At 39.7% G+C, this 72,089-nt stretch overlaps 3 protein-coding genes across 4 annotated transcripts in view; 1 reads left to right on the top strand and 2 right to left on the bottom strand.

Annotated features, from left to right (window-relative positions):
- Window positions 1-23,852: 23,852 nt before the first annotated feature.
- Window positions 23,853-44,822, top strand: nol4la (nucleolar protein 4-like a; the record flags this gene model as incomplete). Its single annotated transcript, XM_079239002.1, has 11 exons — window positions 23,853-24,194; window positions 32,249-32,404; window positions 34,974-35,085; window positions 37,201-37,310; window positions 39,462-39,603; window positions 40,343-40,635; window positions 40,718-40,903; window positions 41,363-41,551; window positions 41,663-41,782; window positions 41,928-42,114; window positions 44,608-44,822. The coding sequence occupies 11 exons, from the start codon at window positions 23,853-23,855 to the stop codon at window positions 44,820-44,822; spliced, it is 2,052 nt and encodes a 683-aa protein (XP_079095128.1).
- Window positions 44,823-63,459: 18,637 nt separating this feature from the next.
- On the bottom strand, window positions 63,460-65,835 carry ppdpfa (pancreatic progenitor cell differentiation and proliferation factor a). Of its 2 annotated transcripts, XM_079239425.1 has the most exons (6): window positions 65,677-65,835; window positions 65,514-65,568; window positions 64,361-64,463; window positions 64,184-64,261; window positions 63,990-64,083; window positions 63,460-63,880 (listed from the first exon to the last, which is right to left on the bottom strand). In XM_079239425.1, the coding sequence occupies exons 3-6, from the start codon at window positions 64,413-64,415 to the stop codon at window positions 63,748-63,750; spliced, it is 360 nt and encodes a 119-aa protein (XP_079095551.1). In that variant the 5' UTR covers window positions 64,416-64,463; window positions 65,514-65,568; window positions 65,677-65,835; the 3' UTR covers window positions 63,460-63,747. The 2 variants fall into 2 exon arrangements, with proteins under 2 accessions (XP_079095551.1, XP_079095552.1); XM_079239426.1 differs by lacking the exon at window positions 65,514-65,568 and having other exon boundaries at window positions 65,677-65,833.
- Window positions 65,836-67,525: 1,690 nt separating this feature from the next.
- LOC306754418 (tumor protein D54-like) overlaps window positions 67,526-72,089 on the bottom strand; it is a gene marked incomplete at its 3' end in the record, with an annotated part of 4,857 nt that continues 293 nt past the window's right edge. The window contains exons 2-9 of the mRNA XM_079238436.1: window positions 71,125-71,240; window positions 70,879-71,027; window positions 70,624-70,671; window positions 70,126-70,227; window positions 68,338-68,364; window positions 67,871-67,906; window positions 67,675-67,723; window positions 67,526-67,603 (exon numbers count right to left, since the gene is read on the bottom strand). Of these exons, the coding sequence (XP_079094562.1) occupies window positions 67,526-67,603; window positions 67,675-67,723; window positions 67,871-67,906; window positions 68,338-68,364; window positions 70,126-70,227; window positions 70,624-70,671; window positions 70,879-71,027; window positions 71,125-71,240 (605 nt within the window). The remainder of the gene's footprint in view (window positions 67,604-67,674; window positions 67,724-67,870; window positions 67,907-68,337; window positions 68,365-70,125; window positions 70,228-70,623; window positions 70,672-70,878; window positions 71,028-71,124; window positions 71,241-72,089) is intronic.

The raw sequence follows: 72,089 nt of genomic DNA, 5'->3' as shown, positions 1-72,089 counted from the left end.
TGATGTGATTTGAATAGATTTTAATGTGATTTATTACATGATGGACTGTGGAATTCTTAGAGATGAGACTTAAATAAGCGGGACAGTTATCCTGGTCAGGAGCAGACTTGTTCATCAGCACTGGTTACCATGGCAACTCAGTTGGAAGCCTAAAGTGATGGAACAGAACTCGCACTTGGATAAAACGGTGCTCTGTTGGTTTGGCATACCTCATGAGAATTGCAAATCACAAGTTAACATTTATAGGTTTCTCTGTCGGTTTTGGCTTCTTTGTCAAACCGGCGTACCAACCCAAGCTGTTTCCCTAAATCTAACCCCAACAAGACATTATAGACCACTTTAATGTTTGCACACTGCCATATGTTTCATGTGCTTAGTTTTGATGATATGCATTCGCTTTAAGCAAAGATCTGCTATTCTGATGGGTACACCAAACTGGTAGAACACCAGACTTATCAAATCAAGCAAGACCTTCCCCTCATCCTGCTTCATGGAATATCTATCTGGATGTTGATGGATTGTTTGTTGTTAAATCACAAGCTGCCATCCACTTTCTTACCTTGCATCACCACTCCCACCATTGCCTGCTACCTCAGTGACCCACCTAGGATGTTAAATAACCCACCCCTCCACAGCCCCCTTTCCCCCCCAAAAGCACCTGAACAAATGAAACCTCTCCAGTTTTTAGTTTCCCTAAAAACAATGCAAAACCCCAATGAGTGGATGCATTAAGGCTGTGTGTTATCTATGTTAACTTAATTTTCATTTATTCATGCAGAAATGTATTATTTATTTTTATTTATTGTTGTACTTCCATTGTTTTGATGCATTTTGTTATTTCAGACAAAATCATCCACTAAGCCACCCATTCCTCCCATTATATAACAATAAACTAGTGTAAGTCTGTCTAGAATCCTGTGTTTGAATACACTAAACTAGTAAACCATCACTGCTCGGTAGATTTCTCAGTTGACATGTTTTCTTCTCTGCTAACTATGTTTCCAATCAGGAAAAACAAATGACTAAACTGATTTGAACTAATAAAATTATGTTGCCAAATTAGGAAAATGGACAGTGCTCTCTGATCTAAGCTAGTGTGCCTGCACATTACACTGAAAAACATATTTCCACCACAAAAACAGGACAAAAAAGAGGAGTTTTAACTGAAGCAAACTGTTTTGATGTTAAATTCTAGCTAATAATGTAATATTTTACTTGTAGTTTTCATCACTGTTAAATTGTACAACTTACAGCAAAAGATCCAGTGGGCCTGCACATCACTGTATATGCCCTGGACATATACGGTGAAGAGGCAGAGAAGCTTGGCCTCCAAGTAAACTGGGAAAAAACCCCAATTCATATATGTTGGAGATGGACCAGATTCACCTCCACTGCAGCTTGGCAATGACTTCATAGAGTCCGTCAAGAGTTTTGTGTACCTAGGATCCACAGCATAGGTTCACAGTGGCAGTCAACAGGGACATAAAACCAGACTTATTTCATTACTATTTTATTATTATTATTATTATTATTATTATTATTATTATTATTATTATTATTATTATTATAATAATAATAATAATAATAATAATAATAATAATAATAATTATTATTGTCTCTCAAAACTACATTTACTTTTCGTCTTGGATTTATTTTTGCCTTCTTTTCAACTTCTGGAAAAAAAATCCATTCAACCATTTTCTTAACTGCTTAGTTGAATCAAGGGTCATGGGGAAGCTGGAGCTTTTCCCAGCAGTCATTGGGTGGGAGGCAGGGTACACCCTGGACATGTCGCCATTACATTGTAGGAGCCTTTAAACCTTTAAACAAAACTCCCTAACCAAATGAATTTGTTCTTCAGTGATTGTGTTAATGTTCTACACATTTTTTATGGTAATTTAAGAGATGTGGCAAAGCAAAGGTTAATAATCAGTGTCTTAAACTTGATTCTAAATATCTATTTTTCATCAGAGGAAGCAGGGTGTCACTGTGAACACTTTACACCTCACACTCAGTCTACTCCTGGGACAGCAGAACTCATTACAGATATATTTTTTTACTAAAGTAAAATGTCTGTGTTGCCTCTGACACCAGCAATTTTATGTAAGAATGCTAATACACTAACATGCTTACCCCATATGTGCCATGTTTTAACCAAAATCTTTTGTGATTACTCCTCATTGAGCACTAAGGTGGTAAATATTCACATATTCTGTCTGCAGGCCATGTTCCATTGATATATTTTTCCTGTGTGGAACTTTTAACTCTTCCTTCTGTGTGGCAAGGCGCATTATCATCCTAAAAATTTATCTTAGCATCTCCTAAGCTGTGGAATGTGAAGAATGCTCAAAATCCAAAAGTACATGTATTTTAGCGTGGAGATAATCACTGCCATCTCCCTGGTCCTTTTTCTGACGAGAACAGTCATAAACAACTGAAAAATCTCACTGAAAATCTCACTTTCAACTGAAAGTTATCCTCACACACTCATCAACCACTTAACCGTTGACCTGTTCAGTTGCTAATTAACAAAACTAACTTGTCAGCCAATCACATGGGAAGCAACGCGGCACATTTAGGAAAGTAGACGTGGTCAAAACGACTTGAATGAGTTCAAAGCAGACATAAGAATAGGGAAGCTTTGAACATGGCATGGCTGTCCGTATCAGCCGGGCTGGTCTCAGTATTTCATCAACTGCTGATATTTTCACACACAACCTTCTCTGGGGGTTCACATAGATGGTCAGAAAGAGAGAAAATATCCATTGAGTGTGAAAAAAGCCACTTCTGTCAGCTAAGAACAGGAAACGGAGGCTGGAATTTACACAGACTCACCTAACAGCTGGAACAATGTTATCTGGTCTGATTTCAGCTCCACATTCAGATGGAAGAAAACAACATGAAAGCTCTTCTGTTTATTATCAGCAGTTCAAGCTAAAGGTGGTGTAAGGCTTAAAATGCTCAAAACCCTGCTGTACACAGTCTGATACTTGCTTTCTGTCCCCTAAATACAAGGACACAGAAGACAACACTACAATAATTTGACCTGTAATGTATGGAGAGCTGTTTTATTCATAATTAAATAAATAAAAACAACATTTTCAAATAAATATCATTTTAATTATAATGGATAAATATATAATATGACAATGAAACTGTAAAATGAGGAAACATTATTGCAAAATTTAATTCATCATTCTGAAATGTCTCTATATTACTTTTATTATTAAATATTTCATGAAGACTAATTCCATTATATCATACTATTACAAATAATGTTTTTTATTTACTTTGCCAAGATTTCATTTTTAATTTTTTTTTTCAAAAAGTTTTTTATTTTACAAAATCCTTGTTGTATTCATTTATTTAATTATGAATAAAATGACTCTCCATAGTAACACAGTAATAAATAATAATTGTAAAAAATTGTAAAAGGGTCAATAAAAGACTTCACTTTTTTAAAAAAAACAACAAACAATGGGACTATTTATCCCCAGTTTCAAGATTTAAATAGTCATTTCATGTGAAAAGTGAGGCAAGATTTTTAAATTCAAATAATTAGAAGAGTTTTCCATCATTATTATTCATTAGGATTATCCTGTATGCTTTTAACTACTATTATTTAAAAAACTTAAGTCACTTTAGTTAAAATAGGGCATCTAAAAGCTATAAACCCAATTAAAAGTTTAATCAGTGTTCATTCAGTAATCTTCCCAAATTATATCTGCAAAGTCATCACTCCTGGTATTATAACACTTACTTCCTCTTCCTCTTTTTTTGCATGGTTGAATGTTCCCTTATAGTCATGATTTCCATTATATTTATGTAGACAAAACAAAGAGGAAGTTCCAGATAAAACATGTTGGCCTGGCAACACTGGCAGGCCAACATCACCTGCGGTCAGATGTGCAGCAGATTACAGCTGTTTCCTGTCATCACATTGGTTTGTTTCACAAGTTTCACTTTAGCTGCCTGGTTTGAAGAACTCCTGCAATGCCACGTTTTAAAGAGCTACTGGGTTTATCATTTTCCATGTCATTAAACATCATGCGCTCAGATCAAATGTCATTTTACTTGACACTTGTTAATTTTCTTATGTTGAAAATTCACTATTCCTATCTGCACCTAAGTAAACGTCAGTGTTATAAGATATTTCTAAGAATTCTCTCATGATTTGTTTGTTTTGAATTAGTTTTTTGTCATTTAGATTGTTTTTCTTTTGTGGTTTATCCTTCTGGTGCATTTAATTTATATATATATATATATATATATATATATATATATATATATATATATATATATATATATATATATATATATATATATATATATGTTTTTATATATATATATATATATTTTTATATATATATATATATATATATATATATATATATATATATGTTTTTATATATATATATATATGTTTTTATATATATATATATATGTTTTTATATATATATATATATATATATATATATATATATATATATATATATATATATATATATATATATATATATATATATATATATATATATATGTTATATATATATATGTTTTTTTTTGTTTTTTTTAAAACTCCAATTTCCTGCACCTGACTCCTCAGCCTGCACTTAGGTCCACATTTCACACAAACCACAACATCAGTCATATTTTTTTCGGAGTTACATCTGGGATCAGTCAGATGTTGGAGATGCTCAACCCCAGGCCCTGCCAATGATGTAAAGATTCACCAATTCTGGAAAGTCTGCCACGCTTTGAGTATCAGGCGTATTTTCCATATTCACACGTTTTCAAATGTTTCACACGGATTCAAATTTCACGGATCCCTGTTGACTTAAAAATAAATATAAATAATAATTTCACATTTAGTTTAATTGAATAATTCTGAATTATGCTTTATAAAGTGAGTGTCAAGTTCTTAATGTTTATTGTTAAGTTTTAACTGTGAATATGTTTGGTTTCTGTCAGTCCTTTTGTTGACCTGTTTTATTTTGTAGAGTCCACCCCCCTAGTGTATCATGTTGCCTTTACTTCCTGTTCCCGGCATCTGGTTAATTGTCACACCTGCTGCTTGCATGAAATTCAGCTCCTCAGTATTTATTCCCGGTTTTTCTCAGTTCTTTGCCAATTTATTATGTTAGAAGGGTGGAAGTTTTTAGTCTGTCGGTTAGTCTTGTGTCTTTTGTCGGTTCGTCCATTTGTCTTTAACTGTCTTTTATTCTATTGATCAATTTTACCATCGTGTGCCTCCGGTATATCAGTCCTGCATTTGTCCATTTTCCTCACCTCCAGCCGCTTTTTTCCGCCACAGTGTGAACATGGAAAATAAAAGTATCTGCTTAATCTGGGATGTTTCTTTTTATATAAGCACAACAGCCCCATGAAAGTCCTCAAAGGTTAAAGATGCCGTTAATCACAGGTGGTTTTACGCTTGTGTTGCGTTTAGGGTCTAACACTGAAAGTTTTTAACAAGTTAAAACAAGTTGTTGTACCAGAGTAAATTAAATAGGCTTATTTATTTTGTTTTATAAAGTTGACTCTCTCTCTCTCTCTCTCTCTTTATATATATATATATATATATATATATATATATATATATATATATATATATATATATATAATCGTCAACTTCATTAAACTTCTGTGTGCTGCTTTTTAATCACATATATATATATATATATATATATATATATATATATATATATATATATATATATATATGTATGTATAATTGGCCATAGCTTCTTTTATATCAATATATTCGCCTACGCAGTCTGTGTGTGGAGTCCACCCCCTCGTGGCTTTACAAAGACACTGATGGGGACGGAAGGGTGGAGCCCGCTTCTCTAACTCACAATGATCCCGTTGCACGTGGAGAGAGTGTGAGCTCCCATTTTTAGCCTCTGTTAAGACGTAGCAAGTTAAAACTTGGTGGTCGTAGGGGTCAGTGGTGAACCAGAAATCCTTTCTCTGTCATTTTATCTGTTCCTCCTCCTTTAATGATTAACCTGACTCATCTCCCCCACAGTCCGCCGTTTCCTGTTACTTAGTTACCAGTTGCCATGATTTGCCTGGGCCCATGCGTTTCCATGGCGACCGTTTCCACTCTGACGTCTCCTGGCTGCCGCTCGGCAGAGCTGTCCCGATGGCCTACTGCCACCCCGGGCCCCGACCCACAGCTCCCTGCCTCCACGCCTCATGGTCCCACACGGCTGTCAAAGTGTGTTCACGTCCCGCTGCAGCTCCTCACCACGCCAGGCGGGTAATGCCACTTCAGGCTGCGTCGTGTGGTGGCAAAGAAGACAAAGGGGGAGCTGATATTACAGACAATAAATATGCATCAGCATGTTCCCTGTTCCCTTCATGCATCTTCAGCTCATCCCAGCAGAGATGTTAAAGGGTTTATCCCCTAAATAAACAACTAAACTTTAAATAGCTGCGACAGCATTTTTTTCTCATGTTGAATCGTAAACATTTCACTGTAAAATAGCAAAAAATTGGGCGAAATGAATATAGGCAATTTGATACAATAGCATAACCGGTTTGGAATAAGAGAATTATTTAGGCTATAGAATATTATGTATTTAAGAATATGTTTAATTGTGTTGAAACATACCAGGCATCAACATGAATGCACCTGACTTTGGATCTCGAAAGTTCCCAATTAGGCCTATTATAGTCTACTGCAGCATGAAAATCATACTTTGCTTGTTGATCTCAGTCTAAATATTACAGCTTTATTGTTCTAATTCTTTTTCCACATTTGTTTCAAATTGCCTCACTTCTATCACTTAGCTTACATTAAACTCTGTTAATATAGCTACCAGACAAATAAGCACATTTATAAATACACTTCTTTTGTAGTGTAGTCAAAGCAAGAGTATTTTGTCATGAAAGACTTGTGGAACAACTGTTTACACAATAAATACTGTTTTAAAAGGACTTGAAAAGTGTTGCTGCTGCTTTTCAGATGATATTTTAGCAGCTGTAAACGCTCCAAAATGAGAGAAACACAACATAAAAAGCCCATAATACTTGTGGAAGAACTCACAGTTTGATATAAAATAAGAATATTCTATCATTGATATAATCCAGACAAACAGATGTATTTAAACTGGAAGGTGTGTTAATGATGATGTGGTCTTGTACTGGAATGGTCCTGTTCGGGATGGGCGACACAAAGGAGCTGCGTTTCCCGCGTCCTCCAGCAGGGGGCAGTAGTCGTTAAAATGTCGCCGAGCCTTCATCCCGCGTGAGGATGAACACCGGACCGAGCAGGGTAAACTTGTCACCCTAACCGAGGCTGATTCACCATCACTCCCCCTCAGACTGTCTGCCTCTCATGCTTTTATTCAGCGTAACACTCTCAGCTCCGTGCTGCTGTCTGTCTCCCTGCCTCTGTTTACAGCCTCCCCCACTGTGTCCTCACTGACGGCTGTTTAGGTGCTTCCCTTGTCGAGGACTGAATTAGTTTGTTGCCACAACTACACCAAAATGCTTGTTAGGATGTAAATAACCTTAAGGTGAAAGCCTAGGAGTTGCTGAACAGGACAGCCTGTTGTTAACTCATACACACCTCTGAAAGCCTGCAGGTTACTGACTACAAATACCAGCTTCACACACTGATTTTAAAGGAGTGTGGAAATTAACTTTAGCATTGGAAGGGCCGAAAAAAGGTTGCCTTGTGTGGCATCTGATCCCAACCCCTCCTGGGTGCCACCCCAAATAAAGACAATTAAATATAAACTACTATTCAGTTATTCAGACATGTTTCATTGATTAAATGTTGCAGAAAAAAAACAAGGATAAATGAACGGATCCACTACTGTAGATCCATGAACTCGTCGAGATGGATGAAAACTGAGTGGATGTACAAAGGACGACCTATTCAGAAACTTTTATCATCATTGACTAAGAATTTGTTTTAAAATCGAGTTGTATAACACATTTTGATCACTTCCATTTACTCACTTTGACCCTGGTTTCAATAGATGGTGCTTTAAGGCTCCCAAAATGCCGATTGCATGTGATTGAAATGTCTCAAATGACTAAGCAAACAACAAACAAACAAACAAAAACCTGAGCTGGTGTTTGGGTGGATATGGCCTTAATTTTAACAAGCTCCAGGAGACAGGGACCCCAACCGAGGAACCATTGTTTTAGATCGTAACACAGCAGAACTGTTACATGTTAAGACAATAACTAGAAATTTGTCTCCAAAGCAAGTGTAAATCTTTGTGCATCAGTCAGACTTTCAATGCAGAATCATCCTAAGAAAACAACTGTTTCTGAAAAAATATTTTCTATTTGTTTTTCCAAATTTTGTTCAGCTTTTTGGTCTGCATGGTGGCATGGTGGTTAGCACTGTGGCCTCACAGCAAGAAGGTTGCTGGTTTGATTCTTGGCAGGGGAAAAGTTTGGACAGCGGCTTTTTTCGGTGGAGTTTGTATGTTCTCTCCAGGTACTCCGGCTTCCTCCCACCATCCAAAAGACATGCATGTTTGGTTAAGTGGTTACTCTAAATTGACCTTAGGTGTGAGTGTGAGCGTGGGTGGTTGTTTGTCTCTGTGTGGCCCTGTGATGGACTGGCAAGCTGTCCAGGGTGTACCTTGCCTTTCGCCCAAAGACTACTGGGATAGACTCCAGCTTCCCCGCGACCTTGAATTGGATTAAGCGGTTTGGAAAATGAATAAATGAATGTTCAGCTTTTCTTATTTAATGTCCAAAATCTGAAACAATCTGTTAATTATTCCTAAAATCTAAACTTTTAAGGTGCAGTCCATCCATCCATTTTCTTAGCTGCTCAGTCAAATTCAGAGTCGCAGGAAGCGGGATCATTTGGTGAGAGAGGCAGGTAGACCCTGGACAGGTCAGCAGTCCATCACTAGGTCACACAGAGAGACAAACAACCATTCACACTCACACTCACTCCTATAAAGGGACAATTTAGATTAATCAACCTAACATGCATGTCTTTGAACGGTACCCAGCGAGAAACCCCACATACACGGGGAGGACATGCAAGCTCCACACAGAAAGGCCCGGTGTCCAAACCAGGAGTTAAACCAGTAACCGTCTTGTTTAAGGAAATGACGCTAACCACAACATCACTGTGCAGCCCAGGAAGTCTGTATTTTTAAAAATAAAACATACCCCTCACGAAATCATCCTCTTTAACAAGAACAATTAAATGTTTCCATGGCAACATTTTACATACTGAAGTTACAAGAATGTCCATTATATGCCCATAATCTGAATATAATACATTCATCTCCAGTCAAGGGAATATACATATTTATATAAACGTCACACAGAAAGGCCACCGTTCCAACTTCACCCCAACCGAGGCTTGAACCAGCAACCTTCTTGCTGTGGACACAGCCTTTACAAAATCAAAGGTCAATGGATCCATTTATTCACTTGAGTAAAATAACTGATGAAATAATGTAAGCTATGCTACCCTATCAGAACAGAAAACTACATATACTTTTCATTCAGTTTTGTGAAATTAACAGAAGTTGGTTTAAAACTCATTAATCCACTCAGAGCATCCAGGGAGCAGACTGTAATGAGTTACCCTGAGGATCCTCAATACAGCCACACACAGGGAGTTCTGGACAAATGACCAGTTTATTGGTGGAGGAGTATGAACAGAAGATCAGTCCAGGGGAGTGGTCTGCAGAAGAAACCAGGCAACAGCTGGGAGGTAAACAGGATGGCAAAATACACATCCAGGCAACGACAAGGCTCAGAGATCCAAAGACAGGCAGGGTCGGTAACCAGAAGATCCGAAAAGTTGCGGTGTCCGTCGAGGGCAAGGCAAGGAGGGTAATCCAGGGGCATAAAGCAGAAGGTCGGCAACTGAGGATCAATCCGTAGACCGCTGGAACAAAACTAGACATAGGTCTGATTGTTATCTGGCAGAAAAGGAGGGATTGGAGGGAGCTTAAGTAGGCAGTGAGAGAAAAGGAAACCAGGTGAACTGAATGAGGTAGCAGAGGCAATTAGGAAGCCAGCAGGTGGATCGAGTAATCAATGATGAGCACCAGGAGATCAGGGTGGCAAAAACATGACAGCAGACACTGAAACTGTGATCTCATATAAATACCTGGATGTTTACCTGAACAACAAGCTGGACTGGGCTGATGATAGCAGAGGCTTTCTATATGAAAGGTCAGAGTTGGCTGTATCTGCTGAGGAAGTCGAGGTCTTTCAGGGTGCATAAGACCCTGCTGATGACTTTTTACGACTCAGTGGTAGCATCAGCCATCTTCTGAGGAGTAGGGCAGCAGCATCTCTGCTGCAGACAGGAAGAGACTGAACAAACTGGTGAGGAAAACCAGCTCTGTGCTGGGGTGCTTCTTAGATGCCATGGAGGTGAACAAGAGGAGAATGATGGCCAAGCTATCACATATGTTGGACGATGCCACAGTGACATGACTGAATTGCTCCTTCTGCAACGACTCCTCCATCCACTGCGTCTGAAGGAGGAACACAACTTTTCCTGCTGCTGTCAGACTGCATAACCAGCTGTTCCCAGTAGTTCTTACTGGAAAATCACATTTAACGTGTGTGCACAAGCAGGTCTGTGTGTCCACCAGGGCAACATTTAATAATTTACAATAAAAAATTATATTTATTTCCTTATAATTACCACCTCTATTAAGATTAACGCCTCCTATTAAGATTACTGTCATTTTTTTTATATTGAAGTTAATATAAATATGCTTTACTGTAATTACTGTTTCTTTGTTTTTAAAAAAAAAAAAAATCTAATATCAATCCTATTATACTTATCAGTTTTTTAAATCTTTGATAATTTAGTTACTGCTGTAACAACTGAAATTTTTCCAGTGTGGGACTAATAAAGGACTATCAGTTTATGGATTTAAGATATTTAAACTAATTTAACCCTTTAACATTCCCACTAACAAAAAGGCCAGAGAAAAATATTTCTCTTTGTTTTTCCATTTATTTTTGACAATAATAACAATGATCAAAGTCTTTTAGCAAATAGTTGAGATGTTACAAAGAAGTTAATGATAATTTGACAACAATAAAATGGTTGAAATGGGAAACAATAGTGTACAGTTTGGGTTTTACATACCCAAACCAGGCAGGTTTATGTCCACAATTTTTTTTAAAGAAAATTATTAAAGTCACTGCAATTTTACCTCTACTGAATGGTAGACCAGGAGCTTAAAGGGTTAAGTACTGTTTAAAGAAATTACACCACAAGTGTTTGAAAATCAAGCTTTGAATTAACTAACTAGAAGTACACAGAGAGCGCAGACCTTTGCCAAGCAGTTGTAATTTTTTCTTTTGTAAATTATTTTCAGCGGGTTTTTTTTTTTTTTATGATAGATGTGGACAAAATTGTTGGTACACTTTGGTCAATGACAGAAAAACTTACAACGGTCAGAGAAAAAATATGAATCTGACAAATAGTAATAATAAATAAAAATTCGATGAAATTTAACCAATAAAAGTCAGATATTGCTTTTCAACCACCTCAACAGAATTATATTAAAAGAAAACTCACAAAACAGGCAGAAAATTTTTATTTATTATTATTTTTGCCAGATTCAAGTTATTTCTGTGACCATTGTGAGTTTTTCTTTCATCAGCCGAAGGGTTCACGTCTAGAGAAGCTCTAAAGGCAAAATGATCCTTTTCTGCTCATAGTATAGAATACTTTAGAATATCCTGGATCCAGGCAGTGATCCAGGGTCATCCCCAAAATCTAAACAACTGTCTTTTTCTTTTTTTAATTTCATTCCAGAGATTCCCTGAACAACTGATCAAAATGTGTCCTTAACTTTTTGAGTTATGTTGCCAACAGACAGACAGACATACAGAAGCATTTCATGGACAAGAGTGCTTTACACAAAACGTTAAAAGCATTCCAGACATGGCAAACACAGCATTAAAAAGTAGAAAAAAGACAGCAACAAATAAAAAAGTCACAAAAAATAATAAATTAAGATGATTAAAAGGAAGATAAGTTAAAAGTTACCTTGCAATGTGTCTCATGACCCCATCAAGGTATGCTACCTTGTATGGAATATGATCTACGGTATCTAAGCTGCACCTACAGCTGACAAAGGTGTCACAAGAAATATGTCCAGCTGTTTAAACAGAGTTGAGGGTAGCATTGATTTATGAGCACAGCCTTAGCCCTCTTGAGCTGTCATATTTTTGTGTTGTGGACATGTGCTTAAAGACAAGGTAGCATGTCTTGGTGGGTAGGATGAACACCCTGCTTTGATAGGTGTTACAGCCCCATTTGGACCAAGAAACACCTCAAAATGTAGAGGAAGACAGTACTCATGTACTTACCTTTAGTGCAGCCATTGCTGCACCTGAAGACACTGGATCCACTCAGAGATGAAAACATTTATATTGGGAGAGTTTTGCTGATCAGCACCATCCATTAACAACTGTGCTTGGAAGATGACATCATTTCTACGCCCATTTTTACTGCTAGATGGTTTGATCCTCACACCATGCACATTTAATACTTAATCTAAAATTTCCCCAGCGATAGTTGTTAAAAAATGCAGTCGAGTCTCATCTTCACATCTTCTTAATTGAGGTAAATGAAAGGCAGTTTGATTCGTCTGTCATTTTTTGGTGTTTACCTTTTAATTTTTTAACTTGCTGTCGACAGATTCTTTATTTGCTTCGAATTCTGAGGGTTTTTTGTGTTTTCCAGCATTTTACACATTGAAGAAAAGGAGAATTTTCTGAAATGAAGCAGCAGAACTTTCATTCTTCGTCTGGTTGATAAGTGTTGCTTATGGAAGACCAAGACCAGTTATAATTAAAAAAAAAAAAATTAAATTAATAAACGAGGAAATAAATAACTAAATGTACATCATTTTAAAACTTTTTATTAGGTTATCCATTTATTCATCTGTTTAAATTTAATGAAAAAATAAAAAACAACAAAAAAACACTGAAAAAAAAATTAAATATGAAAATAAAAATACAAGTGCAAAACAAATAAATTGCTAATAACTAAACAAATATATGAATACATATACATAAATATTTATTTCCTCATACATTTATTTATTTTTAATTATGACAGGTTCTGCCTTCTGTAGTTACAGAATGAAGAAACTTCAGTCTACCGTGTGAAGTTACCATCATGAGGTTTAGCAGCACTGTAGGCTGCAACACGATTTTAACCCGTCTTTAAGTCTCTTTTACACTGTGGGCAGGAGACAGAGGAGCTATTTTAGGCTGACCACTGCTCTCTCTGTAGTTACACAAATACATTACGCTTTCATTTTAAGTCTTAGTGCCAGTCTACACAGAAACTGTACTATAATAACTCTTCACTGCAGACTTTTTAAAACTCTGGCATTTGTGCATTTATAAATAAAACCTATTGTGAATGTTGCAAGATTTTATTTTAGCTGCACTCTGTCACACTTGACAAACTACTTTCAGTCGTTGGTGCCTTTTCGTGAGTCACTGCTGTCCTCACTGTGCTGCTTTAGTTTCTTCGCACTTAGAGCATTAAATAAAAAAAGATATTAAATTTCAAAATTTACCTTTAACTTAGAAAATGTAAAGCATTATTTTGGATTATTAAAGATGAGCGGAGAAGCAGTGAAACTTTACCGTCTATTACAGTGGAAGTATGTTTGTAGTTCTCCTCAATATGAGTAAAAAGAAGGAGCTTAAAGAAATAATACAAAAAAAGAGGTCATTTGCAAGAAATAAGGCACAAAATGTTACATAATCCCAAATGAAGAGAGAGTCCAAAAAAGAAGACAGACAGAAGGCAATACATAACAATTAGAAGGACAAAACCAGACAACAGCGGAGGATATATGCAGTACAGAGAATATCAGAAACGGACTGCACAAGCTGGAAACAATAATACCTGTCGACGAGGGAAAAAGGTGTAGGTTTAAAAAAATCTGCACTACTAAAGACACAACATCACAAGACAAAATTCAAACGTAAAAAAAATGAAACAACAGAGGGAACTGTAGCTGCAAATGTTTCCAACATTTTGTCCAACTGGGTCCAAATAAAGTAAAATACTCCTAGTAAAGTAAATGTAATGACCACCATTTTGTGATAATTTCTTCAACGTGATCCTCTTTTGTCCATAATTTTAACTGAAAAGACGTCTATAAATAACAGTACTCACAAGGTTCTACCTCTGTTGCTAAGGGAAAGAAGTCTGAAGAGGTCAAAACTCACTTAGCAACACTCGAAGTAGAAACAACTTTCCTACACCGGTTGCCATGTCGCCTTCATCAGATAAACTACCAGCAGTTTTTAATGAAATGGCACAAAATAGAATCAAACAAACAAAAATGATTGATCAAATGCACACATGAACCAGTATGACAGCAGAAAGGACGGTTCAGGCTGATTCACACCAGTCTTTGTCCTTGACTGGTAAAACGCTGAGGAGTGTGTCCAATAACATGCAACAGAGCTGAAATGTGATCAGAGTTTGAATGAAAAGTGGTACGTCTTATAGTGACATGGCACAGATCCACCCAAACAACATATTTAAATGTAATAATGAGATGTTGCACCTTAAAGAGCCAAATATTTAAACAAACACCCATGCAAACACTCCAAAAACTCATTAATTGAGAAGTCTTCATTCAATCCCTTTGGAAATAAACTTAAAATGTCTCTTCTGTTCCCTCTGGGAATCTGATTCCCGCCTCATCGACCATTCTTAATGACTTTACTGTGAAAAAATAAAGATAAAACATCATGTTTTCACTGAAGTGTCTCCCCACAGTGTTTGTTGTACCATTTTTCTTAATAGACCTGGATGCAGAATAGAACATGTTCCGGGCATCTGCAAGCGGCCTCATTTAATCGAGTTGACGCCGTGTGTGGACAGGGAGGTCAATAAATGATCCAGTTGATCCAGCATTTATTGAGGGTGTAAACAGATGAGTGTGAGGCGCTGTCATCCTGCCTGTGTGTTTGAGGACAGGGTTTTATTTTTGCATGTGGGGGTGTCTCAGAGTAATACAGTCCTCGCTGTGGCCCTTTAGGACAGGAGTGGTCCACCTCATGGGGAACAGAGAGCACTCAGTGGGGGATTGTGAGCATAATTACAGCAGTTTTGCCTCATTAGGAGTGAAGAGGCATGACCCCGCCGGCCCACAGGTCTGACAGCTGAAGCACACGGATGGTGGCGCAGAGAGATGATCTCGGCTCACGGGGGAGGAAGCCATAAGGGCAACCTGAGTTGTGCATCCTGAATAATGGGAATTTTACAGTGGTTAAAGACATATTCAGGCTTTTATTTATAATAAAGTACCATTAACATGGACTTTTCTGGTAAATAAGATGCATTTATAAACTGTGTAAGTATATAAGAGGTACCATGGAGTGTCCTTTACCTTCGTGTCATCAGGACAGCTTTGAAACATATTAAAAACAAAGTCTTATGAAATTATGACGGATTGTGACCCACCCCCCCAGAACACACACACACACACCCGAATTAGAGATTTGTGTCCAGAGTTTTTTCCTCTGTGCAGACAGATAGAAAAAGACTTTGTGAAGATCCATATGTTACATACAGTTAAGGTACAGTAAAAGGGGCTCTATTGCACATTTCAGTCTAATTTATTTCAATATGCAAGAAATAATCAAGCACTTCTCACAAACCCCTTCATTCATTTTGTATTGATCTCAGATCAGCCTCTGCCAGAAAAAAGCGAACAGAGAAAGACCCGCCCCTTGTCCCCGCCTACAGGCTGCGTCTGATTGGTCAACAGCTGGGAGTAGTAATACTGAGCAGTGAAGGTGGGCGTGGCTTTCTTTTCGTGAACGTGCACGACCTAGAGAAGATGACCAATCACTGAGTCCCTCCCCCAGGACGTCACTAAAATTTTGAAGTAGAAAAAACTCTTTAAAACCAATCATATCTGTCTCCATGGAAACCGAATGGAGAAAGCGCTGGAAAACTCAAACATGCGTTTAGGTGATAAAAAAAACGGCACTTCTTACATGTCTGATGAGTATTCAACAGTTTAACACTGTAGAAAGCTCAGGAAACTAGAAATAGCATCATGGAGCTCCTTTAAGGCCTGACTGTCCTTGTTCCAGTCTGGCGTACAATCACTGGACAGGGATCAGGTTATCAAGCAGACTGTGATCGACACTTGTAAGCTGCTAGATCTTCGGTCAGTATGTTGGCACTGGACATCTGGTTGACCTATTGTACTGCAGATTGAAGGAAGTGAGAGACCATTTGGCTGCTGGGATGCTGTTACAAAGTTAGGAGTTGAAATGGGCAGCCCTGCATCCCAGTCGTGGTGCTGACATGCTCTGTGCTTCACTTTTTCTTCCATTTGGTTGTTGATCATTTTATTTGGTTCTTCTGCTCCTTTATACTGGTGTCCTCCTGGTCAAGGTTTGGGACGGGAACTGTGAGCATGTGTAACCAGCAGAGGTGGCAATTCCTGGTCCAGAAAGTAAAAGTCCTGCCATGTTTTTGGATTTACCTGTACATTTAGAAGCGGTGTTTTCACTGACAGGCTCGTTTACCTGGAAAATAAACTCTGCTCATTAAATTCAGCTCGTTTGGTGACTGTTCGGAACTGCTGTCGGACAGGACTTTTACTTTCTGGACCAGGAATTGCCACCTCTGGTAACCAGGAATGGCTGAACCTTAACTAAGAATTTCTCAAAATTAGGATAAATGTTAATATACCTGTAGGGATCTTACAAATCACTTTAAGATGGAAGCCCCTCCTCGATTTCTTCTTCTTGCGATCCCTCTATAAATTCCTTAAGTCCTCAATACCCCTCCCCTTTTGTACAATCTTCCTGTCAGAGAAGTGAGTGGCATTATCATTTGATATTATTATTTCGTTTTCCCAACCCTTCCTATTGTTTCCTACACTCTTTGTGCAAATCTTTATTGTTAACATAAAAACGTGTATATGTCAATAATGACAAGATGATTGTGATATGTCGATGGTTGTGGAGAGATAATTCGGGGTCGCCATTCCTTGCAGAATATCTGTTCTTTGGAATGGGAGTGGGCACGTTCACGTGATTTGAGATATATTTTATTTTGTTTCCTTCGGCCTTCGGGAGGGAAATTAAATGGACGCTTCCTCCAAAGATCACGCTGTCTCCAAAATCTGTTAATTAGCACCACGCAGAAGCAGACATGCATATGCAAAGAGCTCATAAACTAGAGTTAAAATACCCCTGACTACATTACCACATTAACTGAGTGTGTTACTCACACTTTCTTTTACTTGTGTATCTACACATCTACCTGTGCAGCTCTGAGTTTCCCCAAACTGAAGGATTTCAGATAAACTTGATGGACAGTTGTTCATTATTCCAAGAAGCTAATGATGAAGACAAGTCATCGGTGGTGGTCAAAAGCAGATTAGCTGAACGTTTGCTTGAACCGGAAAAGGAAGAAACCATTTTGAGAAACAACTTCAACTGCACCCAACTTGTACAACCCAGACTATCTGCATCTCAGATTATATGTCATATAACCAAACTGGTATAAATTCGTTGCAATCCAAACCTTTACGTGCTAAGTTAACAATGTGTTTTTTCTCTGAAACAAATAACAAATAGCCCATTCCTGCATTGGGGGGGGAAGCACCAACAGGAAAGCAAAACAAAGATAGGCCTACATTTAAAGTTGTTTCTATATTCTAAACACTGCCCCCGTGTGGCAGAGGAATGCAACGACAAGTGTTCATGAGTGAGACGCCGCCACATAGAGATGTCAGATTGTATGTAGATCCATTTCAGGAGCCTTAGTCGGCTTTTAAAGATTCAGTTTTGTATAAATTAAGATGACATTTTCATTAGACTATTGCAGGGGTGGGAAACTCTGGTCATTGATCAATTTGTCAACCTGTATATGTCAAACTCTGCTGTGAGTGGTGATTTTCTGTTTTTGAGTTTCTTAGGATAGAGTTTCTTCTGAGAGAGATATTTAACTAATATAACAAAAAACAGTTTCGCTCAGGGTGGGCAACTCCAGTTCTTGAGGGCAGCAGTTCTGCAAATGTTAGTAGTTTCCCTGCTGCAACACACCTGACTCAAATCAAGGCAAATGGTGCAAAGCTTAATGTCAAGCTCTGCACTAGTCTGCGTAATAAGTCGGGCGTGTTTCAGGTGTGTTGCATCGGGGAAACTTGCAGGACTGCGGCCCTCGGGGATCGGAGTTGGTTTAACTTGTAAAAAATTATCACTAAATAGTGGAATTGTGATAATGGGTCCATTCACATCAGGATAGTCCGCTAGACTCGGTCAGATTTAGGACTCGCTTCAGTTGTAGGGGGGTGTATCCGTGCGGATTGAGATCGCATTCACGCTGCATTTTGGTCGAACAAGCCAAACCATGAGAATAATGTATCCCAATTCTCAACTAGAACCAACTATTGTTGAAATAATAGCAAATGTAAATGCCCATTTATTGAACTGTGCTGAATGATTGAAATGAAACTGTATAAGAAATTTCTAAAAAAAAAAAAAAAGCCATTGACTGTTTTTCTAATTGCCCCACATCAGGATTTGAACCCATGAACTACCTGTATTGAAGCATACTGACCTACCCACTATGCCACCAGTATGCATTGTTTCTTTATTGTTTTTCACGTCCAGCAGGGTGTAATTAGCGGGATTTCAAAAACATGTGCAAGGTTGAACTAAACCCCAGTAAAGATGTGACAGACCAAACTATTGCGTTTTTTTTAAATTTTGTTTTATGCGAGTGTACTGCAGAAATACACTGCAACAATGCACGCAGTATTAACAACAGAAGAGGTAGAAGACTGTTAATGTCATAGCAACGTATTTACCCACAATGCAACACTCACAATGCCAAATGTAGGAAGTGATTCTTTTTGTAGTCCGCTTCATGTATTTGGTCTGCTTGAAATGGACCAAGACCTGCGTTTGTTGGTGCACTGAGTCTGCTTCTTTGATCTGAATCCCTTAGCGCATTCACATTTCACCAGACGAAGCGGACTTTCTGAGTAAACAGACCAGAATTCAAATAAAAAAAGCCTATGTGAAGGTGATGTGCACTTTTTCAGTTCTTTCTTTCTTATCTTTTTTCTTTTAAATGAGTATCATGTAATCCTTTGCAGTCATTCTGTATAGTTACTGGCTGGCTACTTGTAGTTACTGGTTACTGCTACAGGGCAATTTTAAAGTTAATATGCGACACAGTAAATTTAGTTAAATTGTGTTTTTTCCCCCACTATTGATGCTGCATCAACATCTCAAGAGGCAGCGTACTGATAGACTGTGTAAAGGATGGACTCTGCGATGTCACCTTCATTCCCACCGTTGCCATCTTGGCAGTGTCACATGTGCCGTCACTCCAGTAAATACAAAAATGGACAAAGAGGTGGAGCTGAGAGGGGGGCTGTGAGCGTGGGGGTGGATGATTGACATCTATCAAACTCCGACCTGCCTGTGGCTAAGAGAGCTTACCGAGAGCTAACAGGAGCTAACCAGCTAACAGAGGTAGGTGGGTTTTAGCTAAATCAGACTGATAACTGGCTGAAAACCATTGTGCTATATTCTACCTTCTGGTAGGGGGATATTGGTTACCTGTCAATCAAAAGGACACGCCCGTAATTATGCCAAATTTTTAGATAAAATTACTTCTAGATGAAGAAGTTATAAAAAATATTCTCAGTTGTCATGAAGGTAAACCTGATCTATTTAGCCTAAAATGTTTTTATAAACATGTTTATGTTTGCTGGGAATTTGGCCTTTTTAATGCTGGGGTCTATGGGGCGTTTTGGAGCCCCTAGTGGTTGAGGGGGGAACTGCAGTTTTTTTTTCCACTCTGCATAGGTTTCACTTTTAACCACAGGAGATTCCTGCTTACCTGGAGGTTGTCTACCTCACATTGGTCCTGTTATGAAGTGGGAACCTGCCATTTTCACAACATCTGCTTCCCAATCTGCCTCACTTCCATCGTTTTTACCATCAAACTTGAGTTCATTTTTTCATTTAGCTTGGATGTTTTTGCTCTCCAGACTGGAAGCAGAAATCCTCAGCCACTGATGGCTGATTGAGCCTTAAGGAATTTATTCTATGTCTTGGGAATCTTTCAAGTTTGTCAAAACTATTGTAACACAAAGTAATCTCTTACCTTTGGCATACTTTCTCTGCATGCATACATAGCTGTATTGTGTTGATATATTGACCCAAACTGGGCCGGTTTTGGCCCAGTGAAGTTTAGTGTGACCATGCAACACTCTGCGGGGGTCACAGTTAAACATAGCCTCACTTTAGTGGGTCACGAACTGAAAAGGTTGAGAAACATGTTATTTTAATGAAAATACAAGAATTTCTCACAGATTTATCATCTTAAACTTTAAAAATGTCAAATCAGTGAACCTGCAAAGCAACAGGTAACAAAAAACAGTCACATAAATGCAGCGGGGTGCAAAGTGTAACGAGCATCTCCTTCTGCAGTAAATACAGATTTTTGTTACCTGTTGTAAATGCAACAGCATAAAAAATGATTGATCATGCTGGTATTTTTTTAAATTATTTTATTAAACAAACAAACAAACAAACAAAAAGTCCAGCTGTGTGTTACATGTTTACATATTTTTACTGGATTGCTTTGGATTTCCTGCAATGGACCGGGGAGCTTGTTGGGTTATTCTCCAGCTTCCATGTGACCTTCAATTACAATAAACGGAATGAATGAATGAATGAATGAATGAATGAATGATCAGGTCAGGTCAGCTAAAACTGACATGGCACACACTCAAACCTATTTAAAGGAATTAATTTATTTCTCACCCAAACAAAACAAAACAATCAATAAAACATAAATTTCAAACACCTGATTGGAAAGGAGCAGACAGAAGAAAATTTGATACAATCTACCCCTCTCACAAAAATAATTAAACTAATTATAAATCATTTATTTAATTAAGAAAAAATAAATATTTCATGGGTTCTAGTGGCCTTTATGTGACACTACTCAGTTATTATGTGCACAACCCTGCAGAACAAAACAAATTAAATTATTTTATTATATTTTCTTTAACAGTTTTCTTAATAAAAAATTTACTTTATGTGTGTAGCTTTATTTTACGCTTTGCTCCATAAAGAGACGGAAACACATTGCTCCACCACTTGTTCTAAATCTTGGTTTTATAAATAATGCAAATCTATTGAAATTATTATTATAGTTTTTTTTTTAAATATTGATTGGTAAACATTTCTCATAAGCTTGCATTGGCTTAAAAATACTATTATCAACTTGATTATCACATTTTAATGATTTAAAATTTTATCTTATAAAGGAGATGGATCTTTATATCTGCTTTAACTAAATATTCTTATTGCTCTTTTTGGCGAAATATAATTTGGGTTTCAATTTTAATTCCACAAATTTCAATGCAAGGAGTCAGACATGGAACAATAACAAATATATATTTAATGTGATGCATTGCTGCTCAATTTATCTTTTATTTTATGCAACACAGCAATTATTTCTGTTATTTTTGCCTTCACACCATTAATAAGTCACTTCCATGTTCAGTAAAAACACCCAAAAACATACTTTCTATGTCAATAACTTATATAAACATTTAAAATTTAATATTTGTACCTTTACTTCTAAACATCATACAATATATCAAGATTCTGAGATTTAGGGATACTTTATTTACGTATTTCTATGTTATTTTTGGACTACCTCTTAATTTTCAACTGCATAAAAATGACGCCCCAATAAAATAATATCACGTCCTAATGAAACTCATTCAGGCGGCTTGGATACGTTAAGCACATGACTTTTATTTAAAAGCAGTTTAGGACGCAGAAGTGACTCTTACAATCAATGTAGAATTACAGATTAACCTAACATGAATGTGTCTGGACCTGAACACATACAGGATAAAATTCTCACTTATGTGTTAATACACAAACCCAAGACTATTTTATTAAGTTGTAATGGGTTGTAAAGTACTAAATGTGTGGATATTGTTGTTGACAGGGTTGTAAATAAAAGAAAAAGCTTGTGTCTTGCAGGATTACATAAACTGCAGTAATGGTTGCAAAGTTATTTTCTATTTATATCTACGTGAAACAAGTTTTTAGTAACACCAAATGGACCGCTTGAGTCAAAAATCAGCCTTGTTAAACTGGAGCTGCTGTTGGGATGTTGCCTCCCCTGAGGGATGGGATGTGGAGGTTGAAGCTCATCCCAAATGCAGGCCAGTCCAGAGTGAAGACAACATGATACCACATGATGAAATGAAATGAAATGAAATAGCATGCAAAGGCCTCGGCCGTTCACCACACATGCTTTCACACACATGCACACACACATGCACACACACACATACATACACTTGAGTTCAGCCTTTCTGCATCTGACATTGTGCTGAGCTGTCGGCTCTCAGTCTAGGTGGGGCGTTTTGGCCCTGTACACCGTCGACTGAGTCAGGATGGAGAGATGAGGATGGGGCATCCCACTCACCCTCTGCACGGCCGGCGGAGACACTGCTGCTCTGCTGTCATGGCAACAGCAGCAGTCACCATAGCCAGCATGGGCCCATAATGCATAGGCCAGGAGGAGTCACACACGCACATACACACACAATGGGAGCATGATACATGACAGGAAACTGCGCAAATACAGTTATAGATCTGAAATGTGATGGTTCTTCCACAAACATTTGTGCACATGAAAACAAGAAAAAGCAAAACAACTCTTTATATTCATGATGTAAGTGTGAAAACGACTTGGTTCTTTGTGTCAAATGCAGTTTGTCTTTCTTCTAGATGTTACACTGTGAAGAATTAAATCAATTTAATGCAGGTTCTGAAAAACACACAACCTTAAAGCACCTTTTGTCCATCTTGCACCGATACAGAGGAGTTGCATCCCATCTTGCTGCACTTTTTACTGCACCACTGCATTCATGGTGGACAAAATATATTCTTAATAGCGTTTTAATCAAGCTGACATCTTTCATATGTCTATCCGTGTGTCCCCCCCCCCCCCCCCCCCCCCCCCTTTTTTTTTCTTTTGCAGATACATTTTCTCCCCACCTCCCCTGTCTCCAAATCGGACATCTTCGCCATGCCATCTTAGACCGCAGGCTTTGCAGCAAATGAGCCTATTCCCACTGCAGATCTGCGCCTGTGAGAGTGTGTGTGTTTTTTACATGGTGGGGATTAGGTCGACAGTGTAAGCCATTCAAACAGGTGTGAGGAGCAGAGACAGTCCCGGGTGGCGCATGTTGAGCGGATACGTGGCTGCACAGGAGCCGATTCTGAACCTGTTTGCGCTTTTTAAAGGACGGAACAAGCCGCATCTGAAAATAGTGTTAGCAGTTAGAAAGTAGGTCGATGGGAACGGTTGTTTCCACGCTTTTGTCTCTGTTCTTTGTTGTTTTGCGAGGACTGTGGGTTTTTCGTTTTCTTTTTTTTTTCTTCCCCCTTCTTTTCCCCCTACAGCCCACCCTTGTGTGGAGCGTTTCACGCACAGGTGGGAGATACCCGCTCAGCATAGGACAGCCCCCCTCTCTGCTCCTCAGCGGATGATGTGAGGAAGTGACATTTTTCACCGCTGCGGTTCGGGACACCACGGCTTCCTCTGCAAACAGGTGTTCTGCTCTCTGGGTCACTTTTTCCTCGGAAACAACAGGGAGGCATCGCGTCCTGTTTCCCCAGTCGAGACGCGGGACAGCGGGGACCAGAAGAGGAAGATTAGACCCGTTCAAGTATCTTCTTTATTAGCCTGGGCTGTTTGAACGGGTTCAGTCGGAGAGAGGCAGAGAGAGAGGAAGAGAGAAAGAGAGAGAGAGAGAGAGGGAGCGATGGCAACGAAAAAGGCGTGCGTGGATGCGCCCAAAAGGAGCCGGAGTCCGGTCGTGTTGGAGGCTGAGATGTTCAGAGAATTTCAGGACTGGTGTCTCCGAACTTATGGAGACTCCGGCAAAACAAAGACCGTCACGCGGCGAAAATACAACAAAATCATGCAGACACTGTTGCAGAACGACGAGTCGGACGGCGTTTACGTCGACAACAGCCACATCAACGCCAAATTCAAATTCTGGGTGAAGTCCAAAGGATTTCAGGTCGGAACCAACGTGCTGGGAGAGCACAACAAGAAAGGAGCCCCGGGGAAACCCGTCCTATATGTCCCGGTCAAGTCAACGGTAAAGTGTGTCTGTGTGTGTGTGTGTGGATGTGCATGTGTTTATGTGTGTCTGTCACTGGAGAGAACGTGCGTGTACACGCTCACGAGACGTCCCGTTGCCGTCTATAAGTTGCCGTCGTTTTAAGGCTGCGCCCACGCACCTGTCACGCGAGGAACATGACGACTTGTAATGTTTTGCGGTCCCGATGAAGCCTCACTTTGTCCACATCCCAACCAGAACAGCCCCGACACTCTCATCCCTTGCTGCCATAGCAACGCCGGTGCCTCTTGGCAATCGCGATTCTAAAAGGTAGACTATCACGCGGAGCCATCTCGCCAGTCGGGTTGAAGTCCTGTCAGCAGCAGTTCCAGCGGGTGCAGAGCGCGAGATGATGGACTGACGACAGCATATTGTTTCTGTTGCTGTTCAGGTCTCGTGTAGCCCGGTATGGTAACGTTGTGCGCGCGCACATGGATGCAGAGGCATGTTGGAGGGTATCGGGTATGTTAGGGATATGGTTTTAGGGTCCAAACCCAACTTAATAATAATAATAATAATAATAATAATAATAATAATAATAATAATAATAATAATAATTGGTGGCATGAATATTTGGAGCTCAGCAGGTTTTGATTGTTGGCAATTCATCAAATGGCACGCGCCCTCACTGTCCCATCCAAACCGAGAAACACGCACTGTGTCCGTGCATCATTAAGATGGTCTGCCTGCCTCTGGAAGAGCAAATATATTCTTATAAATATGTCATATAAGACATTTGAATGAAAAGTCATGATGTGGGCTGGTAGACGTGCACCCCCACCCCCCAACCCCCCACTCCACTTTTCATTGTCCTGGGAATGATGCGGGTCGGCTCGCAGGCACTCGTTGCTCTGGCAACACCTGTGCAGTCCAGGATAGCCTGCCTGCCTCTCTGCCTGCCGCATATCATGATGTAGGTTACATTCCGACATGAACCTCGGAGAGACAGGATAAGACTGTCTCCACCAGAGAAATGTTTTGACAAAGACAGGTTATAAATATTGATTTATCAAATTGTAGCTGCGCGCAATTGGCGACCACGTGAGGGGGCTGTGGCGGAAACAAAAGGGTCTGCTCGGGACTGATGGCGACATACGCCCACGGTCGGTGCTCAGACTTCACTTCCACGCGTTTGTGGCTGATGGGTGGTGATTTATCTCCTGGTGAAACGGATGTCAGGTCCCATCCGTCCAGTCGGGAGGCACTGGGCATGCTAGGGGTTAACACACAGCTCTCTCTCTCTCTCTCTCTTTTTTTTCTTTTTTGTAAAATGAACCAGCAAGATAAACATGTTCATGATGAACTGCCAGCCAGTGCCCCAACAGCTCTCTTATTTTGCACGCGTGTGCTCGTTCGCGTCCATTTCTATGTATGATCCTTTGGCCTGCTGTGCCAGCAAGGAGACAACCACCATCTTAAACAAGCGCCTTCGGGAGTGATCTCCCCCTCCTCCATGCCCCCCCCCCCCCCCCCCCCCCCCCCCCCCCCCCCCACACACCCACGCACCCTCAGCTGGGACAGGGTCCCTCTGGACCTCTAAGAGCAGAAGCAGATTCATGTTAACAAACTGGAGGAGATATTAGCCCGGATTAGGGACTGAGCCCTTTGGTTTGGGCTGAATAGCGCTGATCTCCTCCACAGGTGTTTTACCTGTGTGAATGAACAATTTAGATTTGGGCCAACTGCTTTTACAAACCTCCTCTAATCTCTGCTCAATATTATGTTTCCCCTCTGGGCACGAGGGCAGGTGTGATGGGTCTCTGCAGGTGCAGATGGTCCCTGAAACATGTTGCTGGTTAGTTTCTGTCTCTGGCTTTTGTCATTTCTTGTTGTTTTGTTGACATGACTTGTTTTTTTGTTAGTTTTTTATTAGTATTGTTTCTCTGCAAGGCCTGTTTAACAGGAGCTGAACTGATGTACAATTGTGCTCATATGTATTCATCCTCTTTCATTAAAGAAAAGGTTGAATTTACAACAGTCACTCAAATTACTGGAGACTTAAAAAAAAAGGGAACAATAACTAAAAATTTGCAAAAATATAATTTAGTAATATAAGACACAGTTTTTCATTTAATTGAGTTGAAGGAAGAAAAAAAACAAACAAACAAACAAATGGGTCCTGGACAAATTAGAGCACTTTTCTGTTGAACAGTGGGACAAAATACCTGTCAAGTCTGACCTGACTGGAGCAGAAACATTAAAGGATTGTTTAACTGAATATTAGTTTATGAATGATGTAATATGTAATAAATTATCTTATTTGTTTGCTTTTAAAAAAATTATTTCTATTGAGCCAGAATTAGAAAATAATGTCATGATTTTCATAAAATTTTTTAGTTATTATTACTTTAGTCAATTTCAGCTTATTTTACAAGCAGCTGTTTTTTTCCTTCTTTAATAAAAAGGGTATGAATAAATATGAGCACAACTGTAACTCTTTAAGGCCCAGTCAAACCAAAGGAAAGCTGAGAAAATCATTTTTTCCCTAAAATAAATATAGCTTATCTTCTTAAAGAGGAGTGCACGTGCTTTGTAGCTAATATCATAAGACAGGGGGAAGCCTCCCCCTGACTCAGGTCCACTTGGGAAATTTAAACAACAAACAAACCATCAGCCAACACAAGCTGCTTCTAATGATGAGTCAGAGGCCACAAATCAAACAATATACATGCTCGTGATTGCATTAGAAGGCAAGACTTTTCCTTTATCCAGTTTGTGTTTGTGGGCCGTATAAAATGCCAAAAAGTGACACACACACACACACACGTGCAAAAGGCGCGTGCACAATGGTCAGTAGCCGCTCACAGAGCTGCAGGGCCGGGGGCGTGTCTGTGGTGCTGGAGCACTGGAAGCCCCGCTGCAGCTGCTCCCAGGGTGTGCCAAGTTTCTGTATGGGGGCAGGCATGGGGCTAAATGACGGGAGCCTGGGTGGGGGTAGGGGATGGGTGATGCCTGATGAGCAGACAGAGAGGGTCTCTTCTGTGCGCCGGCGAAGCACACAAGGCAGCTTCAGTGTGTGGCGGGACAGAAAGGCAGGGCGCAGGCAGCACAGGCTCAGTGTGTGTGTGGGGGGGCTCTTTTCAAGTCGGACACAGAATCATTTTCTCCCTGTGTTTTCTGTCCATCTCTGTCCTCCTGCTCGTGCTGTCTCGCCCCTGCCAGTGCTTGGAGGATCCTGCAGGCCTCAGTGTGGAGATGCAACCTCGTTTAGCTCCCATTATGCCCTGATTAGAGGACGGTACAGAAGAGGGGGGGGGGGCAGAAACAGACACAGAGATGCATCACAGAACTGCACACAACATGAGCCTTTCTCCAAGTCCGGACAATTTAAAAAGATTTGCCAAAACATACTATGCATGTTCCTCTGGGTTGATATGTGCTTTATACTAAAAACGATGGACTATAGCAAGCTGTTGCTTTTAGTTACCATGCCAACTGAAATCTGTAAATATCTTTTCATTTGTCACACGACCAGGTTTAGGAGGACATCGACCTCAAACAAAAATATGTTGTGTTTAAGAGTGATAACAGGACAGTATATTCTTTCTTTGACCCTATCAGAAATGTCTTATATTTAAAAAAAAAAGAAAGAAAGAAGAAGTGGTCTGAATTTGTAAAGTCTGATTGTTAATCAGCAGAAATTGGCAACTGAGGCTGAAGGGACAAAGAAAAATCTATTTATTTAGGATCTTTAGTGTTTTTAAACAAGCATCTAAAAGCTGCAACTGTAGAATAATGAGCCGGTCTGCTAGGAAGTTGCAAGACTTGGAAAAAAAGAAAGAAATTCTCTGTTTTTGGCTTCTGAAACTTAAAAATCTGACATTTTTCTTTGCAGTTAATTGCATATCCTTTATCTTTAACAGTTGCTCTGATACAAAAGGACATTAAGGACATTTTAAATGCATATTTTATGACATTTCATTTAAAAGTAAGCAATAAAATCCAATACCTGCAACCATTACGTTGGGATTCAAAGAGGTTATGGGTCTATGAAATGAAATGAAATCACTGAACAAAATAAAGGTTCATCTTGGGACGTCCCCTCCTTGTATACATATTGCTGTTCCAAATCTTTGTCTTGCTAAATAGACCCAAACAGTTTGTGCCTCACATCAGATAGCATGGGGAACATCGTCATTATTATCTGATTAATTAGTCCGTATTTCCCATGAGAGCCCGTCTTTTGTAGAAGGGCCACAGAGTCAAAGGAATACTGGCCCTATTATTCAGCAGCATTTGCATTAATGTTATTTCTGCACCGAGGATCTCCGCTGCTTTTGTCCAGCGGTTTTTGTCTCGTTTCTTTCTGGCAGAGCTGATTAAGGAGCAACACATGGGCTCACACTCATGGGTTCAAATGGCGAAATGCTCGCTAGCCCAAACAGAAATCACCTCAGCTGTGCTGATCTCATCTGGCCTGCAGAAAATGTACCTGAGCGCGCGTGTGAGTGTGAGTGAGTGTGTGTGTGCTGGTGATTGGTCCGTCTGCTCTTTGGAGCACTTGAAGGTGGAGATGCGCCAGTCTGAGGGCAGAAACTCTTTGTTAGATGATTGTATTAAGACATATGAAGAAAGTTTATGTCAGGGTGTGTTTCTTTGGTGATTTCACATGTTGCCATGTTGCTGTGACTTAACGTAAGTGATTGACAAAATCCATAGCGCGTGTGTGTGCGCGCTTGTACAAAGAGGGGGTCGCTGATCGCATGCTCTGTGTTTCCTCCCTTCAGCACTCTCTGTTGCCATGGAGAGACCGTTCTTTGCTTTCCCATAGGAGGAGAAATTAACACCATTTTTAACTGGCCTGGGGGCCTCCCCCCCTGTGTGGGAGATAGTCTGAATTGTGCTTCCACATGCACACACACTCAAACACACGCCGTCTTTAAGATGGCAATAATCTCCCGCATCTTTTGTCATTTCTAATACCTCCACAAGGCCGACGTTTAACGAAGTGGGACAGTGTAATAATAATGGCTTGAAAATAGCGAGGTGGACTCTGGATGTGATGATGATGATGATGGTGGTGGTGATGATGATGATGATGATGTATGTGCCACTCATTTACATACCGCTTTGAGTCAGTGACTGGAACGTCAACAGCGCCAGTGGGACTGTCTGTGTCTCCGGCTCGGTGGGACACTGTGGGGATGTCACACACTCTATCAAATAATGTTCATCACGGGAGCTGCCGAGAGAGGAGTGCACACGCACACACACACGCATACACGCACAGATGTCGGACAGAGGGGTTGAGCCCGGTGCACCTAATGTGGATTTAATGACGGGGCTTTATGAACTGAAGCGGGGTGCAGAGGGTGGTGCTGGAGAGCAAAGCAAAAGAGGAGGATGAGGTCTTCTCTATAAAGTAGTGGGGATGCTGTGGGGTGGATGGTCTCTTTTATCCCTGTTTGATGTCATATAAACCTTTACCTTGCCCCCCCCCCCTCGTGGCGCGCGCACATCAACACACAGGCAGGAGAAATAAACGCTGTCCCATTTATGTGTTCATTAGCTAGTTGACAGATTTACAGAGGGAAGATGGGACTTTAAAAGATGACCTGTTGTCACATCTGCAGCGAGATAATCTGAGTCATGAGTATTGTTGACACAGCCATCTCGAACACACACACACACACACACACACACACACACACCTCTCCTTAAGCTACTTATTGTGGAAGAAAATCTTCATCTGTTTGCTGCTTGACTTTAAAAGTTAAGTTCCAAGCCACATTTCAGATTTCTGCTTGTCACACTCATCTGCTCAGAGACCAAGCTGATGTCTTGTGCGTCGCATCTTCTCCACCATTGCCGGCCTGTCTTTGTGACCCAGCTGCTTCCTCCTCTATGCCCCCCCTCCTCTTCCTCCTCCTCCTGACCTGCGTGTGTGCAGGACTGCTCCTCTCTCCCCTCGGCAGCTCACTGCTACAACGTGTGTGTGTAAGAGAGAGAGAGACTGCCAGCGGGGGTGGGGGCAGCAGACTCAACCCCTCCAGTCTCCTAGCAACAGAGCGGTTTGGTGCGGGACAGGGGGAGGCGCAGGGGATGGGGGCTGGTTGTACAGTGACTGGGGAAAGCAAAGTCCTATGTGATTAGAAGGCTGGAGAGAAGAAGGGAAGGAGAAGGGTGGTCTGAGTGGTGCTGTTGTGTTGACGATTAGAGATGCTACCAAGTTTCCTTTGCCCCATAAAGTGGCGTGCTGCTGCCACAGAGCAGCTCAACAGCTGTTCTCCACCGAGGAGCTCCAGCTACAGGCTCTTCCTGCCAGACACATAGTGCACTAAAACACACACTGAAAGCATGCTGTGTTCAGAGATGGATGCTAAACTCCCTGTTGGCTTGTGTTTGAAAACACAGCTCAATGCTGCACAAGGGCCCGAGAAGACCTTCAGAGAAAGAAAAGCAGTTTTAGCTGCAGGTTCTTTTTCAGAGTCAACAAAAGCAAATTCCGCTTGTATGAAACTATTTGTAGTGTTTAGTGGGTTTTCTCACAGTAAACTGAAGCTAGTATTTGTTTAGACTGGGTTTGATGTTGAACTCCTTAAATGTACTTGGCCATCTAGTGAAGAAACACGACTGCAAAGGCGGTGAAATTGTTTGGACTCGTGCAGAGGTTGCAATATGGTGTATCGATTCAGGCCAGAGAAAATGCTCCCAGCTGAATATCCTGTGTATGCTGGGTATTTTGCTGAGGGATGTGGCAGCGATGTGGGTGCACCACACACCCCACAGCTGTATGAGATTATCCAAATCCAGCGTGAATGGACCTGACACCATTGTCCCAAGCAGCAGCAGCAGCAGCAGCAGCGGCAGGGGAGGCTGTGGTGATGTCACCATGGGAAAGATGATGATACTTCCAAGTGCGATAGATTACAGCTGTGATGATGAGGCGGAGGGTCGCTATTATTTCATTTATTATCATTACATGTAGCCCGTGCTGACAGGGGGAGAGCTACTGGAGTAGAGAAGGAGAGAGAAAGAGAGAGCGAGGGGCCGGATTAAAACAAACCCGCTCTGTGAGCTGGTTTTAGTTGCCATGGTAACGATCATTACCTTGCACTTGGGAGAGCAGGAGCAAGGAAAGAGAGGAGAAAGGGGGTTGGTGAAGGAGGGGCAGAAAGAGGACGGGACAGAGGCATGGGATGAGGAACGGAGGCGGGAAAGAGGATGCGATGGGAGGGGGGGGGTAAGAAAATGAAATCTCAGACACAGGGAACCGTGTGGAAATGTCAGAGATGTGTGATTCCTCAACAACTTTTTTAACTTCTCTTACTCCAAAAGGAAACACCAACTCTCTATCTTTGATCCAATCGCCAGAATGTGTCCATGTCAGATTTCTGTCTCATATTTGCCTGGAAGAGGTGGACTTTGTTCTGGGACAAAACAAACAAACAAACAAACAAAAAGCTAATTAAATGCCAGAATCAGTTTGCTGTGTTTAATGCTTGCTGGGGTTACTCTGGGTTTGGCAGGAGAGACATAAGTGAGACTTTGGTACAGTGGCAGTGAGAAGAGGAACTAGTTGTTGAGAGGGAAATGTGAAGCTAGAAAGGAGCAGAAAGCCCCATGTGGTGCTGCGGATGGAGCCTGTTGTCCTGGCGATCCTACTTCTATGGTGTGTCACATGACCCTTTGCCCAGCACACCTGCCCGAGAGAAATCAGTGGCAGTTTCTATGGCGACCGGGTCGGCAGTACGGGAGGCAGGATGGCTGCCATAGGTGGTGGTAGGAGGGACTGCTGGGCTCGTACAGTGTCGGTGGTGTTATTTTTAAACATGGCAGAGATGAGGTGATGGTTGCAGACCCAGCCAGGGATGAGACTTCTCCACTTAAAGGAGAAAAATCTCAACACTGTAGGAGGTCGGGCACCTTGTGTATTGCTCTTGACCGTCTACAAGCACATGACCAGTGACTCATGTGCCTTCACCATTCCCCAAGTGTTGCTTTATAATAAAGATCTCTGATGATATACATACAAGTCATCTCTGTTTGCCTGATGCCTCCTTCCAAACTAAACTCTTGCATCCATGTTTCAGTGTTCAGATGGGAATTCGACCCAGGACAACTCTTCCCTGAAGCGTGTGGCCGTCGTTGAAGACTTCTTTGACATCATCTATGCCATGCATGTGGAGATGGGTGCTGACCCAGGCAGAGCACCCAAACATGCAGGCCAAAAGAAGACCTACAAAGCGGTAAGACATGACCAGGTGCATCCGAGGTGCAGGTGTCTGACATGAAGTCAGAATAAAAATAATTCTATTTCCTTTTCTTGTTTGAATCTGCGAGAGTATTGCTGCTGGTGGATAAGATGGTCGTAAGCACGTCCCCAGTTGGCAGCAGGTTCAGGTTACAAAACCACATAGAAAGGAAAATTAAAATTGTCATGCATGAAATTTGCACACTCCCGGCTACATTTTTACGTCTCTCCCTACAAGACTTAACAAAACCATTAGCTCTAATTCTGGTGGGAATGTGCTTCAGTTTGTGAATATCCTGCACATGAAATATTGGACAAATAACAACGATGGCATAAAATTTATTTGTAAACAGATATTCACATGCATATATCAACATTTTATTTTTGCATCTGAAGCTTTTTTCAGATGCAAGGTTTTCATTTGCCGTCTGGTTGTAGAACTTCTGATCATCCAGCATCGCTTTTATGCGTGATAAAAGTAATTTATTTTAGATCCAATTCAACCAACTGTTTTCACTTTATTCTTGTGCTGAACAACTTTGCTTTACAAAACGGAAGCCTAATGGATATAAAGGGAATGAGGCTTTGTGGACATAATATCCCCTTAATTCTTTATAGGGCACTCAACGAAATACCTTGAAATTAGAAAATTTAACCTAAAATTGTCCTTCTGGTATGAACCAAGACCTCACTTCTGTTGCTAAATCAACAAAAGACAAAAAAGTTTCATGCTGAATATGAACGAAAACAAAGTGATCAAAAATTGTCACAATACTCAAGGGTTAACGCTTTAGTATTCTTTATTTTTTAATTTGATTATTGCTGAATTACATATTAATGTGGACCCGAAAGAAGGAACAAAAGAAAAAAGAGACAAAGATACAAAATAAAAAAAAAACAAGAGCAACACCTGTATAATAAATCAAAACAGAAAAAACGCCTGAGGAGTATCTTAACAGAAAAGCAGCTTCTGCAAGAAAACAAAGCAGAGAATCATCGGGAGCACCTAGAGGAAAACAAAATGACAACAACAACCACAACAGCAACAAGTATATGACAACATAACTGTAGATATTGTTGATTAGACCTGCAGGACATATCATCAACTGTATCAGCATGTGTGTGTGGGCGCAAAATATAAGGAATGAGTTTTGTGATGAGTTTTATTGTGCAAATGCAACAGCACTGCGTTCAGCAATGAGAAGCAAACAAAGAGGAGCCCGGTGCATCCAGCAGCCACTGTGGACTCCCTGTGGTTCAACAAACATCTCTAGCTAGCCTCATTTTCAAATAAGATTATAGTAACGCTGTCATTGGATTGTTAAAAACGTCTCTTTTGTTCACTCAAATGCGTCCCTGATGACGCTCATCAAAGCACTCCACGTATTATATAAAAAAAAAAAAGTATGGGAAAGCTTATAAATTTCAGTGACATTTTTGCCATAATTGTTTTATACTTTATTTCTTTTATGTTAAAAGTTGCCTTCAGCTTCTGACATTGGGTGGTAATTTCATTTAGGGTGGTAATCTTACAGGGGTCTCGTGTTCTGAAGCTCCCCATGACAATAGGCAGAGATATGTGAGATATAATGTATCATTTTTAGCATCAGGTGTTACCAAGGAAACAACCAGACACCTTTACCAGAAAAACAAAGCTCTCGTGGTGCTCAAACTAGAGTCGTCCCCCCCCATTTCCTCATTGTTAATGTTTCTACAACAATGGCAGCCTGTTGGCTTCTGTTGGAAGCTGAGATCCTTGTGTTGTCCTGACAGAGCAAAGGCCAGTGTTTACAGCTTAGGTAGCATAGGGGGATGCTCAGCAAGACTTTGGTACCTCTCCTCTCCTCCCACCCAAACAGGAATTAAAAAAGAAGAAGAAGAAGAAAAAAAATGATAGAGCCAATTGCTCCTGCCCTGTAGAGAGGTCCTGTCACGTCTCATAGAGTGTACCCTTTTGAGGAGGCAGCATCACTGGGGCAGGGCATAATATGGAACTGTCACTGTGGCCTTCTGGGAGGTGCACGCTCCTCTGGGTGGCCTTTCCCTCTCAGCTGCCTCAAGGGGCCATGAAGGGTACGGGTGGGGTGGGAGGAGGGGGACGGGCACACGGGATGGTGGGCACCCCCACTGCCTTTCCATGGTCACGTGAAGGTCGCATTTTACAGGGAAACGCCAGAGGGGGTGAGGAGGGGAGGGTGGCACAGCGGTGGAGACAAACAGAGAGGGAAGGCAGAGCATGAGAAGAGGTGCAGATATGTGCTGGCTGCACCTGAGGAAGCGGGAGGCGAAGCAAATCAGAAAACACCTATTTGCGTTTTGAGGTATAAAAGCAGGGAATTTCAGAGAGCTGCAGCTGGAATTAGGCCACCCTAAATCACTGCCGGTCGCCTAGAGGGCGTCTTCCTCCTCATGTCATGTTGAGATAACACATAAATCTGACCCCCAACTTTCACACGATCACTCTACATTAAGAAAAAAAAAAAAAAAAAGCACCTGCAAACAGTTTGAGTTGAGCTAAATCTACTGCCAGTGACCCAGTCTCCTCTGCTTTTCCCCCGGCACAGATAGCAGAGACCTACGCCTTCCTGCCCAGAGAGGCGGTGACTCGGTTCCTAATGAGCTGTGGAGAGTGTCAGAAGAGGATGCACATTAACCCTAGCACTGCAGAGTTCAAAGGTAAAGCCACACATCTGATCTGTGGACCGCTTGCTCCTTCTGCAGACATCATTAACCGCTGTGCTATTTTTGAGATGAGGCTTTAAGATTTGTTAATGCTGAGATCCGTCGACATACTAACACAGAAAAGGGTCTTTACTGCGTCGCAAGAGCTGGTAATAATCAGCCAGTCCTCCAGCACAGCTGGCTGCAGGACTTTTTTTTTTTTTTTTTTTACAGGTAATGATGTGTATAATGGTTAAACATCTAACTTTTTATCCGTCCCATCAGACACTAAAGCTGATCTGTGCTGTTTGGTGAATTTCTGAATGAATATGAAACATATGAGTAAATGCATCACTGACATGACGTAACAGAGGCTCCAGAGGCTTGGCTCTCTGGGATTGTATAAAGACTTTTAAAATGGTCACAGAGTTCCTCTAGTGGCTGGTGGAGAGACTGCAGACAGCTGCCAGCCATTGTTTGACTCCAGGTGTTAACGTGAAGCAGAGGCTCAAATTTCAGCCTTCACAGGAGGCTAAATCAAGTCTACCCCCATTCAAAGATTGTCCATGATTAGCTCAGATCACATATCCAACTTGGGACGGATGCAAACAGGCTACTCTCTGGGATAATTTGTTATATTTTTATGATATAATTAAAAGTCTGGGTTTGAAGAGGCGTTAAAACCTGAGTTGGTGTTTTTACAGCAGCGCCGGTACACGTGAAATGTAAACTGAACTGCAGTAAAATCCAGCCACTCAACCTGTTTATGCTCCTGCGCTCGCCCTGCTGCTGATTGTAGCGTTTTTCTGTGTTGACACAGTAGGATGGATGTTTTAGAACTATTATGGAGATACAGCAGTATTACAGTAAAAGTTGCTTACAACATTTCATGCATCTCTCAACCTCAGCAATAATATTAACCTCAAATTTGCCCCGATCTGGTTAAAACTTCGCACATTTGGCACTTTTTTTCTTCTAAATTATAATGTTCTTTTTTTAAGTATAAGATTTCAGCTATTCAACACTTCATTTTTGTTTTGTGAGACTAAATATTTCAGTAGGTAAGGAGTCTGGAGTGCAACCAGATGAGCTTTATGTGTGCAGAATGTGGTCTGATATTATGTGTCTGAAAGGATGAAGACCTCACAGAAAAGTCATCTGGATGGCAAATTTAGTTCTGCTTTTACAGATGAACACATTGTTTGATAATGTTTCACCTTTAAACCAATAATAACTTGATGATAGTTTTTTTTTTTTTTTTTTTTTAGTCTAAATGATTTTTCAAACTTCCAGGACTGTTTCTAGCCTGAATTAAGTCGATATTAAATAAACTCAGACACACAAAGGGACAGATTTATTCCGTCTTGCTTCGTTTGAAACTTCAGTCAACAACTTTTTAGAAGATAATTGTTAATTTTTTCATCTTTGTCTTTTGTTTGTTCTTTTTGTTTTATTCAGAAGTGTTTCTGATCCCATGCAGTGTTTTCCTGCGAGTTAGTTGAAATATACTGGACTAGTGATATATTTATTTGTGTCTTAATCTATGATGTTGCATTTAATTTTGTAGACTTAATGTATATTTTGTGTTTAGAAACATCAAATGTGGGACACAATAGGGGAGTAGAGGCGTAAATTAGCATAAAATGCAAATGTTTCAATGCATTTTCTCATAAATCTTTGTGTTAATTTAAAGGTGGAGTATGTAAGATTTTCAATATTAAAAAAAAAAATTAACAAAAAAATAAATACAATCATAATTAGTTTTTTTTTTTTTAAACATGTAGGTTCCAGTCTGTCCATATTTAGAGTGTTATTAAATTACAAGTTTAAAAAATGACAAAGACCCTTCTTAAATGTTTGCCTACCAGTAAAAAAAATGTGCTTTTTGTCATTTGTCAATAATTAAACTTGTAATTTAATAACACTCTAAATATGGACAGACTGGAACCTACATGTTCTAAAAACTTTTTAATTATGATTGTAGTTATTTTATTAGTTAACTTATTTTGAAAATATTGAAAATCTTACATACTCCACCTTTAAGATTAAAAGTTTATTTGAATTAGTTTATTGACTATGCAGGGATTGCACATTAAAATGTGTGTTTTTTTTCATGCATTTCTTTGTTAGAAAATGACAGACCCACCTCGTTGGTCCCGGACCTTATTGACTACAACATGCCTCTTACTGCCACCTACCTGAAGCAAATGAAGCTGCAGTGCATGACTGCCACAGAGAGGGTGAGTGCTTCCTGCTGCAAGTAGATGTTTTGTGACATGTGGGCAGCGATACAAGTAAATGTGCCATTGTTAAGATCTCTGAACTGCATTTGCACTGAGAGCACAAGCCTTAAAATGATTTTCTTCGAGCCTGCGGGGAGAGAGGCTCTGTGCAGGCAAATTAGGACATCCTTCCTCCCAACTTTTAATTCATTATTGAACAAACAGAGCAGTCTTCCTGCTGGGAGGAGGAGCGCAGTGTGAAGTGAGGATTAGAAAAGCTTCTGCATCAGTGACGTCAGGCGTGAAACCACTCCCATGTCGCTGTGACAGAAACACTCAGGAACTGCTGCCACTAAAGTGCAGGGAGCGCTACTTGATGATGATGATGATGTAGACCTCACTCACCCATAATTAGGATTATCTGGAACAATGAGCCAAACTCTGATTTGGTGAGTACAAACGAACATATATTCATAACGTGTCGAGACTGATCTGAACAGGCCAGTAAATGAATTATTTATCTTACAGAGGGTTATTTCAGTTTTGTAGGAATGTAGTCCATGTTTGTGTTGCAATGATTTACAGTTAATAGCAGCGAATGGCTGAAAATGCAGCAGGTTTGTTGTGCTGGGACGAGTAAATTCAAGAAACTTGTTGTCTGCTGAAGCAAAACTTCTCCGCCTGCATGCTGGCTTGTAGAACTTTTACACTCCGGGGATACAGAGGAGCCAAACCTCAAACATGATGGTGTTTAGAATTGGTTTTCTTTTGTATTTTTAATGAAAAAAATGGAAATAAACGTAGAAATAGGACTTTTATACACAGTTTTATACACAGAACTGCCAACTTATTCTTTCATCCATTGTTTAGTTACATAATCAGACATTTTTTAGGTTTTTGCCCTTATAATCATGAAGAAAAGAAGTTGATTTTACAACCACAGAAGTCCAGCTTGTGTCCTGTTGTTCAACTAGTTTCTTTACTTTCTAGCTTGACACAAACAAGCCTGCGTGCTAGAAGGTGTGTCATCTTCTGACATGCAGAATTTTTTTCGCATGTTTAGATTTTATTCTGTTTTATTTAGGTCAGCTGACTTAGCCTCGATTTTAAAAACATTCCATCCTACTCAATCAGTTTTAGGTTTTTCTGAAGCCAAAACATCAATGTTGGGAGATACTTGGAAATGGTGTGATTAGAGTCTCTCTCTTTAATCCTGCATGGCTCACTTGGTGCCTAATAGAGCCGTCACTGAGCATTCTGGTCCTCTGCTAACCCCTTACAGGGGGACGGATGCATGTTCCCAGGAGTTTAGGCCTATTTGTGTGCTCGTGTGAGGGGAATGAGATGACAACATGTATTTCTGCTCCGTTCCCCTCGCACAGCAGTCCCTATGAGCGAGATGCCAGCTGACACGTGACGACATAAATGCAGGTCATTTATGTTAACGTGAAGCAACCTGGTCCGGGTCGCCATGTAAAGCTCGGGTCAGCCTTCATAGTAGTTTGTGAGATTATTCAGCTTTCCTTTGCTAATCCTTACCCCAGTGGTGTACTCATGTTTTTTTGTTACGCTACAACAAGCATCTTCAGGGTCTGTACGTAACGGAGTTAAAAATAGCAGTGCTCAAAGAAGCATATTAGTTAACAGAGATGCTCCTGCAGTCCCTCTTTCATTCTGCTGTTTGGCTTCACTGTATTTGAACAGAGAAACTTCCATTAAAGCGTAGATTTGATTTTTTTTTTGTTGTTCATAAGGTATATTAACTAAAATAACTGCTTAATCATAACGTACCTGGGAAATAAAAGCCCCTGCATGTGAAGGAAAACAGAATGGAAAACCTTCTTACTGTAGAATAAGTGAAGCTGAAACTCCTGTTAGGTTTTTACTCCAGTGTCTGAGAGAAATCCCAGCTGGTGAGACACTCCCTACTTAAGAAATTTAAGCTAAAAATGCAAAATGTCATGCTTGGTATTACTTTCCAATGAATATAGAAATGAGTTTTTTTTTCACACAGCATCAGTAAACTGCTTGTTTTTATCTAACTGTGAGCATATCAGAAGCACTTCAACTAACTTACAGAATTACAGCTGATGTTAAAAGTTATAGCATGCAGCTCTCTTTCTCTCTCTCTCTCCCTCTCTCTCTCACTGTTACGCCATTTTCCTTCAGGATGACAGTTCGGTGAGCAGCGAGGACATGAACAACGCTGAGCCCACATGGGTCGCAGCTGAGCAGCCCGCAGTGCCTGAGCCAAGTCCACCTAACGGAGAGAGGGTCAGCAACCCGGCCGCCGTCATAAAAGAAGAAGATGGTGAGTCATGGCTACCACAGCTGCCGCTGCACTGTCATCTTTTTGTCTTGTTTAGATCTAATTCTCAATTTTTACCTGCCCAGTGTGTTAGTGGCTTTTGTTTTTTTTACATCTGGTATTTGAAAGTATTTGTGTCAAACAGGGAATGTACAGATTGGTGTTAGGCAGGAAACAGCTTGCCTTGTTCTTAATCCAAATAAATCCACTCTTACAGGAGGGGGTGGGACAACACTGCATCCCCAGCCCACTCTGGACCCCTCTCTGTAAGGGTGCAGAGCTTTAAGAAGTAGGACAAAGGCCGATGTTAACCTTCCCAGATAGGAAAACACTAAAGAAGATTCAAAATGTGGGAAATGAGTGTGTTTCTCTGCACAGACATGTAAGATGTGTGGACATGATGTCATTTAAGTGGCTGAAAGATTTCATTTTTAAACAGCTGGAAAAGAAAGCTCCCTTCCCCCATCAGCCCTCCTCACGCTCACTTCTCCCGCTTTGCTGGAAAAACGGAACATTTTCTCCCTCCATCCTAACTTTTATTTGTCTTGACAGCTGACCCCGATGCATACTTCCTTTACAATTTCAGAACACCCAACATGAGGGAGGAGGACCCCTCCCCCTGTAGGAGCACCCCCCCCCCCTCTTGATCACTGAAACCCAGCTTATTGTTGTAAACAAAAACAAATGAATGCTTAAAGATGACAAACCGTCCACGCGGCTGCGTTCTTTTCCCTCCTGCCAGATGATGACTCCTCAGAGAGCAGCAGTGCCAACGGGGTGCCGGTCCTAACCTCCCCGGAGGTGCTCGCTGTGGGTGGGAACCCCCCAGATGGTGGGGCCTCTTACGGGGAGGTGACGGAGAATGGTCTGAGTGCTCCCCTGGACTTCAGCACCACCTCATCCTCATCTTCCTCTGAGGATCAGCAGCCGGTCAATCTGAGCGACAGACTGCTGCCAGCCGGGAGCTCACCGCCAAACCCCTTCCCTGCAGACCCCAACAGGAAGTACCCCATCAAAACAGAGCTCAATAACAAGGTAAGGCCAGAGAAAAAAAGGAAAGGAAAGTGACCAATGACCTGATTTTGTTCGTATTTTTGTGAAATGTGTGCTTTTTCAGTCCCCCCCTTACAGCTCAGGAAGCTATGACTCTGTGAAAACTGAACTGAGCATGAGTGCAGAGGACTTGACCTCTGGTCGGGCACAGATAATTGATGATGATGATGATGATCACGACGACCACGATGACAATGACAAGATCAATGACGCTGAGGGGATGGACCCGGAGAGACTTAAAGCCTTCAATGTAAGTGAAATGTCAACTTCATGCACGGAGAGAAGCCGCCATCCGCCTGACAGCTGTTTAATCTAATGTAGCGTTAGCTTACTCTGCGCAGACACTGTTTTTGTAAATACCAGGGGTGGGAAATATGCTAATTCCCCTAACTCATTCCAAACACTCTGATTATTAATGTGAAAACTCAGCAAAAATGCAAATTTGAGCAAATAAGTGAAGAAATCTTGCTGTTCATTTAAGCAGTGGTTATATTTCCACCTTCTCATCTCCTCCCCCTCCTTCTTCATACCCTCTCCTGTCACTCTACCTCCAATACTCCCTCCCCATCCTCCTCCCCCCCGCCGCCATCCCTTTTCCTCTCTTTTGTTTTGGCTCTCACACCCCTCTTTTGACCATGCTCCCCCGCTCCATTTTTTCTGCTCTACATCCCCTCTCTCCCCTCCCCCCCTCGCTCCTCGTGCCTGTCAGATGTTTGTGCGCCTGTTTGTGGATGAAAATCTGGACCGCATGGTGCCAATCTCCAAGCAGCCCAAGGAGAAGATCCAGGCCATCATTGAGTCCTGCAGCCGCCAGTTCCCAGAGTTCCAGGAGCGCTCTCGCAAGCGCATCCGCACCTACCTCAAATCCTGCCGCCGCATGAAAAAAGGCGGTTTTGAGGTACCAAATGCCCCGTCTCCCCAGCTACAATATTTTCTGTCCTACATGTAGTCATTCAAACTCACCCAGATTCTCAGTTATAGTTAAAAATTCCCATGACCCTATTGGCAGATACGACCAACACCTCCTCACCTCACCTCTGCCATGGCTGAGAACATCCTCGCCGCCGCCTGTGAGAGCGAAACCCGGAATGCTGCCAAGAGGATGCGGCTTGATGTCTACCAAGCGACGGTAAATGTCTTGGCAGTGGGTGTGTGTGAATCTGCCCAGCAGGGATTTGGGAATGTGCTCGGCCGGCTTTGCATCATTAAAACAAACAACACAGCGTATGAACAACAACGTTCTGCCCGCGCTGAAAACATTTATTGTCTCGCAGGACGAGTCCGCCTCTGACAAATCCATCTCGAGGGATCCGGCCTCTGTGGCGCCGTCAGGGTTCTCTATTTCCAGCGCAGCTTTTGCCCAAGATCAGCTCTACACCAACGGAGGCCTCAACTACAACCTGCGGGGATATGGGACGGTGGGCAGCAACCAGCAGAGCTCTGGTGCTGCACAAACCAATGGTAAGACCTGGTTAGTGAGCTGCTGCAGCTCAGGAAAGACTTTGTAACGCTACATGTTGAAGCAGAAATGTAATTAAAGAGATGACTCACTCAAATGACAAAAATGGATGAGAGAAATTATATATTTTTTTTCTATTCTTTCCAGCTTATAGATAAATTAATGCAAATTTATATCATATAGGTGCAAATAATTTTCTTATATTCAGTCATTATGTCTCACATTCGATAGGATGAACAGACTGTGTGTGTTTTTTAAAGATTAGTCAAAAGCACACCAACAAAAAGAGGATTAGCAACAGCAACATGTACAGCATAGAAAGGGAACCTTTTGAGTTTACTTTGACTTCTCATAAGATTTTTCTGGCCTGTAATATTAACCCACATATGACATGATGCTGGTCTTGTAGCCCTATTTTGATAGGATTGCAGTGTCTTTATGTTAAACTCATTTTAGTTCAGTACCACATCTGAAGTGGTAAAATAATTGCACAATAACTTAGAAATCAAAGGTAGGCAACCTTGGCCCCTGTCCAGCAAGAGACCTAGATGTTTCTCTGCTCCAACACATCTAACTCTAATCAGTGAGTCACTGTACAGAACTTGATAGGCTGTTGGATCCATGTGATGTGAATCAGAAGTGTTGGAGAAGAGAAACATCTTAAACTGGCAGGATCAGGTTTTACAACTCCTGCTATAAATAATAAGCATTTCTGGTCACTTTAAATCATAGTGGATCAACAAAATCACTTTAATCACAGTGACTTAAAAACAGTTTTTTACATTATGATTAGTAACTTTTCAAGAGCTAGAGGTTGTTTAGAAGGTTTATTTCCAGCTCTGTGTAGTAATACCCGGCAACTAGTCCAATAAGCCCTGGACAGGCCGCTGGTCCATTACAAGAATTAGTTACTTTGTAACTTTGCAGTCATGCACTTAATATCTTCTATGTCAATGTTAATGTCAGCTTTATTTATAGAGCACATTTAAAGCCAAAGTGCTTTACAGTAAGATATACACATCAAATAAAGTACACACACACACACACACACACATATATAGACTAAAATAACTCTAAGATAAATCAGTAACAATAAACTAATAAAACACAATAAAAACAACTTTGCTCAGTCGAAGGCTAGGGTAAACAGGTGGATCTTTAGACGAGGGGTAATGAGTTCCATAAAGTGGGACCCAAAACTGCAAAAGCTCTGTCTCTCTAGATGTCATTAGGGATCTGGGAACATCCAAGACCATCTGGTCAGCTGATCTAAGGACTCTAGAGGGTCAGTGAATGTTAACTAGGTCTGGTAAATACTGTGGTGCCATTTAGGGACTTAAAAACAAATACAAGAATCTTAAAGTCGATTCTAAAACTAACCGGCAGCCAGTAAAGAGAGGACAGCACCGGCCTTATGTGCTCACGTTTCTTTGTCCCGGTTAGGAGACAAGCCACTGCGTTTTGAACAATCTGTAGATGACTAAGTTCAGACCGGCTGATACCAGCATACAGGGAATTACAGTAGTCCAACCGCGGTGTGATAAAGGCATGGATAACTTTTTCCAACTTTTTTAGTCTCCCTCAGGTATGGTTTAACTTTGGCTAGAAGCAGAAGCTAGCCTTAACCACCGAGCTGATCTGCTTGTCTAGTTTTAGTGCCCCATCAATAATAACACCCAGATTTCTGGCCTGTGGTCTTATATAGGATGCTAATGAGCCAAAGGAATTGGAAAGAACTTGGACTAATTTGGGGTGACCAAACAGGACAACCTCGGTTTTATTTTCATTTAATCTTAGCAAATTAATGTCCATCCATGTCTTAATGTCCCTCATGCAATTAAACAGAGCATGAAGAGATTCCTTAGAATGGCATGTAAATCTGCACATCATCAGCGAAGCAGTGAAAAGGAATACCATGCTTTCTAAATACTGACCCTGGGGGCAGCATGTAGAGAAAATGCAGGGAACCTTTAGCCTGATCCAGCCTGATTTTAAACTGTAAAGCACTTTCAGTCACATATTTTATGTTGGAAAATAAATAAAGTTTGATTGATTGATTGATTGAAAATAGCAGAGGGCCCAAAACTGACCCCTGAGGAACCCCGCAGGTCAGTGGGGCCATTTAGGAGGTAAACTGCTTCAGCTGCACACAGAAAGATCTGTCTGTGAGGTACCATTCAAACCAGTCCAAAGCAGTGCATTTAATACCAACACAGTGCTTGAGACGTGACAGAAAGATAGAACGATCTACTGAGTCAAACGCTGCTGTTAGGTCTAAAAGAATTAAAAAGACACAGTTACTGGAGTCAAGGTTTATGTCATTATATCATCCTACAGACCAGATTGGGAACTCTGGTGGGCCAGTTCATATGTCTGACACTCCCTCTCTACATGCGCTACTGTGGAAAGCAAGCATGCCTTTTTTTTTTTAGGTTATCTGATAAAGTTACCCCTTTTAAAACGTAACCTGAGCATATTTTTTACAACCTCAACAGGTCCCACAGATCTGAGTATGAAGTCCATCGGCCCAAACTCCTCCTCCAGTTCCAACAGCCACGGCCAAGGCGGGGGTGGTGGTGGCGCTTCGGCCCAGCTCAGCCCTCCAGAGGTGACGGCGGTGAGGCAGCTCATCGCAGGTTACCGAGAGTCCGCGGCCTTCCTGCTTCGCTCTGCAGATGAGCTGGAAAACCTGATCCTGCAGCAGAACTAAGTCTGAGCCAAACCGTGCCAACACCCTCCCCCCCTCCACCCTCCAGCCTGTCCATCTCCGTCGCTCCGTCACACACATATGGGCAGACTTTCACACACAACGACACAACTGTGATACTTCAGTGCATAGTGGGTTCTGTAGGTATGTTACCTTCACTTATTCCCACATCTTCATGTATTTGGACAGGCCAGAACATATCACAGGCTGGAAAATGTTTATTTATGCATTCGGTTCACTTTGACCTTAGTGCCCTGTTTTGTGTAGCCATTCATCCCATCCATTTCATCCTGCCACCGGAACCTCCATTTGTCTCAGGAAGTGATGATATAAGTTAAAAAAAAAAAAGATGCGTGTTGTAAAACAGACCGAGGTGTTGAATTAGCTCAACCACTATAACACCAAAATCGCTTGTTTGTGCAGATGTGTGAAGAAATGAGGAGTTAAATAGCAGTGTCTCAGCACCATCACTCTTATTTTTTACACTAATGTAAATTACCCTGTACAGTGGCATGATTTGGTCGGGTTGTCTGAGTCGAGTCCACAGAGGAATCGCTGCTAAAAGATGTGGCAGGCTGCCACTGACCTGTTAACCTCAACAGCTACGTCGGATGTGTACTTACCAACATACAAAAGGACAAAAAAAAGGAAATATAACATGATAGTGTCAGATCCATCCAATATATGGTCGAAATTCTGCTTTTTTGGAGAGGTTTTCCAGACACCTCTGTATGTGACTTATTACCCAGCGCGACTTTACTTTCACTTAGTTTATTGTGGATCTTTTTGTGACGGGCAGTTTTTCATTGCTGAACAGGAGGAGGGCTTTTAAGAAGCCTGGGTATGCAAATTGGGGTCGCAGACACCTGTCAGGGAAAAAAAAAAGGAGATTAATATAGTGTGTAGAGTCTTGGTTTAGAGCCAAAACTATTGGAAAATGGAAAAAGGTGCAATATTAAAGATAATCAGTAATGCTTACTGAGATGATGGCGTTTTAAGAGGATAGTACTTCGCCTCAGTCCTCTCCTGCTGTAACAGTCAAGCTGTAAAAAGAAGTGATATCCCATGCAGCATTGTAGCCAATTTTAATGTTGTTTGTTGTGAATACTAACCTCATAACTGAGGCACTTTCATGTATTGGGATCAGTGATCTGTGGTGACACAAAGGAAACAGGACCTGACAAAAGAATTTGGCTTAATGTTGCACGTCTGTTTTACTTTAATGTGTTTTTTTTGTGAGAGAAGTGATCGGTGAGCAAACCTAAGGGCACAGATATATACATGCGTCTGCTACTAAAAGTCAAATGGATACAGCGTGACGACACAAGTGTGACGCTCAGATGAAATACACTCCTGTCCGCCTGTCCATCCGTGTTGTACTTTAAAACTCTGAATCGCATCTCCACTTCATCATGTCTGAACACACACTGTTTGAAAAGAAGCAAGAGACAATCTTTGAAAAAGATCCAATCGCATCCGAGTTTACTCTCCCTGCTTTCTGCAATGGTGTGTGTTTGTGTGTGTGTATGTGTGTGTTTGCTTTGCCGTCTGAGGACGTGCAAAAAAAATTCTCAAAGTGGATCCAGAGCACAGTTTCACAACTTTAACCGGTGAGTCACTCAGCACAAAAACAGTGGTGTAAGTGTGCGTTTCTTCTTAAATCCTTGCGTTTTTATTTCATTTGTTGGTGTAAATCTTAATGTTCGCTGTGTGCTGATTTTGTGTTTGCGTGTAAGTGGAGTGACCCATTTGTACAACATCAATCTGTGAACATTTAGTAGGCTGAAACATTCCAAACAATGACAATGCCTCTTCGAGCAACCTAAAAGTGGCTCGCACCTTATTGATTTGTCAAAGTTTAGAGAGATATATTTCTGTATTTATCACATATCTCATCTCACGGATCATCAATCTGCTTCACTGTCATCCATCGGTCACTCAACACCAAAACAAAAAGCTGGACACGCATGTCCTAAAAGACCAGATTAGACGCCATCGCCGTGCCATGATTGGACCGTTTCGCATTTCCATTCTATTATCTATTGCAAGTTTGGAAGCACTTTATAGCTCAGGATTAAAGTAACACAAGACAGCGATTTCAGCGTGTTTATACCTCATTTGGAATATCAGCTTCAGTTCACACGCTGAGAACTGATTACAACAAAAGACAATTTGACACAGCTCACAATCAGAGGCAGTCCTTGTGTCTCAGAAAAAAAACCTGCTTAATTGGAGCTTAGTGTGAACTCATCATTGTGTATGGTCCATCTGAGGGGTGTTTCATAACAGAGGCTCAGAGAGGGAATGCTAATGTCAAAAGATGCTGTTAAATTAGTCTGTGAGAGCGCACTTATTACATTTTCTGTGTAGACACAAAAAGGCAACGCGTTGCACACATTGGGAAGCCATTAAGACTTTTGTTAGGAAACAAAACTGATCGCTGAGTCCGCTGGTTTGCTTTGTGTTCAGTTTGGTATGAAGTTAAAGTTTCAACAATGACACCTGTAGCTTTTTTACTGCAAAGAAAAGATTCCCTCTAAATTGTCGATGACATGCATTATCTGTGAATTTTTTTGCATCATATCTGTTTTAATATTAAAATAGTTTATTTTCAGATGTTTAAACCGGTTGTAATGTTGCAAATAAAAACGAGACAACGTTATAAGATAACCAGGTAGCAAAGCATGTTTGGACCAAATTTTGGCCTTGACTTACGGCGTTGACTAAATGTGAGTGATGCTGCTGAAACTCAACCACATGAAAACCTCATGTGGACAACAGGAATGTTGCCCCACAGAAGGCTTGTGGCCCACAGGAGACTGGCTATGAGCCAAGCTAGGCTGGCAACATCTTGTCCACATCTGCTCCACACAACACTTAGCAGTGCCATAAATGAGCCATAAGTGGCAAAAAGACGCCCAGATTCGGCCTAAACATGTCTGCAATCTGAGAAGTGACTGAAAACCATCTTAATCAGCAGTTCTTATCATCTCAGTGTATAGTTTTTCTACAGCTTGACCACAGTTATTAGCCTATCGCCCTCATGGTATCATATTTAGCTGGCACGGCTGTTTTTAATCATAATCCCCCTAGAAAATAAGCTAAAATGATATCTTTGTGACTAAATAGCTGGCAAAAGCAGGCAAGCTGGAGCATTACGCAGTTCTTACATCAGAACTGCTCAGTCCAGTCAAGGTTTGTGGGGAAGCTGGACCAAATCCCAGCAATCACTGGACAAGCGGCAGGTACACCTGGACTGGTTTCCAGTCCATCACAGTAGAATCTAAATTCATCAGGTCAAACATGTTTAAGGCGGTTTGCACTGTGGGAAAACCAAGCGACAACCTCCGGCGATTAAAAGTGAATCCGATGCAGAAGTGCATAAAACTGCAGTTCCCCCTTCATCCACTAGGGGCTGCAAAACAGAGCGAATCCCCATAGACTCCCATGTTAAAAAGACCAACTTGTCAGCAGAAATAAACATGTTTACAGCCTGGTTCAAAAATCCATTTTCAGTTTAATAGATCAGGTTTACCTTCATGACAACTGTGGGGGGAGGGAATTTTTTCTAACTCGCCGTTTAAAAGTAATTTAATCTTGAAGTTTGGCATATTTATGGGCGTGTCCTTTTGATTGACAGGTACAAATCTCCCGCTTCAAATAAGAAGAACGTAGAACAACCACGGTTTAGCCAGTTAACAGTATGACTTAGCTTTAGCCCGCTTACCTCCGTTAGCAGGTTAGCTCCTGTTTTCTCCGGGTTAGCTCGGTTAGCTTTTAGCTACAGGCAGTTCGGAGTTCGCTCGATGTCAATCATCCACCATGACGCTCACAGCCCCCCTCTCAGCTCCACTTCTTTACCCATATTTGTATTTTCCGGACGAGACGAGACGACACGACACGCATGCCCCTGCCAAAATGGCGATGTTAGGAACCGCCCACCGAGCTTCAATTCAGCTCTTCAGAAACCTATGGGTGACGTCACGGAGGCTACGTCCATCTCTTTATGTACAGTCTATGGGGAATTCCAGAAGTCCAAACCACAGGAGGTCATTCTTTTCCACAGAAAACACTGGTCCTGATTTACGTTCCTCGTTCAGGCTTCTCTTTTTTTCCACTTGGTGACATCACCGTGTAACATATTTGCATAATTTTAGTTAATAGGTTTGTTAGTGCACCCTGAAAAACATCAAACAAACAAAAAGATAGAATGAGAGAGAGGGAGAAACTTTAATGCATGTTTTTGTTGACCAATAAGCTGTCCCATTAGAGAAGGCTGGGCCACTCTAGGGCGAAAAGCTTAAAGAGACAAGCGGCAAAAAAGAAGCATTTCAAACAGAAAATGTCACAATCCAGTTTTTGACCCTCATTAAATATGATAATCCTCCACTCAACCCCCTCAAAGTGAAGTTATAAACCTAATATAGAGTAAACCGTGGGCTTTTTAAAGCTTATTTATTGAACAGAACTACCACCTTGCAAAGATAAGTCAGCTTGCCTCATCCTGCTTTATGCAACACCCCTCTGAGCTCAAAGAGATGTAGAAGAGTCCTCACGTCTTCCTCTTCTCCAACCTGCTTGTTTGTTACTGCAGCCATAGCAGAGCCTCCTCATTTCACGTCAAACTCAGTGACACCACGTCAAAGCCCATTTCGGGAACCAAACATTTGCTTGCAGATTGGTATTCTGTCTATGCTGAGCAAAATTTTAGCTGTGTGCTGGAGTTACTGTGATCAACGGCAACCACTTGTTGTCATGTTGTTGTTTTGTTTTGTTTTGTTTTTTTTCTAATGATGCCCAATGGATTTTCTCTTTGTATTGACTGGACAATGTAATCTATTGGTGTTGATTAAAATGCCCTGGTAGCTTGTGGATTGCTAAAGTGGTCAGATAAATGTACTGTATAGCTGTACAAAGAGTGATAAAAGATGTTTTAAACCTTTCTTTTTTTTCTGTGGGTACAGCACTGTTAAAAAAAATCAAAGTGGTTTTAGCCCTTGCCTGTTTTAACTTATCATTTTGTGATGGTCTGTATTACTTCTATTGTTATTTATATTATTTGAATTGTTGCCTCTCCTGCAGCGATATCAGACTGTAGCTCTGTGCAGGGGGTTGTACTGTAAACCTGTGTGAAGCTTTGTATTTTCCCCTCTGGTTTTGGACTCAGTGAAAGTGTGATGTTTACATGTACAGTTTTCCAGAATTCTTTGCGTTGCTTTGGTATTGCATTTTATTCAGATACTCCCCCCCCCCCCCCCCCTTTCATCTTTACCCCTTAATCTGTGTACATTTGCCTAGATATTTTCCTTCTGTTTCATTGCATCAAGTGCAGATGTGACCTCTTTGACTACTCGGTCACATGGTCAGAGTGTGCCGAGACAGCTGGCTGAGTTCGGCTCGGCGTTGTGGAGGCTTCCAGCATTTTAAAAGGTAATATTAAGTAAACGGGAGCTTCACAACTTCTCAAAGTGGACCAGCAAAGATATATCGAGGATTAAGGTGACTTTTGTCAACTGTTTCAGAATAATATTGTGGCCTAAATGGAGAACGGTGGGGTGTAGGTACATTTATTGAACTATATTAAGTGCTCAGAATCTTTTAGTAACCTGGCCCTGTTGTCAGGGAATACTCCTTGCCCTTAACCTGACTGGTGCCCTGAAAGGTACACTTTGACCTGTTGTAATATCTCCTTGGTAACATAAAAGCCATTCCCCTCTCCTGGCCTTTTAAGGGGAACCCATAAACCTCAGGAAATACTGAATCTCCGAGTTTAGTTTTATCCGCTAATTTCTTCTGAGATGAGATTTAAGTCTCTAACAAAAACCATTAACATTTATATGAGATGTCTATTGTTTTGTACATTTATCATTGTGATTTAAAAGTGGAGCTTTTTCCAGTACCTGTGACTTAATATTTTGAGTTTTTTTTTGGAGTGTTTATAGGTATGGATATTTATTATTATATGTGAAACTACAAAAAGACAAAAGAAAAGGTTGAACCTGTTTCATTTGTATGTTTCATGCAAAACTGTCCAGGTGAGATTCTCTCTGCCTCTTACATATCACTAATGAGGGACCTGTGTTTGTTTGGAAATAGCGCTTTTTCAGTGTTGCATCAACGCTATGAAAATAAATAAAAATAAAAAAAAAAGATACAAAAAAATAAACAACAACAGTGGTTTACCAACAGCAGAGTTGCAAGGCTCTCCTCTTCTCCTGAGATGTCAGTAATTGAATAAAATAGTGCGATGAGCTATCAAACGCTGACTTTGCCTGTGTTTCTTGTTTCTCTGCATGTCTGCTAATATTTGACCCCGAGATGGAAAATGCATGAAAGGATGAGCTACAGTATAGTCGACACAAGAGGGCAGCAGAGTTACAGAGAGCAACGAGGAACACTGAGAGTCAAAACTACACAAAGTCCATTCATTTTCTCAACTTCGTATATTTCAGGGTCACAGGAAGCTTGACCCAATCACAGCAGTCATTGGGTTCACCCTGGACAGGTCGCCTGTCCAGAGAGGCAAACAAACATTCACACTCTCTCCTTGTTACAATTGACAGTCACCGGTTTAACCAGTGTTTCTCAGTTCCAGTTGTCAGCCCCCCCTACCCTGCATGTTTTATAGGCAGCCCTACTTTACCACACCTGAAATAAATAAAGGCTCATTAACAGGCTGCAAAGAACTTGATGAGGAAGTTCAATAATCTGACTCAGGTGCTTTGGAGGAGGATCACATCTAAAACAGGCAAGGAGGAAGCTGGAGTACTCGGAGAGAACCCACAGTCACTACATGCACACTCCACGCAGAGGGGCCACAGTTCGAACCTCCCCCAGGCTCGAACCTTCTTGCTATGAGGCCACAGCGCCACTACGCCACTGTGCAGCCTGTTAACAAAGTCCTAACTAACTATTTTACTCAGAAGACCTGAAATAGTCGTGTTTCTTTGTTGTCTGTATGTGCTTATGAGCTCTTTTATTTATTAATATATTTTTTTTTACTTTTGTAGTGAGTAAGAAAACTTTGGGGGATTCATAAACAGTGTTTGACTACTAATTTTATGGAATAAAACAAATCAAACCCATCTACAACAGCTAATATATATATCCTTTGTGTTTAAACCATGTTTAGTAAACAATGCAGGACTGGAAAAAAAAGTACTTTACTGCACTATTTGTGGTTTGGAAAACTTGCATTTAAACAAGTGTCTATTATTTCAATGAAACTGTTTTATTTGAAAGAAAACTATTAAAAATCACCATTATTTTCAGCTCAGAACCAGCCTTCTGAATTGGTCTAAGTTTCTTTAAGCCTCTGGCTCTGATGCTGCTGCCCCAGCAGATTGCCACAAAGCTGATTGCACTTTCCACAACAGACTTACAGGAGCTATGCAACATCTTGGTGCGAACATCGAATGATCTCAGCTTCCTTAAGAGGCAGATTCAGCTCAGCCCTTTCTTTTTCAGGTGTGGTCATTTGTCCTGATAAAATACAAAGTACTTTTACTGCTGTAGTTCCTCCACCTCTTCTCCCAGGATGTGAAGCAGTACTTTGTTTACTCCAGTTTTACAAACAAACTTTTCTCACTTCCTGTTTCTGTGTACGTATTTCATTACTTTTCCAAAGAAACAAATACATGATCTGCATCACCGTCAGGGACGCCATTTTACAGGTTGCCATGGTTACGTGGGACACAACGTGTTCTCACAACATGTTGTTATTTCAAGACTGGCTTTAGACTGCAACATACTTTGGTGAAAGCTATAAAAGGGTCAAGGTTAGAACTTAAATACATTCTCTTTCTACAAGGCGACTTCATGTGGGAATCCTTCAGGCTGGGGGGGATGCCTGCTTGGTCTGCAGGGTTGTTGTTAAAGTGGTCGTCCTTGACCTTGACTCTGGAAGTTCTTTGCAGCAGCCCAATGGACACAGTGGGCCCCTGTGGTCATCAGTGGGCTGGTCCTTGTATAAACAAATCCACAAGATATCACTTCCTTTTCTGGGTTAATCAGCGTCTGTCTGGTGTTGTTTTGTTTCAGGATGACAAAACATCCTTCTGGGTTCCTCAAAAACTTTTCCCATTTAATAAATTATTGTAATTAAACACTAAATATATTGTTAAACAATAACATGTTTTACAAAGTCACTTTACATATATATATATATATATATATATATATATATATATATATATATATATATATATAAAAATACAAACTGTGTAGTATGATGTGTGCAGTGCAGCAGAGTGGGGAGTGTTCACACCAAATAAACACTTCCTAGACACCTGGCTCAACACAGCAGCTCTACAGGTTAGGATTTAGCTGTCCATCAGCATCTCAAAGAGGAAGAAGACTCTTCTGAGGACAGTGACTTACACATTTTGGTTGGAAAAGACAGTGTTACAGAAATCATCTATGTTACACTGGGAAAAAAAGGAGATGAGATGACCTCAGATATCAGCTTTCCACCACCTACAATCCAGCTTTTTTTCTTCTTTCACACACATTCACACACTGGACCATGTGATCAAAGCATGTAGGTAAATAATTCCCAGGTGACAATGATCAAACCACCAACAGATTGGTCAGGATGTGTCAATGACATCTTGTTACCTTAACAAGAAAGTAAAATTTAATTTAACACTTATGTTCTGTAAAGTCTAACTGACTGCTTAGATCTAAAGAAGTCTTTCGCCTGACATATGAAACATATTAAGAACTTGTGGAAATATAAGTAAATTGACTTTATTTTATTGAGCTTTATTTACTTATTTATCAGCTATTAAAATGCATCTACTGCTACATGGAGGAAAATCAAGAACTATATCCTGTAGCCATTGGGTCCCAAGTTTTTCCCTGACCAAATAAGTGATATAGTCCCTTCAATATGTCCTGGGTCTTCCCCAGGGTCTCCTGATGTGCCTGGAAGACCTCACCAGGGAGATGTCCAGGAGGCATCCTAACCAGATGCCTGAGCCACCTCATCTGGCTCTTCTCTATGTAGAGTAGCAGCGGCTGTAATCTGAGCCCGACCACCTTGTGGAGGAAACTAATTTTAGCCTCTGGTTTTCGAGATCTTTCGGTCATACCCACAGCTCGTGATCATGTTATTTAAAGTGTGTTAAAATAAGTCACTCACAAAAAGGTGTAATTTTGTTGTCGATGCAACTTTTATGCATTAGCTCAGCTGAAATGGGGTACTCAAACACAGCTTCTGTTTGATGCTAAATCATAATTTGCTCCAAATACAAAGATGACTGGTCCACATATTCAAACTGTTTTCCACAAAATGGAACTATTTTAACAAATAAATATGAAAAAATACTTGTGTGACCAGCGTGAGTTTTAAATTATGTTTATAAACATGGATTTTACTTAATGGGACTTTTTGTCATTTCAAGGGTTTCTAACAATCAGCATGTATCAAAGGAAACCTGAACGCTGGTTGGTCATGCTTGAAGCTCCAAAAAGCTGGAGGTTGGTGGGGAAAATGTGCTTTCATTTTTGATTATATATCAAAGCAGCAACAGGAAAAATTATTTCAAAATCAAACTTTTTGTCAAGTAAGATGCATAATGAGCAGGCATTACTTGTCGTTGCCACGGGGCAGAAAAAGTAGAAAACTTTTCCATGTTTACATCTCAGAAAGGCTCAGAAACATAAAGAAGAAAGTAGAAAAGCAGAATTATTAGTTACTTAATTTTTAACAACACAATTCTACTTAGAAAACAAATAAAGCAACATTAACTGCACTTTATACTGAGTAGCAATGTATAAAACACTATTTAGTCAGCTAGTTACCATTTTCTGTGTTATCCATGTTCACCATCTTATTATGACATGTCAGTAACCAAGCATTTACTAATTATCACCGAAGATGGACTGTGAATTCACTAAAAGAGATATAGAAAATTACTGGATCAATAAAAAGCAGAATGACCACTGGTTTTTGCTAGTTTTGCTTTTGACCTCATGGTGGCGCAAGATGAACATTAAAAGTCACTGATACTGTTTTATGTGGTTTACATGGTGCAGTGACAAAAAGAGTTCAAGTTTGCCTCAATGGACACAAACATGAATTCATGATTGCAAAGAAAGAAACAGATGGTGCGATAAATGTCAATAATCAGAAGCTATAAAAGCAGTCCGTGACCACAAGCTCTTCTTTGTTGTCCTTCAGCAGAGAGACAGCTTATTCAGCTGCAGCCTGCTGAAAGATGGAACCTGCTTTATTTTAGTTTCATTGTCAGAAGCAGAAATAAGTGTTCTGTGAAATTTAATTACAGTTCTGTTTCTTTTGTTTGAAGCGACCTGCTCTGAACAGAAAGCAGAGTGCTCCTGTTGCTGTTGTGGTGTTTTTAGCTGCATGTGAAGGTCTGGAAAAACTCACAGCATGTTTAACAAACAGACTTGTGTGAAAAAAGAGGACAATTTTTTTTTATCAGACAAAAGTCAATATTTTCACTGTGAAAGCAAACCAACAGTGACCTCTAGATAAATGTTCAGTGTGGAAAGCTTGTTTTGTTGTTGTTTGTACCTCACTATTTCCAACGAAAGTTGGGTATTTGAAATTTAGAAAAGAAATAAAGTTGTAATTATTAGACTAAAAATTAGTTTGAAATATTTTAAATGTCAAAATGTGGTGTCTATAGATGTTTTACTGTCCCTACCACGTGAAATATGCCAAATCAATTTTAATGATGAGGTAAAATGAGAATAATAAATGAAAACAATGATATGTTGGTGACCAGCTCATTTAATCAAACCACAAAGTTCTTCAATAAAAATGCAGCCTCTGTACAGATCCTTAAAGAAATTACCGACTTAATTATTAATTTATTCACAATTACATAAAAATGTAGATAAAGATATTAAGCTGAAAAATATGAAACAAGAAAGACTGGGGAAAAAAAATATATTAAATGTATTGACCGCAATTAAAAACATAGATCGATGATAAATGTTTTACAATAAAAATTAATGCATAAATTAGACTGAGAAAACAGATAATAAACTAAATAAATATGTTTGATTAAAAGAAATAAAATAAAAAGGCCTGGTTAGTTTGTGAACACATTCAAAATAAAATAAAATAAAATAAAATAAAATAAAATAAAATAAAATAAAATAAAATAAAATAAAATAAAATAAAATAAAATGGCATTTTACTTTTACAAAGTTAGCAGAGCATATGTTTACACTAAATAAGAGAAAATGCGCAATCAGGACAACAGCCTGCTATGTGGTCAGCAGAGATAAAGCCGGATGTAAACATGTATGCCACGAGGAAAAAAAGCCACAAATTACATCAATCAATGTATTTTCCTTTGCTTTCCCCACATTAAAACCTCAGCTCTGGGATGTTTGTTGGTATCTTCCCACAAAAGCTTCATTTTCAGTATTGTTTCTGTGTTTAAGGTCTAATCTAAACCTTTTGCCTCACTCTTCTTTTATCTGGTTGCATGACTTGTGTGTCGACTTTAGTGTTTATAGTCATGATGAACTAGATAGATAGACAGATAGATAGATATATAGATAGATAGATAGATAGATAGATAGATAGATAGATAGATAGATAGATAGATAGATAGATAGATAGATAGATAGATAGATAGATAGACAGTGGGGAAATTCAGGAATTGGCGATTCAGACATGAAGCTGACAATTTTCTCTTCGTCGCGGCTCAGGTATTTGTTAAAGGTATTGGTAAGTTGTTTGTAAAATCAAAGATTTATTGTTCCACCAGCGATCCAAACAGCCGTAACGTTACCGCCACATTACTGGATCAGTTACATAGGACTGTTACTTCTGTTGTCTGTGCCTTTTTTTTCTCTCCACACATGATTTTCTCATTTTAATCATTAAAAACTTGTATTATTTTCACCTACTTTGGTACAGACAAATCTTTTACTTTATAAATACTCCTAACCAAAGTTTCTGCAGAATTTGGAAACCTCACATTGACTTTGGTGATGAAAAGCTTTTGGAAACAGATTTCAGTTTATTAGTTTTTCCAGGTATTTTGGTAATGATGAACCACACAAGAGACACAAACAAAAAGCAAAAATACACAATGAAAGCTGGAGAAAAACAAAAAAAATGTCATCATACTGGAAGTTGCAGCATGATGACATTTGTGTTGGCACTGACAATCCCTGATACACATGAACTGACACAAGGCCAGTGGTCCATGCTCCTGGCTCATGCTGCTGATTAAATATAAACCTGCAACAGGGGGACACTGTGTGCCATATGAACTCCTGGGTTTAGTGTGAGTCAGAAGTTAGACGATTTGGCAGCACTGACTCATGGGCCAGATGCCTTTGCCCCAGATTCCTTGTTTATATTTGAGCCAGCCCATGTGCATGAGTGCTCTGTCCAGCCTTGCAGGCATTTTCCACTGAAAGTTCCAGAAGATCACTGAGGCAAATAAATAAATTAATTAATAAAACTTCTCCTCCAAAATTAGTTTAATTATTAAGAAGAGGAAGATTAATATCTTTTATATTCTTCTGATAATATGTTTATGAAGACAAATAAACAGCACAAAGGTAATAAATGAGTTGCGAACACATGCATTTCTCTGCTTAGTTTCCGAAATTTCAGCATCATATAAAACAGGCTGAAAAATGATAATCAGTGATACTGCAGAGCAAATCTAAAAAGATACGCAGCGGCTATTTTTGCCAGCTGTTTGCAAACAAAACCTTGAAGTTTGACAGATTCTCACCTGCTCAGCAAAGAACAAGTGTGAAGGGGGGCAGCTGGAGGAGTTTAATCTGGTCACATGATGAAGCCGTTAATCAGAAAATAAAAATCCACTGACACCTCCATGCTCCCACAATCAAACAGGGTCTACAAAACTCTGTAGGAAGACGCCACATTGTCATAGTTTATATTAAAGCTTATATTCCACCAAATATAGGTCTTAAATATAGTAGGGGTTCCTTTGTGTTTAAACCATGTTTAGTAAACAATGCAGGACTGGAAAAAAAAGTACTTTACTGCACTATTTGTGGTTTGGAAAACTTGCATTTAAACAAGTGTCTATTATTTCAATGAAACTGTTTTATTTGAAAGAAAACTATTAAAAATCACCATTATTTTCAGCTCAGAACCAGCCTTCTGAATTGGTCTAAGTTTCTTTAAGCCTCTGGCTCTGATGCTGCTGCCCCAGCAGATTGCCACAAAGCTGATTGCACTTTCCACAACAGACTTACAGGAGCTATGCAACATCTTGGTGCGAACATCGAATGATCTCAGCTTCCTTAAGAGGCAGATTCAGCTCAGCCCTTTCTTTTTCAGGTGTGGTCATTTGTCCTGATAAAATACAAAGTACTTTTACTGCTGTAGTTCCTCCACCTCTTCTCCCAGGATGTGAAGCAGTACTTTGTTTACTCCAGTTTTACAAACAAACTTTTCTCACTTCCTGTTTCTGTGTACGTATTTCATTACTTTTCCAAAGAAACAAATACATGATCTGCATCACCGTCAGGGACGCCATTTTACAGGTTGCCATGGTTACGTGGGACACAACGTGTTCTCACAACATGTTGTTATTTCAAGACTGGCTTTAGACTGCAACATACTTTGGTGAAAGCTGTAAAAGGGTCAAGGTTAGAACTTAAATACATTCTCTTTCTACAAGGCGACTTCATGTGGGAATCCTTCAGGCTGGGGGGGATGCCTGCTTGGTCTGCAGGGTTGTTGTTAAAGTGGTCGTCCTTGACCTTGACTCTGGAAGTTCTTTGCAGCAGCCCAATGGACGCAGTGGGCCCCTGTGGTCATCAGTGGGCTGGTCCTTGTATAAACAAATCCACAAGATATCACTTCCTCACAGCAGCGCCAAGCCAGATGTCAGATGTTTAGCGTGATGTTTAGCCAGATGTTTGGTGTTTTTATTACCATTAGGCGGATGGAGTTGGTGGTTATGGTTTCGGTTTGGGTGGCAGAGTTTTGTCAACATGTGTTGTCTGTGTGCATCTGTTTTGGTGTGTGTGCTCAGGCACATGATCAGGGCTGTTTGTACAAATTATTTGGTTTCATAGCTGGACGTATGAAGACTTGATTTTTATGTGCTGCAACTGTTTTTATGTAAAGCACTTTGGCTGATTTTTGATTGAAAAGTGATTTATAAATAAAATTTTACTTGATGTGATTTCATAGTTTTAAATGCCATTACAGTTGCTTTAATGACAATTAGCAGTTGCATAATGTTTTAACAAAATCTGATAAGACTGATAATCTATGCCTATGGAGAATGCTCACCAACGCCATCAATGTGCAGAACTGTGTGTGTAGATTTCTGTTTTGGGTGTAATGTTTACATCAAACTGTTTACATCAAACTATTTACATCAAACTGTTTACATCAAACTGTTTACATCAAACTATTTACATCAAACTGTTTACATCAAACTATTTACATCAAACTGTTTACATCAAACTGTTTACATCAAACTGTTTACATCAAACTATTTATATCGAACTGTTTCTCCATCTTATTCTGAGTTTTTGATGAGTATTCCGTCGAAAACATTTATCCACAGCAGCAGATTTGTGAAGAGTACACAAAAGGAAATTAACCAGTGGATTTTTATTCTGCGTGCTGGCTGAGGTGCAGTGAAGACATTGGAAGAACACATCCCAGAAAACAGAGGACTCCTGTAGAAACTTCTCGAGGCGATGTGGTTCTGGATGACTGTGGTCTGGATGTCAAGGACAGTCTGGGCTTCATATGGCTGCATTTCTAATGTGTCAGCTGTGAACTAGAAGATGACCTAACAGATGAGATGGTGGGTTACACCTTAAAAATTCATGTAAACGAGGATGCTGGCTACAGTTGTAAGATGTAGGCTACATTAATATAAATGCAGTGGTACTGCAGTGGTACAGTGCAGTGGTCTCATCCGTCCCATGTGCAGATAAGTAAATCCCTTGAAAAGTTGTAAATAGATGAAAAGCATTTATGTTGTTATCAAGCGTGCTGCTTATCTCCCTGTGTATACAGTGCGACCTGAGGCAGATCCATCCGGTAAAACTTGCCTGCTGCACCGTGACCTTCTGCTTCCGTGTGGTTACCTTCCGGATAGTAAAGACCTGCAGAGCTGGTCCAGTATTTATCCCACTGTGTACATAATACACCTGCATTTAAACCCAGACTTCAGTCTTATCTCCTCTCTCCTTGAGTAATTCATGGATCTTCTGTTTCTCTTGCCTATTTGACTGAATAGTAATATGAGCCCCAGTTCATGCTGGTTTAGCATGACATGTGCGACACATTCAAAAGTTTTAAAAGTTCAAAGGTCAAAACCAGTACAGGCCATACTGTATATTACACTAAAAGCTGAGTATCCACTACTTTTTTGTGCGCAGTGTAGGCCTGCGTGCCCAGCTCATGCTGGTTTAGCACGACAGGTGCTACACATTCAAAAGGCCTATATGCAGTTTCAGGGTAGGATAGCTGCATGCTAACGCATTGACGGTCTCTGCACTTCTTGGACACCAATGTTAAATAATAAGTTGCTGAAATAATAATAAAAAACTTTGAGATGAGGTTTATATTTTGGTTTCTCATGACCAATCAGTGTCATTGTTACAAGCCAGGTTCCTTAAGTTAAAAACTTTGGCTCCAAATGTTGTTTCTTATTCGGAAAATGAAATAACAGTATGTGACGATTTAAGTCAGAGACAGAACTTAAGATAAGTAGAAGTTTATTTTTTATTTCAATCTTGTGTTCTCCAGATCCACATTGAGCGGGCATAGTTGGACGTCTTCCCTGAATTTACCATTAACAGTTTTCAATGAGCTTTAAATGGTTTTAAATCCATCTTTCTTTACAAATGTACATTAAAATTAGTACTGTTAACTAGCCTTTACCAACTTTACAAAAATGTTCCACCTTTACAACACTTTCACCTTCACATGCTTATTGTTTTATATTCTTTTCTTTATGACCTTTATAGTCTTAACATCAGTGTTATATTTCTGCATCGTTTCTGACTATTTGTCTTTCATCCTGTTCTGTGAACTTTGCACAGAGAAACCCAGAATGCCCTCTGCAATGATTAAAAAAAGACTGATATGACACGTATGCATTCATGCTTGGATGGGATCATGGAACATTTTTAGACTCAAGTGACTTTCTGATGCCCTGCTAGGACACCAGGACGTTCAGAACACCTTGTGTTATTTCCAATGATTATTGACTTAAAAACATAAACCATCTCTGGTCTATTTGGTGCCAATGTGCTCCAGTATGCAGTCCTACATGCTTCCCATCCAGAGCTGGCACTGTTTGACTTTAGTCGCAACTGTCTCGCAACAGGTCTGGTCATGGACCAGACTTTGTTCAGTCTATTCTTAGTCTGTACACTTTGTACAATGTTCACTGCAGAGAATTTCAGAGAAAGGTTCATTCAGAGAACCGTGTTTATATTGATTTCTTTCACTAACCAGAAAATCACCATTCAGTGGTACATAAGATTGTTTAACAAAACTGGAAGCTGGAAACAGAATAAATGAAAAACATTCAAACAGAGAAATATATTCTGACTAAAAGACATGAGGGGACTTTAAAGCAGGCGGATATCTAGTATATTTTTAAGGTTCATGGGGACATTAACAGCCTGTGAAAGCTCCAGGTCTTTTTGTCTTCATGCCAACTAGAGTTAAAATCTGCTATTTTAATAAATGTGACAGCGCATGATAGAGAAATCTGAATATTTTCAGGTCTAATTTTATTATAAATTGTGTGATAAGTATAAAATGTTGAATATGATTATGACTTTAACCATTCTGAATCATACAATTGATAAGTTTTGAATAAACAATAATAAAGTAGATTGAATTAAACCTCATCTTTAAAAATGCCATAAAATGGCTTTGGCGCAAATTAGATCTGTGCAAATAAAGTTGGATTGAATTGATTAATTAAACCTGAGCTTAGAATCAGCTCATGTGGATCACACACAGGTGCATCAGGTGATTTCTGGATCATTCTGCTGTTTCCCTTTTACCCACTGAGCTGGTGGATGTAATTTTTTTTTATCAACTCGCACAGATTAAACAGCTCTGTTTTATTCTTTTTTAAATAATCTGATCTCAGTGTCATTTTTTTTTATTATTGTAAATTCAGATGTGTGCAGATCTGCATCCCACATCCCACATTTAAAACTGCTATAAATTGGTGGTAAACTTAAAAATGGTTGTAATGCAATAAGTATTTAATAATTTATTATATTTAATTTTTCTCATTTCAGGTGTGTTTTAGGGATCTTAAAAACATTAACTGATAAAGGAATTGTCACTTATTTGCTTGCAGGTTGGATATATGTAGTCAGTGTGTATGATAGGTGTCTTATTGTTATTTCCCTCTGGAATTAAGTCCTAAATGTATTTACACATGCATATATACATGCGATAAATAGAAATAGGATTCAGTTGGAAAAAATAAGATTCAAATAAATTTTAAAGTGGATAATCATAAATAAATTAAAATAGATCATATGAAAATGATATAAAATAAACACAGAAATAATAGAAAATGAAATAGCTTTAGAAAATTAATTTATTAGACTTTTTTTTTTTTTTTTTTTTTTTTAAAACACACACAAGTGGTTTGTAGCTAATTTGGATTGTCAAGGAAGGGATTAAAGAAGTGTTTTATGTCTCTTTTATGTAGTTTTTATAACTGCCTTTATTCAGCTCAATGAGGCCCAACCCATGAATAATAAGCAATTTGTGGAATATGTGATCTTTATTTATACCTTTAACAAAATGTAATTTGAACAGTACTAAGATTTTAGGGATATTTACCATTTATTATCATGTGACATGTCAAAATGTTTACAGTGTTTCTGCTTTCTGGTGTATATTAAAGGATAGAGGACGAAAATCAGGTTGTGTTCCACAGGAACATATCATATCATATCATATCATATCATATCATATCATATATTATATCATATCATGCTGTGTTCTTATAGGTTAAATGAGATATTTTGTTAATGTACCACAGTACTTTAAATCTGTCCTGATTTGAATCTGTTTAGGGTTTTCTCTCTTGGGTTAGTTAGAATGTTAGGTTGTTTGTAAAATTCAAACAGAAATGAAAAATTAAAAAGTAAATCATTCATAATGTCAGTAAACTTGAACACGTCACACTGAAAAGAGCAAAAAGGATTTTTAAAACAATCTTGCAAATGATTTCAACAGAAATAGTTGGTTGGGTTTCTCCTCTTCCTGTACAAGTATCCTGTTGACAAACTAAGAGGCAGAACTGGTAAACAACAAATTAATAACTGGTTAGTGCAGTTGTCAAGCATCCCATCTGTCCTGACCTTTGCTCTCTGTGACACCATGTCTTCCAGAAGATGCTGACCCACATTCAAGCTAAAATGGTGCGATTACATAAACCGCATTACCACTTGAATTAGTCGTTTCTAATCATACCACAGTTAAACAGATTAAGTTTATCTTGTAAGTAGGTTACATGTGTTCCTTCGCTGGGTTATAAAACAGCACTTGTGCACTTCAAGAAAGTGAGATAAAACTCTTTTCATATGTTCTATGTACTGAATTTAATAACTCTTTAAAGGTTAACGACAACCTCCAAGAAACACGACATACAAGAAGTAATTTCAACAAAGTATTATTTTTATTCTTAACAGTGTAAATACTTTACAAGAGATAAATGAAAAAACTTTTTACATACTTCTTTTTTTTGTTTTGTTTTGTTTTGGTAGTAATAAAAACATAATATACAGAAGCAAAACGTACAAGCAAACTATTTACTAAAGGTTAAAAAACACCATCATCATCACCATCGTCATCTTCATCTCCAGTGTTTGGACTATGGGATGGATGGTAAGCTGAGGGTGAGGAAGGTGTGAAACGGGTGAGTCAGTGGAGGGGGGGTGGGCTTTAGGAAGAAGATGGTGGTGGGGTTGTTGGCTCAAACTTTCCATTGTCGCTGCTTTCGCTAAGTTGTCGCTTCAAAACCATTTCCCTGGCGATGCAGGTCACCTGACCATTGGCCACTGTGTAGGTTCTGTTCCTGCAACACAGAAATATTCAGATCAGTCCTGTTCACCACAGCTGACAGATTTATCGTCACTGCTGGAAGGAAATGTTGCACAGTGATGTTTGTGTGGGAAAGCACTCACTTTGGATTGTCAGATCCGTTCTGCATGCCGGGCTGGTTTTGTTTTGCAAAGAAAAACGAGGTCCACCAGTGGCCAGAGTCTTGCCTTGGAAGTGCTACATGGAACAAAATTTTATTTAAACCTGGCATATCTTGTTTTATTGTTATTTTTATTTTTTATTAATATATTAAAAAAGAACAAGTCCCTTTCCTTACCTGGATGGTGTGGAATAGCTTCCCCAGCATATTCAGCGCTACCACAGGAACTGCTGCTGGAGTTGGACCCCAGGCGTCCTAAAGGACAGACATTTAGAGATTTCATTTTTTAACTAAGACAGAGACAAAAACCATGACTTCAGTTCTGCAGATTCATGTATATGGTGCGCAACTCACTTCTATAGTAGTCATGAGTGGCAACAAGAGAGCCACCTGATGGAATTGCTGCCATTTTCTCCGACCTTGGATGGAAAACCGCTCAAAGATGGAAAATGGTAACCTTGAAGAAAAAGACAAGTGATATTAGACTGGGAAGCAAAACTAATGATACCTTTTCAAAAGTCAGTTCCAGTTTCCCTTTAAGGTTCTGTAGCACAACAACGTGCAAATACTTATTTTCAAAAAAGTCAGATGCAAATATTGTGGCAAAAGCACATCTGCCATCAGAAAATAGCAGGTGCAGGATGAGCCATTTCATGGGAGCTGAGCTGCATTCATTCATTCATTCATGCTCTCTGTGCATGGGGGGGAGGAGTGGGGGTGGGGGCTCCGCTAGTCTCTGCTGCAGAGTGATGAACCAGAAGCAGCTGCTGAGAGTCTGGTTTCTCATGACTTAAATAACTAGAATGTATGTAACGGGCTGTCGGCACGTCCAACATGCTGGCTATAGTGCTGTCCACGAGCCGGCTACATGATATACTGACTGAAACTTGCTGTAGATGACATGCATTACTAAAGCTAATCTTAGATAAGAAGTGGTCTATAGATACATCTTCTTTATTATTATTATAAGAAAAATGTAATAAATACAAAATATTATATATTTCGTATGGGATTAATAAATTATATATTATAATTTAATTATAAACCAGAAAGAAAAAGAAGCTTTACTTTCATTACTGCACTTTTTGTGAATAAAATGTCTTCCATATTTTAAATTACCTTAAAAAAATAACAAATTTACTATTATAAATTATTAAATTGAAACGATATTTTGGGGCATCTTAAACCTGAAGAACCAGTTGAAGCCTGAATAGCTTAACCCTGTGAACAGCAGATGGCTGCAGGGATTTCAAAGACACAAATACATGTCTGCACTTAATAGCCTGGATAAACACTGCACATGACGCACAAACACACCATTTGTTGTGTTTCTTACATTGTGCTGTGTTGCCCATAAAGTTGCACTCATTCTGCATTCCAGCTTTACAGGTAACAGCGTATATAAGAAAGCATTACTGTAATTATTGGCTGAGGTGCAGGGCAATATGTGATCTTGCAGAGTACAAGTTCAACAAATGCTCAGAAACTCCATCCATGCAAAAACTACCTTTGTATTTATTGGGGTTGAGTTGAGAGTAAAATGTGTCCACAAACAAAAGCACCTAAAAACATAAGACCACACGTCTCCTTTTAAAAAAAGAGAACCCCATAGCATTCAAATGAAGACATGAAAATGATAAGAATGAATGTGATTTTTATCTTAGACTTACCTTTGAGTTGGATGGTGATGCAGGCACCGGATGAGGTGGTGAAGGTGCGGATGGCTGAAAGTAAAGGAACAGCTAGAAACTATGGCCCATTTGAGGACAAACTACGTGTTTGGACCCGTCTCGATCGCTACACTGCTGCGTGGTCCCAGAAAGCGGAGGATGAGTGGCTTTTATAGCTTATCTGCTGGCTTGAACCGTGCCGTTTTGGCACGGGGCGGGGATTGTGTGGTGTGACAGCTCGAGGACACAGAACGTGCCCTCGAGCGCTTATTTGCTCGGTGACACTGGAGTCCTCGGTGACACCAGACTAAAAGCTTGGAGAGGCTTTATTAACACCCTGGCAAAGACTGCAGAACTTATCACACCGTCTGTCAGTTAGTTGTTCCCTGAGATGAAACCAAGAAATGACTAGACTTGGTAGTTGAAGATGCTATCTTTGGGGTATTTCTGGGGTAATTTGGGGTAATTCTGTTTTTGTTTTATTTATTTATTTTTTTTAAACTTATCATTATTATTATTGTCATCTATTACCATATCCTCTCAGTGACAAAGTGTAAGTGTTTTGTAACCATGTAACCCGTTGCAAACGTCTGTAGAAGGGGAAAAAAAAAAAAAAAAAAAAAAAAAAAAAGAACAGGCACTTCATCTTGACTGCCAAATTCCAACCCGTCTCTGTGATGGAGCAGCTCTCCCTGATGGTCTAGTGGTTAGGATTCGGCGCTCTCACCGCCGCGGCCCGGGTTCGATTCCCGGTCAGGGAACTAATATTTTCTCGCTTGTATTTGCCCCTGAAAACCCTCTCTTGTGTCTTATAAGTTTATAAAGTGGATTCATGGAAGAGATATCTGCTTTTTTTTTTTTTTTTTTTTTTTAAATCAATATTTTGGTACTTCACTTAAGTTTAATGTTGATGGGTTGAACGTTGAGCCTCTGGCGCCACCCAACGGTAAACATGAGATGACAACAACAGTGATGATAAAATAAAATACTTTTTGAGATGTAAAACGACAAATAGGTGCGTTAAAAAGAAAATACAAGATCTTTGGTGTGCAAATAGTGGAGTGGTGCAAGGCTTGTTTTTAAGAAACCCACTTGTTGCCCGTTTAACTGGTTGTTTTTCACCAGACTTCATATGCAACAATACAGAGAGACATAAGTCAAATACTAGGAATCAAATGCAACTGCAGTTTAACAGTAAAATAAAGACTGTAACGGTACATAGCAGACACTTTATTTAGAACTCCGTCATTGCGTATATATATAACTTCTGCCATAATCAATGATCAATTAACCAATCTAAAATAGATGTTGGTCTCTTGGTATTTACTCACAGTTGTGGAAATAATTAGGAATACTAAATAGCTGCAAGAAGCATGCAATTTAAACCGACCACGCAACTGAGGAGGGAAATTAAAAGGGTGGAACAGGCTGCTTCACAGCTGTGCTGCATTCAGGGACAGCTGGAAATAACAACTTTGGAAATCTCGTGATACAAAGATAATACTGAGAATCAGCTTCAACTGAAAAATCTGACCTTGCAAAAATATTTAGCAATATAGTTAAATTAAGATAAATTAGGATGAATTTAAAGCACTTGTATGTGAAAATAAATTACACCAGAATATGAAAAGTATAAATAATAAAATCCATCCATCCATTTTCTATTCCCACTTATTCCAATGCAGGGTCACAGGGAACATAACAAAATATTTATTGCAATATTTGTTGAAATATTTTCACTTTACATGTCTAATACATTCTTCAGAACCGTCAAAAACAACATTGGACTAAGTCACAGTCTAGAGAAATATCTTTCACAGTTTTACAGGATGCTATGGCAGATGGGTTCTCATGTTGAGCTGCGGGAGAATCTTCTTTCAAACCCAGAGGTATCTCCATTATTTGACAGACTTCCAGTCACCTTGTCCTGTGAATTAACAAACATAATCAGTAATCAAAGTGGGCTGTGTGATGTAAATGTTTTCTTGGTGAACTCACTTTCACGTTGCCAACCATTTCTTCCAAAGACTTGAATGTTGAGGAATGTCTAGAGGCATAAAAGCCAAAAAAAAAAAAAAAAAAAAATAATAATAATAATGATAATAATAATAATAAACCATAGAAGTAAATATGTTAGATTTAAGGATAACCACTACAAAATATTGTTTATGTACATACGATTGTTAAGCTTTACCTCATAGTTGGCACACTTATAGTGTGGCCCAAGGTGCTGGATGAGAGACAGAAATAACATAGTTGTAAACATATGTCATAAAATAAGACAAGTTAAAAGGAAAACAAATATTCAGTACAATAATAACAGGCCTTTTAGTCATTTTTAAACCTCTTAAGTATGAAGGGGAGTTTTTGGAGCTGTTGGAGTGAGAAGTGGATCCAGTGAAATAAAAGCTTGTGGTAAGTCTCAAGGTTGGGGAATACCTTCATGAATATCACAAAGTACTTTGTAAAAAGTTTGTAAGTTGGACTTAAACAAACATTTCTTTATAACTTGTTGACTGAGGCCCATTGCCCTCAACATGACGCATGGCATCCCTCATACTGAGGGTAATATGAATTTAAAGTCATAATTTTCCATATTATTTGGTAAGGTCACCCACTTAAAACAAATTAATGCTGATCAACAACGCTCAGTCGGCTTACCGTTGTGGGCTTGGAAGAGGCAGGGCTCTGTTGAGTTTGCAGCATGAAGATAAGGACAGACACACACATTAACGTCACAGCAGCTTCTGTTCCCACCAGGATGATAATAACAGACTTATCAGCTACCGCTGTGCAATGCTGTGATTGGATTATGGTTGTTTACTTGCTTAAAGTAAAAAAGAAAAAGAAAAAAAGCACGAGCAGGTGATGTTCAAATTATTTGCACTGCTGTAAATAATTTTTTGTTAAAGACAAATAACCATTAAATTAATGATAAATAATTAGTAAGTGGAGAGACAGCCAAACTTAAAAATACATGTAAATGGGATGAATTCATCACTCCTTCTGACATGTTAAAGGGATTTGCACTATGAAATGAAATTAATCAAATGAAAAATACTTTATTAATATATTAATTATTATAGGAAATTATACAACATTAAATGTTTATTATATTATATGTATTTATTAATACACGTATATCTATATGACTTTTCTTGCCATATTGAAGATAAAATAATAAACCTGTATAACCAGCATTAACTATTATTTAACATTTATTTATTGATAGAGGAATAACCCCTTCAGATGCACCATCTCATTTTCAAGGACGTCCTCTAAATAAAAGCAACAACACAAAACAAGAGCAGCAGCCTCTACAAAAAAAAAAAAAAAGAAATTTACAAACAGGAAAAAAAGAAAAAGTAAATAGATAGATAACAAAAGAACAAAATATAAAAAAACAACAACAACCATGTAATACATGTAATAATCATCATCAATGATACATACATGCAAACACACACACAGACACAAACCACTCTCGTAACCCCACCCTCTGACCGATGCTCAAAACCCTTACAAGTTAAATACATAGCGACAAAGTGTGAAGATGTGATGCTGAAAAGGGAGAGAGAGCACACTCAAAAATAGAGGTACCAGCTTGTACCTAAAATGCTTGTCGCTGGGGGTGTACTCTTTTGAGAGACATTTCTATACCCTTCAGTTCTGGTCTATTTTTGTACCTTATCAAGTTCAACCTCACCTTAACAAGTTATGTTTTTTATGTTTTTCCCAGCATTAGGCCTGGTCCATTCCACTTAGCAATATTATCTTACCTTTAATCCAGAAATAATCTTCAAAAACTCAAAATACTGACCAGACATACACTTAGTTTGCAGCATCTGACCATCATTGTCTGGTGTAGTAAATGACTGTTAAGTAGTACTACTGTCATCACTCAACTCTGCTCTAGTTTGTAACATTACATAGTTTTTTTTCTCTCTCATCCAAAGCGTGTCCACTTCAATGTAAACACAAAAACGAGTGAACAACGTGAAGTGCGACATGACGTTGTGGGCTACAGCAAGTGTTGTGCATCTAAACCTGTCTTAACAATACGTTTCTTTTCCTTAAAAATTCTTTTATTAAAATGCACTGCTTCTATCAATAGTTTTTGTCACAGCAAACATTTTTCAATGCTGCAGGTACCCTTATGGTTAAAATGGTACAAATTTGTACTTTATGTCACTTTGAACCCTTTTTCGTACTCTGAAGGTGTGCTTCTGGTCTCTTAAAGACCAGTATTGTACTTTTGAGAGAACATTTCTATAAAATGTACCTATAGGTACAGAAATGTCCTTATCTTGTACCTCTATTTTTGAGAGTGAGGGAAGAGATGGGAAAAATTTTGAAAAGATGGGCAGGGGATCCACAGCTAAGCCCCACTCCCCACTGTGATTTATGTCCATAATGCAAAGTGATAAGCAGACCAAACGGTAGGTGTACCTCATCTGTGCCAGTCTCCTGGTGACAACCATGCCCACACTGGACAGTGCAACTGACGTCACCTGGCCTGCATGAGAGAGGCCGTCTCGTGTCTTCACATAACTGAATGAACAAAGGTATTAGTGCTGTCATGTATTACATAACAGGTGAGTAATAAGTACAAAGGAGATAACAACGTGGGCAACAATTAGCCTATATACGTCACAAGCCTCTGACCATCTGTCTGCAGAAGATCGCCTTATTACCATTTCAAACAGACACTTCTGGCTGGCCTTGGTGTTGCCTGCTAATACCACTGCTGCTTGTGCTAAGTCAGGCTGTACTGCTATTAACGGGGCGTCGATCCTGTTTGATCTGGACAATCCCATCACTTGTTTCTTGGAAGGAGTCTCCCTCTCACATGTGTAGGGGGGAAAAGATGTTGGGAAATCCCTGTATAGTAAAAAGGTTACTGCATTTTTCTCTGGGTAAGGTTGTAACATGATGAGTGAGACTCACACGCTGGAATGACTGATGTCCTCCAGAGCAGCAGAGGCTGACAGATATCTGAAAAGACAGAGCATGCATAGGATGACGGATTATTGTGCTGACTTAAGAGGGCAGCCATGACAGTTGTCAGCGTACGTTTTGTGGTTATATAACTAAAAACACTACAACAGTAAATGAGAGATGCAGTGGTTTTCTTAAACTATTTAAAACTATACAGACTTTTGACAGAAAATGTTACTATTGTGAGGATGCGAGTGCACATACGGGGCAGAGGTTTGAACTTCCTGCCAGCCTTTGGATATGTTCTCTTTGATGTTACTTAGAGGACTCATTCCCAGCTGCCTCCTGATGTCTGCTGCATATTTTTCCTTATCCAAAAGCACCTGTCTCAAGGTTTGAATTTCATCCTCCGTCTATGAAAAAATGAAGACCAGAAAAAGAATAATTCAGCAGGAAAAATCAGCAAAACATTGTGATGAACAATGTGATGTAAAAAAAAAGCGGTATTACCTTTGAAAGCTCAAAACGTAGACTTTCTAAGTCGTCCTCTCTCAGATTTGTGTGTGAACATCCATTTCCAGTTATCCTCGTGGAGAAGTTGACCGATGGAGAAACCCCACTAAAACCTAACGGATGGATATGTGGAAACATCATACAAAAGTGATCTAAGTAGACGTACAAATAGACACCAAAATAAGTATGGAAGATGAGATTCCATCATAATCAGATGAGATGCAGCATATGGATTCATTTCAAAAGCTGGATAAAGAAAATTCTAATCAAAACCTTTGAAACTATCAATATATAGATCAACAGAAGCAGTAGTAATACAAAATTTATCAGTGTTACTCTTATGTCTAAAACATACTATTATAGTGGCAATTACTTTGCTTTATACTATACTTAATTTAAAGATTTAGTTATTAGAAAATTTCTTTTATATAGAAGAAATAATCATAATAAAATTTGTTATTTTCCCACAGAATAAAATACTTATTACCAGGTGTTAAGGACATCATAATAGTGATGGACGTACAATAAATCAAGAATTGAGTATTTTTACTATCCACTTGATATTTTCACACAGTTTTTGCATTGCTACTTTAATAAAACAATAAAGTAGGTGCACTTGAGTGTGCTTTTGCTATTTTCATTCAGAATTTCTTTCCCCTCTGATAAATTTATATACTTTAATATTCATTTGCACATCTACTTGTATGAAGCTCCAACCTTTGCCACATACAAATAGCAAAGCTCTTCACAACATCTAAATGTGTAACTGGTGCAATAAAATGCAAATGAAACACCATAAAACCGCACAATGAAAATAAACTCACATGCGTTACAATAAAATGAAATTTAAGTAAACAAATAAAATAAATAAATAAATTGCATGTGCCATCAGCGCATGTGAAGTGCTGCAAACGCTTTAGTGGTGCATGTTGCAAACAAGTCGATTAACTTCAAACATCCAG

The sequence above is a fragment of the Telmatherina bonti genome (genome assembly GCF_933228915.1).
Source record: "Telmatherina bonti genome assembly, chromosome: 4".
Lineage (NCBI taxonomy): Eukaryota > Metazoa > Chordata > Actinopteri > Atheriniformes > Telmatherinidae > Telmatherina > Telmatherina bonti.
The sequence above is the reverse complement of the archived record's forward strand: the minus strand, read 5'-3'. Positions and strand labels throughout refer to the sequence as shown.

Coding starts and splice junctions, on each gene's coding strand:
- ppdpfa (XM_079239425.1), bottom strand. CDS start 64,415: ATGGCAGCAATTCCATCAGGTGGCTCTCTTGTTGCCACTCATGACTAC. Junction 64,084..64,183: donor AGCTATTCCACACCATCCAG/GTAAGGAAAGGG, acceptor TGTTCCATGTAG/CACTTCCAAGGCAAGACTCT. Junction 63,881..63,989: donor AACGGATCTGACAATCCAAA/GTGAGTGCTTTC, acceptor TCTGTGTTGCAG/GAACAGAACCTACACAGTGG.